This window comes from Gymnoscopelus microlampas (assembly GCF_963454915.1).
Source record: "Gymnoscopelus microlampas genome assembly, chromosome: 11".
In the NCBI taxonomy this organism is placed as follows: Eukaryota; Metazoa; Chordata; class Actinopteri; order Myctophiformes; family Myctophidae; genus Gymnoscopelus; species Gymnoscopelus microlampas.
In genome coordinates, this window is record NC_139948.1 from 51,533,697 (window position 1) to 51,602,224 (window position 68,528).

General features: G+C 42.6%; 3 protein-coding genes across 4 annotated transcripts; 1 reads left to right on the plus strand and 2 right to left on the minus strand.

Moving 5' to 3' along the window:
- Positions 1–4,810: 4,810 nt before the first annotated feature.
- LOC311055083 (WD repeat domain phosphoinositide-interacting protein 1-like) lies at positions 4,811–31,940 on the minus strand. Its single transcript, XM_084071178.1, has 14 exons — positions 31,926–31,940; positions 31,083–31,409; positions 29,108–29,190; positions 25,754–25,923; positions 23,547–23,643; positions 22,308–22,405; positions 20,906–20,998; positions 18,125–18,195; positions 17,486–17,593; positions 14,826–14,990; positions 12,101–12,208; positions 10,097–10,242; positions 7,809–7,909; positions 4,811–5,151 (listed from the first exon to the last, which is right to left on the minus strand). The coding sequence occupies exons 2-14, from the start codon at positions 31,274–31,276 to the stop codon at positions 5,101–5,103; spliced, it is 1,485 nt and encodes a 494-aa protein (XP_083927304.1). The 5' UTR covers positions 31,277–31,409; positions 31,926–31,940; the 3' UTR covers positions 4,811–5,100.
- A 4,960-nt stretch (positions 31,941–36,900) lies between these two features.
- LOC311055087 (actin-related protein 2/3 complex subunit 1A-A) lies at positions 36,901–59,013 on the minus strand. Of its 2 annotated transcripts, none has more exons than XM_084071182.1 (10): positions 58,882–59,013; positions 54,961–55,151; positions 53,037–53,141; positions 51,110–51,335; positions 48,468–48,575; positions 47,699–47,905; positions 43,347–43,422; positions 41,433–41,623; positions 39,413–39,503; positions 36,901–37,182 (listed from the first exon to the last, which is right to left on the minus strand). In XM_084071182.1, exons 2-10 carry the CDS (start codon positions 55,022–55,024, stop codon positions 37,177–37,179), a joined length of 1,074 nt encoding a protein of 357 aa, XP_083927308.1. In that variant the 5' UTR covers positions 55,025–55,151; positions 58,882–59,013; the 3' UTR covers positions 36,901–37,176. The 2 variants fall into 2 exon arrangements, with proteins under 2 accessions (XP_083927308.1, XP_083927309.1); XM_084071183.1 differs by having other exon boundaries at positions 54,961–55,148; positions 58,882–59,008.
- Positions 59,014–63,326: 4,313 nt separating this feature from the next.
- LOC311054856 (selenocysteine-specific elongation factor-like) lies at positions 63,327–65,081 on the plus strand (the record flags this gene model as incomplete). The annotated part of the gene is made up of 1 exon (XM_084070854.1): positions 63,327–65,081. The coding sequence occupies one exon, from the start codon at positions 63,327–63,329 to the stop codon at positions 65,079–65,081; it is 1,755 nt and encodes a 584-aa protein (XP_083926980.1).
- Between the last annotated feature and the right edge of the window lie 3,447 nt (positions 65,082–68,528).

Sequence of the window (68,528 nt, forward strand, 5' to 3'; positions counted from 1 at the left end):
CACACACACACACACACACACACACACACACACACACACACACACAGCCTATAGTTCCTCTCCAGGCTCCACACAGGTCCCCATGCACACACCAGCCTCCCAACCATTCCCTATGCTGCTGCTAGAACCCTCCCTGTGGCTGCGATTGACCATAACCCCCATAGAAACACTTTGAGGTCCCCATACAGGATCATTCCCTCGTTTTGCCCAGGGTGGCTAAATCGTTCCCCTCCAGCTAAGCTGTGAAATAAAGGTGTGAACCGTGGAGTAATAATCTCTGTTACACACATGGACATACGGTCTGTGAATAAGCAAGCATCCAGTTTGAACACTTTACGGTAGAGAAGCAGGCAGTTGGCTTTATCGCTCCCGTCTCTGCAGTTTAGTTGTGACCGTAGTCCGACTGAAACGGCAGCGTAGCAGTGAGCAGAAACGCACGAGCGGAGCCTCATCTCCTTAACCCATTTAGGCCTGGAACGCATCTGTGTCATAGCGTGTGTCATAGCGCGGCACCGAGTGCCGCGCTATGAGCTTGTAGATCTGCTATTTTTGAAAAATCTTGGGAAAAAAATTGTTTTCGATTTTTTTTCAAAAAACTGTTAGGATTTAGATTTCTTTTACGAATCGCCTCAGGTCTTAGGTAAATAAGGACCTTTAAATAGAACGTACGGGGCCCAATACAAGTCCCCCGGACACGGTGATTGGTAGTTCTTATCTCAAGGGGTATATTTACTTGAGTCTCTCCCTCTCGGCTCATCAGGAGCACTTTTAGGGCTTCAGTGTCTTGCTCCTCAAGGACACTTCGACACTAACTCTGGGGGAGCCCCCCAGCCCGGGATCGAACAGGGAACCTTGCAGGGGGCGGGGCGGAGTGAGACTACCGTAAAGGCAGGTTCAAGTTTGAATAGTTATTTTACTACCATAGTCAACACACTGGTAAATAATGAGTCTTTTTTTTTCATCAACAGAAAGGAGCCTTTGCTAATGCAGTCTTTTAATGAAGTATCTGAAGAATACAGCTCAAAAAAGCGATGAATCAGTCCAAAGCAACAGGTCATGACCCATAGACATATAAAGGTAGACGCCTCCTTCGGCTCTGAGGCGTGCGTATCTCGGCCGTGCTTCCACTTCCTTCCGCTTCAGCAGGGCAAGCTGGAAACTTCCGCGTGCGCCACAGAAGGGGGGGCGTTCGGTAGACCAATCAGAGGCAGGTGGGGCGGGTCTTTTCTTAAGAGGCAGCCGCGCAGCAACTAGTCAGTTAGACGCGCTGTGATTGGTCAGTTGTCAAACAGCCCTGCGGAAGAGCCTTGTCTTGAGATACCAGTCGCTCCAATGAACTGCAGAGGCCAATGAGGTACCAGTGTACAAGTACTCAAATGTTTTACTTAAGTAAAAGTATCAATACTGCATTGTGGAAATACCCAGTTAGGGCAGTTGCTCCCACCACACTTTTATTTTACCTCTGGGGCCGAATCTGCCAATGCTTTGTCAATGTAAATGCGTGGATTCACGCAAGAGCGGATCTTTCCGCTTGTCGCGCAGACCTTGCGTTTATCCGCTCTACACGACTTGTCCATTTGAAGCATATAACTGCTGGAGGCAGGAGCTGCTTTCCCCCCTCTGTCCATGTCCAATCAGGTGAGTCGAAGGCGGACCGCCCCGAGACTAAGGAAGCACCATGGTGCTCAAGGCAGACGGCGGTGCGGGCTAGTGCTGAAAGTGAGTGACAGGCGCATCACTTTTTTAATCCGCTGGCTGCAAAAAAACTGTGGCCGCGCACAACCTGCGTTTAACAGCAGCCGACCATGTTTATTGCTTCCCGTCGCTCCTATTTACATGCAACAACCCACTGCATGTGGATCCCGCCCCCTTTTCTTCATTGGCCGTTGATTTGAATCAGAACGCAGTGGCCGCGCCCCTGCTGTTCAGGCTTTGAGCCGAAGCCTCCCAGACTAGGGAATCTCAGATAGAGAGGCCCGTTGGCCACGCACCAGGTTTTTTGTCTCCGCCAGGAGACTGACTATGTTTTCGTTCTCGTCCTTCCGTGTGTACACCAAGCTAACATTGGTCAAGCTTCACGTGACACGTGACAGTATGTTGAAAGGGTGTGCTTTGATTGGCTAGCGAGACGCATGATGAAATAGAGCCCTATAAATAGGTGTGTCACTTCAAAAGATCATTTATATCTTTTGAAGTGAGGTAAGACGGGATTAATCAGGAACAGTACTGGCGGAGACCTGTGCTCCGGGGAGCACATTCTCTAGTTTTTACTTAATTTCGGCTGTTTTTTACTTAACTCACTGAGTGCCAGAATTATTTCTGGCCAGTGATTTTTTTTTTTACTGTAATGCACAGTCTATGTAAAGCGCTTTGGATAAAAGCGCTATATGAATGCACCGTTTACCATTTTACCATTTACCTCAATGAGACACATTCCTTGTACATATAAACACACACCTGACAATAAAACATTAAAACATTCAGCTGTCCTTACCTGACAGTCAGAGAAACACACAGGACAAAGTGTTTGCTTTGCATAATGCCATTCCTACTCCAGTCTGCTTTATTTCTTTGTTTCTTCTGTATTGTTTATTTTTTGGTCTTGTGTGCAATTTGCAAAATACTTTTGCACTTACAAATGATAATAGGCACATACATAAATACAAAACTACCCACTGAATTGTATCCAGGGGGTATATTATTACATGTAAACATTTAATAACTTTCAATACAGCAAATGTACTCAATGAGATTAAAAAAAAGGAAAAAAAGCTTAATTATTTATCTTTAAGGTTAACTACAATGAAATGTATGAATATAATAATAATAATAATAACAATAATAATTAAAAAAAGTTATAATGTTGCTACAGTAATGCAACTTAATAAAAAATATCTGTCAAGTAATGTAGCAATGAAAAACTGTGGTTATATTTCTGCCCAGACATGCACCTCATAAGCCATCGGTTCTCAAAGTGGGGTCCGGGGACCCCCAGAGGTCCTTTGGGGGGTACCAGGGGGTCCCCAGCAAAATGTGTTAACATAGCATCACAATAATTTTAACCTTTTTATACTTTAAATTTTTTAAACTTTTTATACTTGCTTGGTTTCTCCCAATAAATCATGATGTATATCCCATTTTTTGGCAAACTATTAGTTAATTAATATAACAAACTAGGCCAATCGAACTAGGACTAAGAGATTGGCAGTCGACTCAGACTTCCCTCGACTGATTAGTCGACTATCCTCCTATAATTTGAGTAACCTCTGTCTGTAGTGGTGAAGCTACCCGGTTCTCCTCACTGGCTGGAGCAATTGCTCTGATTTTGCACACAGCCATTGACCATTACCATCTGAACTTAACTGTGGAGCCCGTTTTTCAATTTCATCAAATCTCAGCTTCTTATTAGCGTTTATGTGTCAAACAATGTCGCCTCCCGGGTTGCCAGATCATGTGCGCATATCCCCCCACGGATGCGTCGACCGGGTATGGTCTAGTTCGAATAATCGAGGTCAGGCCTATTAGCATATTACATTGAACATTGCCAACTCTCTTTTTGTTTTTGTTATTCTTCAAAACTCCTCATTACAATGACGAAGTGGTAGCTTTTTTCTTTCATCCTTCCTTTCTCCGACATGAAAACCATAACGTTAGCACCCTGAAATATTCATTTAATAGAGTTCTTTTGTTGTCGTCCTGTGGCTCACGTTAGCCTGGTAAACCCTCCCTCCGGAAATCTCATTTCCATTTGATTCCAGGAGTGAGTCTGGCATGAAGGCTTGTCTGGGCGTTTCTAGCGCATTACAAAAAAAACGAGCCTATCAGCGCCGTCGCTCATCGTTCTGTGATTGACAGCGACAGTTGGCCAATCAGGTAGCGAGTTCGAGCGAGCCCGAATGAAGCCGAGTGCAGCCTGAGTGCAGCCGACAAAAGACGAACGGCAGCCATTGTTGTTTGTGCGAGTGCCTTCACTTCTTATTTTCGGCTTTAAAACTCTCTCAAACTTCTTTTTTGAGGCAAGGAATTTACTTTTAAGATATCGTTTGGATAGAATGGAGTTGTTTAACTTCATATATGTGGTCAATTAATCATGACAGAGCCTATTTGAAAATAAAAATGCAGAGAACCGGCAGGGGCGGGCAGTGACACGCATGTATCCGAATAAGGCAACCTATTTTGGGCATGGCCATCTCAACAGTCACGTTGCGTCACATTAGCTCTGGAGGTGGTAAAAATGCACTGCAATTGGCTGAAGGGGAACAACGATCATTGGCTGAAGGGGTTGTCTTGTCAGTCAACGGTATTACTCCCGCCCCAACTCCAGCCCACAGCAAATATTGCAGCATGGGCGATCAGGCCAGACTCACTCCTGGAATCAAATGGAAATGAGATTTCCTGAGGGAGGGTTTACCAGGCTAGGCTCACGTAGCGCTGGTCTGTCTGTCTGTCTGTCTGTCTGTCCATCAACAGTCTGCAGAGGTGTAAAGTAACTAAGTACATTTACTTAAGTACTGCAGTTTTGTGGTATTTGGACTTTACTTGAGTGTTTCCAATTTCCAATACTTTTACCTCTACTCCACTACATCTCAGATCCAAATATTGTACTTTTACTCCACTAAATGTATTTGAAAACTTTAGTTACTAGTTACTTTGTAGATTATTATTACAAAACATACATTAACCACTTCAGCCCTATATACATTACGGCCGTTTGAAAACAGCCGATCTACAAGCTCACAATGCGTCGCGGTGCGACGCATTGTGAGCTTGTAGATCTGCTATTTTCAAATGATTTTTGAAAATTTTGAAATGAAAACTTGAAATGGGACATTCTGCATAACGAGTACTTTTACTTTTGGCACTTTTTAAGAACATTTTGATGCCAATACTTTTGTACTTTTTTACTCAAAGTACATTTTGAATTCCGGACCTTTTCCCTTGCAGAGTATTTCCATGTTTGGAGAGTATTGATACTTTCACTTCAGTAAAAACGTGCGAGTACTTTTTCCACCACACTGCCGCCAGTCTGTCCGCCTGTCCTGTCTGTCCATCGCCAGTCTGTCTGTCTGTCTGTCCTTCTATACACACCCCGACACTCACTCACTGGCGCCTCCCCTGGCCGTCTCGCGTTCCGTTGCGGCACCAATTAATCTACCAAAAAAAACACACACAGATGGAACCAATTAGGGGCGTGTCTATGCAGAGACTGTACAAATGAATGGACAAAGCCACGCCCATTTGAATGGACAAAGCCACGCCCATTGTTTTTTCTGCAGACCCTAAATGAAGCCCATTGTTCAGGAATTTCAAATCCGCCATCTTTCTATATCGCGTCATAGCTGATGCAACCTGGAAATGAATGCTATTGGTCGGGTAGCTTGTCAATCAAGAGCGGGGGGCGGGGAATGAATGCTATTGGTTGTGTAGCTCGTCAATCAAATCATCCCGCCCCCTCCTAAAGCATACCCTACTTTATCGTCAATTTTAGAATAAATGGGACCATAAGTTTACCAAAACGCATGTCATGGTGATTGAAAGGAGACTTTAAACTAGTGACTGGAAGCATATAATATTTATGACAATGTTTATTAAGGTAACCCACCCACTTGCATTGAGAATAATTCTTTCTGACACCAGCAGGGGTAAAAAAAAAAAAAAAAGCAAACCTACAGGCCACTTTCACTTCCTATATGGACTCAATTTCAAAGCAGGAAGCTGGGCCCTTGTATCTATGATGGTTTATTACAGAGAGAATCATTGCTTCCCTCCCCTCTTCTGTGGCTCAGCAGAGTTTGATGGGTGATTTATATTTTAAGGTTTCTTTGGTCTATTGAAAAAATAGCAGATCTACAAGCTCACAATGAACGCTATGAACATTTTTTTTTAACCCATTAAGACCTGGAACTGTGTCATTTTTAGATTTGAGCTAAAAAGCATTATTTTACACTTTGGGCTATTCAAAAATAGCAGATCTACAAGCTCGTACGAGCTTGTAGATCTGCTATTTTTGAAAATTCGTGAAAATGTGTGCAAATCTTTGAATATATATATTTTTAAAGCGAACATTTTTTACTCAAATCTTTGCTTCTGGGGGGTCCCTGGAACAAAATATTTTGATGGGGGTCCGCGGCCAAATACATGTCATTTTGGGGGTCCTTGACATGAAAAAGATTGAGCACCACTGATATAGAAACATACGTTTTTTCAGAAAACTGTTGAGATTTAGGAGACATGTAGAATCGGCTTCAGGTCTCAATGGGTTAATAGTGAAAATGTGTGCAAATCTTGGAAGATATTTTCCCTGGGAACAAAATATATTGAGATGGGGTCCACGGCCAAATACAGATCATTTTGCGTGGTTCTTCACGTGGAAACGTTTGTGAACCACTGATTATAGCAGCATCATTCTTTTTCAAAAAAACTGTTAGGATTTAGAAGACATTTGTGTAATCCCAAATTTTCACGATTTTTCTAAAATAGCAGATCTTCAAGCTTGTAGATCTGCTATTTTTGAATGGCCCAAAGAAATCTAAAACGACACAGATGCGTTCCCGGCTTTAATGGGTTAAATATTAAAAATCAAATAATCCCTCCAAATTTCGGGAATTTGGAGCAATTTTTTTGCTTGTTTGTTTATATGAACATAATTTGCATACACGTATTCATTGCCTGAAGCCATTCATAACCTCAGACCTATAATCTAAATTCACTACATGAGCCATTCGTCCAAAAATGTGCATTTCAGCATCGAAGCTTTCGGAGAAATCTTTTGTAAGTTTTGTGACCAACCTGGTCCGGTGAGCTCATTTTAACCGCATCATGTCTGTCCATTTGACAAGTTAAAGGAGTAGTTCACCCCCCCCCCCCAAAAATCATTTTCTATCAATTACACATACGCCCCATGAAGCCTTGAATTCACGGAGAGTTTTTTTTTAGGTTTTGTCGCATTTCTAAGACAATAATTTGACGACCGGCGGTAAGTCGCTAATGTCGCCGGTAGGAGACTCAAAGTTGACACTTTGCGTCTCCTACCGGAGTCGCCGCCGGTCGTCACATTATTGGCTTAGGAATGTGGACACGGATACTAAGAGATCTCCATGAATTCAAGTCTCCATGGGGTGTGTAATCAATAGGGGGGAAAAAAGTCGTTTTGTGGGTGAACTATCCCTTTAATTAACCTTCTGAATTGTGGTTAATCTGTCATTTTACCATTTCTTTGGCCATTCAAAAATAGCAGATCTACAGAGTGCCGCGCTATGTTCCAGGCCCCCCCCCCCCCCCCCCCACAAGGACCACCAGTGGTACCAGGGGGTCCCCAGAGAAATTAGTTAACCTATCATTGCAACCACTTAGCTTTGGCTATTCAAAAATAGCAGATCTACAAGCTCATAGCACGGCACCGCGCTATGAGCTTGTAGATCTGTTATTTTTTAGTTTTTTTTTTTTTAAATACGTGCATATCTTTGAATACACATATATTTTAAACTTTTTTTTTTAACCCATTAAGACCTGGAACTGTGTCATTTTTAGATTTGAGCTAAAAAGCATTATTTTACACTTTGGGCTATTTTTTTTAAATCGTGAAAATGTGTGCAAATCTTTGAATATATATATATATTTTTAAAGCGAACATTTTTAACTCAAATCTTTGCTTCTGGGGGGGGGGGGGGGGGTGTCCCTGGAACAACATATTTTCAGACGGGGTCCGCGGCCAAATGTATATGAATGTAGGGGGGTCCTTGGCATGAAAAACGGGGGTAGAAAAGCCCTTTAATGACGTCACAGCGTCAGCGCCTCAGGATGCTCACAGGAGGGAACTCGGTCTCGTCGTCCAGACAAACGGGTCCGGCGGCGAACTCGTGTTCGGGGATGACCTCTCCTTTGGCCGCCCCGCCGTCCTCCGAGTAGCCTGGTGGTGACGACACAAGATGGTTGATGGGAAACGTAGTCATTTGTCAGTGGTGGAAAAAAGTACTCAAGATATTTTTTTACTTAACACACATTGGCTGCCAGAATTATTTATTTATTTTCTACCAGTAGACTGCCAGACTTTTCCGATGAAAAAATAAAAGGACTCAGGAGCCGAGGTACAGAATTTTTAAGTTTTAAGTTAACAAGGAAGTGGATGGGAGTCTAAATCTTCGAAAGATCATATCTCCTTGGTCTTTGGGTCAAATAAAAAAATAAAAATAATAATAATAAAAATAATAATAATAATAATAATAATATATATATTTTTTTTTTAAAGAACGCAGATCTGCGTTCTTGGCAGCCTGCGTTGTAAGGCCTCAAAAGAACGCAGATCTCTGTTGTTGGCAGCCAATGTGTTAAAAAGACCTGGAACTAGGCATGTAACGATTCACTCAACCCACGATACGATTCCAATCACGATTTGAGGTTCACGATACGATTGTTCACCATTTTTTTTCACTCAAATTATCTTCCAGACAAACTTTTTTTTACATTATTTCTCTTACACAAATCCAGTATTTTCTTCTCTTTTATCACGTTTTCTCTTATCCTCTTTTCAATACAGTAGCAAATGACTGAACACTCTTTATCAATTCTCTTACAAACATCCTGTATTTTCTTTTGCACATGTCAGTGACATCACTGTCGAATCCTTGGTATCGTTACTTCCGGGTTGCATAATGGTGACATCGCTGTCGAATCCTTGGTATCATGATCCTATAGCCTTTCGACGCGTGTCTGTGTGTTCACCAGCTGCGTCGCCACTACACGCTGTTTTTTGTTGGGTTTTTTTCACGCTCGCGCCAATGAAACACTAAACGGGATTATTATTTCATGTCAACATTCAAGTACAACTATCAGAGGATGTAAACCAGGCAAGTTTAACTAAAGTTTTCCACCTTTCCAAATGTTTCTTCTGGCTTTTTTTTTCACATCGCGATTAACTTTTTTATTGAATCGATTTAAATCGATATAGGATATATCGTTAAATGCCTACCTGGAACGCATCTGTGTCACTTTAGATTTCTTTGGCCATTAAAAAAATAGCAGACCTACAAGCTCATAGCGCGGCACCGAGTGCTGCGCTATGAGCTCGTAGATCTGCTATTTTTGAAAAATCTTGAAGAAAAAAAATATAGCAGATCTACAAGCTCGTTGCTATAGCTTGTATATCTGCTGTATTTGAATAGACAACGTACAAAACATGGATTGGGTTGGTAAAAAAAAAAACATGGATAAAGTGGTTACACAGATGCGTTCCTGGTTTGAATGGGTTAAAATCCTAGAAGGATCCCTACCCTACGTAGGGCTGTCAACTTTCCTCAGAAATTATATTTGAATATTGGTCTTAAAAATTTGCAGATATTCGAATATATTCGAATATTATTATTATTATTAAAAAACTATATTCATTTTTTTTTTCAAAAAACAAAAAGAAAAATCAGTGTATCGAGTGCTCGGATCCAATAAAAGATATTTTGTTTGTTTTTATAACTGCATACATTGTTTTTTGTATTGTCCCTGTCAAATAAACATACAAAAATAAAATAAAAACTTTTTTTTTATTCGAATATTAATTTTCATATTCGAATATACATATTTTCCCAATATTTGAATAATATTCAAATATCTAATATTCGTTTGACAGCCCTATACCCTAGTGCATTGGTTCTCAAAGTGGGGTCCGGGGACCCCCAGGGGTACTTGAGGGGGTTCCAGGGGGTCCCCAGCTAAATGATGGACAGGAACCAAATGGACCCTTATGGGTCTGTAACTCTGAGAGTGTGCAAATGGAACCAAATGGACCCGTTACTCTGAGAGTTACATTAACATTGATTTTACAATATGAATTGGGGTCCCAGAGGTATAAATGCCATTAAATGGGGGTCCGTAGCCCTAATGCATGTCAAACTGGGGGTCCTTGAAATTAAAATGGTTGAGAATCACTGCTAGAGAGCCGTAAAAACCTTCTCTTATGGGGGTCCTTGACATGAAAAAGTTTGAGAACCACTGCCCTAGTCATGATAACATTTGCATCCCTAACTGACTGAGGCTGTTTGAACCGTTCTTGAGACACATGTCAGAGCCTTGACAACGATCACACACAAACCAAACCGACACCAACCTGTGAGCGTGGCGGTCACTGGGCCCGCGGTCGGCATGGCAACGGTGGCGGCGTAGGACGGACAAGGCTGCGTCGCCGGCGCCGTGACCTCCGACCCCTCTGACTCTGCCCCTTCTCCACTGTCCCCATCGTCGGCGCCAAAAAGTCTGTCAGCAGAAGACGTTACGTTTTGAACTTTCACCATCTCACTGTTAACACATCCACCGCCAAGGGCTAATCTCATAATGTACTCACCAGTGCCAAGGTTGTATTGTTGTTTTTAGATTTTTTCACGTCGCCATAGGCCCCGTTAAAATCCTTTAGAATGCGCGATGGACTGTTTGTAAACAACGTGCACATGTCCCTGTGTCTACGAGTGCAGACCACGTGTCAAACGGAGCCGCCATGTTTGAGTTCTGACCGTTTATGTTAACATGGGAAATGCGAGGAGAAAAAACTACACGGGCTATACAAGGGTTTTAGTGTGCGCCTTAGAATGGAGGCCGACGGGAAACAAAAAACGGGATCGCACTTCCGGTCGACTTCCGGTGGTGTTACACTGAAAATGGTCCCCCTAGAAAATTGAAAAAAAATATATATATATCGAAAAAAAGGAAAAAGCACCCGGACCGTAGCACTACGGTCTCGGCGCTTAACAGTTGGATTTAACGGACCGTAGGACTACGTTCTTGGGGGTGGATGTGTTAAAGGGGAATTTTGCCTCACGGTTTTCTTACCTTTCCTATGATGTTATGATATCTTAGGATGAATGGTACAGTAGAAGTCTCGCTAGACGAGATTGAAATCTCGTCTAGCGAGACTTGCGGTGCGGGGGCGCATTCAAGACAATCACGTTGCATAGTGTTCTGTCACTATGAACGTCAGATTTCACCAAACAAAAAAAACAAACAAAAAGCTATCAAAATATGCTATCTAGCGCAAGGCCCATAGGCGTGTGTTTTTAGCTGTGGCGGACCCGGGAGGGAGTTTTTTTACTGTACCATTCATCCTATTTTTTTTTATTGAATATTTTATTAGGCAAAAAATGTAAAACAGCACAATTACATTTAAAATACTTTGTCTAACAGGTCCGTTCATGAAAGTCCTTGCGGTCTTGTTTCCAATGAGGGCCTTGGTATTCAATTCATAGACGATCCTAGGATATCATAACATCATATAGGAAAGGTCTTGTTCGATCTCCTTCCCACTTGCCCCCCCTCCCCTCTTCTTCTTCTCTCTCCCCACTCTTCTTTCTATGGAACTAACGTTGCGATGGGAATGATGACAAAAACGAATTTCACCCACTTTTGTACCTTGTAAACCTGTGATGTGACAATAAACCTGATTCTGATTCTGATTCTGTAAGAAAACTGTGGGGCAAAATTCCCCTTTAACACATTGAGTGCCAGGTTTTATCATCCAAATCATCCTCCAGCGTTTTTACCGTGTCTTGGCGATGTTTAGGCGATGTTTAGACGATGTTTAGACGATGTTTAGACGATGTTTAGACGATGTTTAGACGATTGCAGAAGCCACAACGTGGACCCGGATGTGAACAAAAGATGTCCGGGCGATGGGGTAGGGAGTCCCTACCCCTACTAGGGACCCGTCTATCGACTGGAACCATAACATTTCTACCACCATCCGCCATTTTGGAACGATGGCCCGTCAAAAATGGCTGGTTTTCAGCACAAAAAAAAGATATGGAGATAGAAGGGTTTTTTCTCAAGATCCTATCATTGGGGCGGACGGACGGACGTGACGTTTTTTTTAGATGACGTCACATCCGTCCATATCTTTTTACAGGGTCCTATCATTCCTAAGTTGCGTTAGAGCGCCCTCTTGTGGAATAATAAAAAAAACACACATATATGTATGTTTATGGCACTTGGCGGGTGTATTTGCAAAAAACGGTGATATACGTTGTACCAATGTGTTAACACAATACTGTTGTTATGTTATATAGTTGAAAATGCCAATAAATATATTGTTTAAAAAAAACAAAAATGTCATTGGGACCCTCACCTGTGTTTGTGATCCAGGACACACTCTCCTCCTTCCTGAGGGTCCACGTTGTAGATGAACAGCTGTCCGTCGGCCGAGGCCACAAACAACCGCGGGAGCTTCTGGATCCTGAAAACATCCCGTTCAGAACCCAGTAGGGACGGGAAGATAATCCTTATTATCGTTTATCGTGATACAAAACGCTCACAATAATGGTATGGCAGAGATTTAAATTCATGGTGAAATTGTCCTCCGTCATACACTGGGATCGATTCCCCTTTGCCGAGCTACATATCCGCTACCACTTAAACCCTCTAGAATTGGTAAAACCGCACCTGTAAAGAACGTCCTTGATACAGTCTTTTTTTTCACTCTCTAGATCTCTTGGCAAAAAATAGCCGATCTACAAGCTCGCAACGCGTCGCAAAGATCTGCTATTTTTGGCAAATGTTCCACCCCCAGACTATGGATGCCGGGGTTCAAGTGGTTAAATCTTAGACTGCCAGAGTTTCTCTAGAACAGTCTGTAGCCTCTGCCAGTGTTTTCTAAGCTAGTACTTAGAAGAAATGTTATTTTTTTGTCCGTTTATTTTTTAACATTGAGGTGAATGGAGCAGCAACTCTTTGGAAAATGTTATCTCCTGGTTCTTTGGGACGAAGGGAAAAACGGAAAAACCCAAAAAATAAAAAAATATTTTAGATTTGTTTTTTTGTAACATTTTTCTTTTTTTGCCAAAAACGTTTCTAAACGTGTTTGGCAGATAATAACAAGAGTGGCATTTCAAAAGTTTTAATACATAATATCAAAACTATTACATAATAATATAATAATCGTGACATGAAACTTCCATATCGTCCCTACAGACCAGGTTCAGAAAAAATAAGCACTCGCCAAAAATACATAGTAAGACACAGGAGCCGAGATACAGGCTTTTTAAGTAATAGGTTAACTAGGAAGTGAATGGAGCAGTAAATCTAAGGATCAATTTATCTCCTGGTTCTGTGTTAAAAAACAAAACAAAAAAAGTCTTTCTCGTCGGTGGCAGGCAAAGAGTTAAAGCAGGGGTCTTCAACGTTTTCAGGCCAGGGACCCCCTAGCTGAGAGAGAGATGAAGCAGGGACCCCCTCTATATTGTATCAAATTGTGTTTCAGATATACTTTTGCTGCTCTTTTTCCCTCTACACCTATAACTCTTTGCCAAAAATAGCCGATCTACAAGCTCACAACGCTGCGAGGCGTTGTTGTGAGCTTGTAGATCGGCTATTTTTGGCTAAAGTTCTCCTCAGAAAAGAGATGCTATGGTTCAAGTGGTTAATATAAAAAAAGAAAAATCATATCATGCAAAGATTTGGCGGACCCCCTGTAGTAACTCTGAGGACCCCCTAGGGGTCCCGGACCCCCTGTTGAAGACCCCTGAGTTAAAGGATCTCTCTACTATGCCCCCCCCCCCCCCGTGTGCGTAATGAGGACGCACACGGGGACGCACACAGAGAATATTCCATGATTTTTTATGGTACAGTAAAATCACTGTTTTCGCTGGCGAGGGGACGATAGACGGATGAATGAATGAATGAAGTATATTACATTACAGTCAATTAGCGGACGCTTTTATCCAAAGACACTTACAATAAGTGCATTCAACATATGTAGGGAATAGAGATGCGCGGATCACGGTTTTAGCCGCGGTTGCCGCAGTTAACCGCAGTTTGGGTGGATTTGGGTCAATCAAATATAATTATTAATTAATATTGGATAAACCGCGGGTGAAATAATGCTGGAATTAAATTAATGATATCAATCTATAGGCCTATTATAGCTTTTGAAAAGCACTACATTTCACCGTGTGTGCGTTAACTGCGTTTGTAGTATTTTAATATTACGTCATTTTACACCAGGCACAAAATAGCCGCTCACTACATGTTGCTTTGCAGCCAGCCGGTGTGAGTACGGTGTTGCCAGGTAGGTTGCGAGAGAAATAAGCAGCCAGGTCTATGAAAACAAGCCCAAAACAAGTGCCAAACCTTACAGTCTATGTGCCAAACAAGCCCAAAAGTCGCGTATAAAAAGCTTATAAAAAGCCGACATGGCAACAAAGTGGTTGAAAGTGAAAGTAACTGAATGAAGACATTCGCTTGTTGTTACCATGGTTGTGGATTGTATACAGTCACTGCATCGCAACAGTGGTGAGTGACATTGTTTAGGCCTATAAGAAAACTAACATCAGGAAAATTATTTGGTGCGGTTGGTGCGGATCTATAAATAGGATGATATAATTACCGCGGGTGGATGACGGATGGATAATGAATTTGTTAACGCGGATTCGGGTGACAAAAAAACCCATCCGCGCATCTCTAGTAGGGAACTAAACTACTAATCACCAGAAGTTTTAAAGGGGTATTTCACTTTCAAAAAAACGTTGGGTCATTTTATCGTCTACTCAGGCTTTAGTGAAGTTTTTAAGTTTCTTGATTCAGTATTTAGATATTTGATATTAATTTTATAAGACACGCCCCCTTCCTATACAAACCCATTGTAACTTCAAACTCCATTTTTAACATGTTAGATTCATCAAAAACACCCGTCCTTGGTTCACCCGTCTCCTACCGCCCCCCTAATACGTGAGGGGGCCGTGTTTTTTTGATTAATTTTTTCATTTATTTTATTTTACATCTACAAGCTCATATGAACAAAAAAAAAAACAAAAAAAACTATTATGACCCCAATAAGCTGGAGGGGGAAAACTCACGTAGCGAGGGTGCAGACGTTCCTCTGGCCGGACACTAGGAGGCGCACGGTGGCGAAGGCGCGGTCCTGACTCATCATGCCCGACACCTGGGCCGGGAGGTAACTGCTGGCCGCGGAGAACATCTTCCCCACGTAGGCCGTCCAACTGGGGGGCTCCTCCTGCAAACTGCATGGATTGGAGAGCTTCACCTCAAATCTGTCACTTTACATTTCTTTGGGCTATTCAAAAATAGCAGATCTACAAGCTCATAGCGCGGCACCGAGTGCCGCGCTATGAGCTTGTGGATCTGCTGTTTTTTGAAAAATCTTGGAACATTTTTTTTTTTTTGATTTTTTTTCAAAAAAAACTGTTAGGATTTAGAAAAGGATTTTTAAGAATCACCTCAGGTCTTAACACATCCACTGCCAAGGGCTAATCTCAGAATGTACTCACCAGTGCCAAGGTTTTATTGTTGTTTTATTCACGTCGCCATAGGCCCCGTTAAAACATTTAGAATGCGCGATGGACTGTTTGTAAACAACGTGCACATGTCCCTGTGTCTACTAGTGCAGACCACGTGTCAAACGGAGCCGCCATGTTTGAGTTCTGACCGTTTATGTTAACATGGGAAATGCGAGGAGAAAAAACTACACAGGCTTTACATGGGTTTTAGTGTGCGCCTTAGAATGGAGGCCGACGGGAAACAAAAAACGGGACCGCACTTCCGGTCGACTTCAGGTGGTGTTACACTGAAAATGGTCCCCCTAGAAAATTGAAAAAAAAAAAATAATCGAAAAAAAGGAAAAAGCACCCGGACCGTAGCACTACGGTCTCGGCGCTTAACAGTTGGATTTAACGGACCGTAGGACTACGTTCTTGGCGGTTAATGTGTTAATGGGTTAACTCATTCAGAGTGGGAACGCATCTCTGTGTCATTTTTAGATCCCTTTGGCTATTACAAAATAGCAGATATTAGTGATGCGCGAGTCAGGTTTTTTCATAACCCGCCCCGCCCTGCCCAGCACAGGAGCCCAACCCGCCCCAACCCGTATTTTTGAATAGCAAAAGTGTAAAATAATGCTTTTTTTTTTTGCTCAAAACAAAACGTGACACAGATGCGTTTCAGGTCTTAAGGGGTTAATGTCACAATAATAAATACCATCTGAAAACTGTGTGTGTGTGTGTGTGTGAATACCAGTCCTTTCGCCCGGCCGGACGTTCGCCCAAAAAGTCGGAGATTTCGCCCATTTCGCGGAGATTTCGCCCGCTACAGTTAATAATAGATAGTGAAGCTAGCTGGCCGTTTGTGTGAGAGAATGAGAGAGGGTTAGGGTTAGATAAAAGCTCTCTCTCTGTGTGTGTGTGTGTGCGTGCGTGCGTGCGTGCGTGCGTGCGTGCATGTGTGAGAGACGCAGTCAGTGGGGCAAACGCAGTCCGCACCAAAAATATTTACGATTCTGTCCCTATCGGTACATAACTCGGACGGCGCTGATTCGACTAGCAGACCATCGGCTGGTCGTCGCGGGCACTCACGCCTGGAGGCGCTCGGCGCGACTTCCTCGGCCTCAAGGTCTGCTGAGTCGGCGCGCCTCCGTCATGGTCCAAAACTATACTTTATCGGCGAAAAAAAGTAGTCCGCGGATGCTCGCACAACTGATTGATTATATCATTGGTTCTCAAAGTGGGGTACGGGGACCCCCAGGGGTACTTGAGGCGGTTCCAGGGGGTCCCCAGCTAAATGATGGATAGGAACCAAATGGACCCTTATGGTTCTGTAACTCTGAGAGTGTACAAATGGAACCAAATGGACCCTAACAGGTCCATTTGGTTCCATTTGTACACTCTCAGAGTTAAATGAACATTGATTTTATAATATAAATTCGGGTCCCAGAGGTATAAATGCCATTAAATGGGGGTCCGTAGCCTAATACATGTCAAACTGGGGGTCCTTGACATTAAAATGGTTGAGAATCACTGCTAGAAAGCCGTATAAACCTTCTCTTATTGGGGTCCCTGGCTTATCTTTTCAAATGGGGGTCCGTGGGGTAATAAGTGTCAATTTGGGGGTCCTTGACATGAAAAAGTTTGAGAACCACTGGATTATATAATTGCAGTGCAGTGGTAACACCAACGGTGGGTGAAAGCTCTGGGCGAAACGTCTGGGGGTTAGGGTGAAAGTTCCGCTCAAAAACACGGGCGAAAGGTCTGGTTACCGTGTGTGTGTGTGTGTGTGTGCAGGGACGTGCACAGATAGACTCTAGGTGGTGCTAGAGCACCTGCCCTTTACCCCCTTGACCAGAAGTGCCCTTTTGAAAAAAGTTTTTCTTTTTCAGTTTACAGCAGGGGTCTTCAACAGGGGGTCCTCAGAGTTACTACAGGGGGTCCGCCAAATCTTTATGTGATATGATTTTTCTTTTTACCATAACCACTCGAAACCCAGCATCCCTTTTCTGAGGAGAACTTTAGCCAAAAATAGCAGATCTACAAGCCCACAACGCCTCGCGCTGCGAGGCGCTGTGGGCTTGTAGATCGGCTATTTTTGGCAATTTTTTGGCAAACGCGAAAGGTGCCCTTTTTTTTTACTTGAGCACCTGCCCCTCAAAATGTCTGTGCACGCCACTGTGTGTGTGTGTGTGTGTGTGTGTGTGTGTGTGTGTGTGTGTGTGTGTGTGTGTGTGTACCTTGGTCCGTGTTGTTCAAGTTTAAAGATGTGTACAGTCTCTGTGTTGCTGGAGGCACAGAGGAACTGGCCGTCTGGACTGAAGGACAGAGAGCTTATGCTGACGTACCTGCACAAAAACACACACACACACACACACACACACACACACACACACACACACACACACACACACACACACACACACACACAGGCACGCACGCACGCAACATTTTAGTACTTTTACTTTTTTAAGTATATTTTGATGCCAATACTTTTTTGTTGAGTAAAACCATAAAGTGAATCATTCCACCACAGTGGTCCTAAAAAAATAAAAAATAATTCAAGGACACCCATAACTCTGAGAGTGTACAAATGGAACCAAATGGACCCATAAGGGTCCATTTGTACACTCTCAGAGTTACGGAACTGTAAGGATCCAGATGGAGTTAAAAAATGTTCCCTTTTTTTTTTGAATAGCCAAAGAAATTGAAGATGTCTTTGGCTTTTCAAAAAAATAGCAGGTGACACACAGATGCTTTCCCCGATTGAAAGGGTTAATGGGATTAGAAAGAAAGCCGGTAGGATTCAGTTCATGCAGGTTTTGGTGTCTGTTGCATCATCCTCCGTTGTGCTTTATTCAACATGTTTGAACTCTCACCTCTTCATTCCCCGCCGGAACTCAAAGAGACGCTGACCCTCGGGAATGGAAAATACTCTGATTACTGTGCCCTGAGGAGAGAGAGAGAGAGAGAGAGAGAGAGAGAGAGAGAGAGAGAGAGAGAGAGAGAAGGACAGAAGGATATTCATACAGGGTATCTGATGACAAAGTGATAAATGTTTCATTATGAGCACCTTGACCACACACAGCAAATTAAATAAACTAGACCATCCCCGTCGGGGGATATGAACACCCAAAGTGCGTCATGGTCCGCTTGTTTCACGCACATGATTTGGCAACCCGGGAGCCAGCGAACACAAAAAGGCTAATAAACAGCTGACATTCGGGGAAAGTGAAAAACGGACGTCGGTGTTCCGTGCACATGGTGATGGTCAATGGCCGTGTGCAAATACAGATCAATTGCTCTCCAGCCACTGAGGAGAACCGGGCAGGACAGACAGACAGACAGACAGACAGACAGACAGACAGACAGACATTTCGCATAGACACTTCTTTTACTTCTAGTCCACTACATCTCAGAGGGAAATATTGTACTTTTACTCCACTACAATTATTTGAAAACTTCAGTTACTAGTTACTTTGCAGATATAAATTATTACATTATAAAACACAAATTAACCACTTCAGCCCTGTTTTATACATACTGTAGACAGACAGACAGACAGACAGACAGACAGACAGACAGACAGACAGACAGACAGACGTGTGTTTTGATAACGGGAGAATCCAGGCGACCAGATTCTACAAACATCGCCCCACATCCTGACAGAGGATCTGGTGGGACGCTGTTTGCTCTAAGTCAGTGGTTTTCAACCTTTTTCGTGTCAAGGACCCCCAAAATTGACACTTATTAGCCCACGGACCCCCATTTGAAAAGATGTGCCGGAGACCCCCGATAAGAGAACTTTTTTTACGGCTCTATAGCAGTGATTCTCAACCATTTTAATTTCAAGGACCCCCATTTTGACATGCATTAGAGGCTACGTACCCCCACGTAATGGCATTTCTATCTCTGGGACCCCAATTTATATTGTAAAATCAATGTTAATTTAACTCTGAGAGTGTACAAATGGAACCAAATGGACCCGGTAGGGTCCATTTGGTTGCATTTGTACACTCTCAAGAGTTACAGACCCATAAGGGTCCATTTGGTTCATATCCATCATTTAGCTGGGGACCCCCTGGAACCCCCTCAAGGACCACTGGTTGAGAACCACTGCTCTAAGTAATTAAGATTTAAGATTTTTTAAATCTCTGTGTTGTTATTCGTTTCCTCACTGTTTTGCCTGACTCACTGCCATTTTTGCTATATATATTTTTTAAATGTTGTTTAAAAACTTTTGCCTTTTCTTTGTTGCTTTATTGTTAAATCATTTGTGCTTTTTTTCTGTAAAGCACTTACTGTGCTTTATTCTTGCTCTTTATTCTAGTACTTTGAGCTGCATTTCATGTCATGAAAGGTGCAATACAAAGTGGTGTCATGGAGGCCACACGGAGTAGGACGGCGCGTGACCAGTATTTTTTTCACTTTTAGTTTCAGCTCCTATAATTCATGGCATTCCTTGAATTTGTATTGGTTTAAAAAGACTAAAACTGAGCTAAAAACATTTCCTATACAAACACGTTTATTTATTTAAGGTCAAATACAATGAGCACGGTGTGCGCGTGACGTCATTAAAACACCGTCCTGCCAGTAAAAAGAATCACCATGACACCGCTGTATACAAATAAAGTATGGTGTGATCCCTGTGTTCGTTGGTAGAACTACCATATACCACTGATCTGTGTGTCTAATGTACCTCTTTCTTCATTTGAACCCCTTTAACCATTATTTGTATACTTTGGCTATTCAAAAATAGCAGATATACAAGCTCATAGCGCGGCACCGAGTGCCACAATTTTTTTTTACTCAAATCTTTGCTTCTGGGGGATTCAACAAATGTCTTCAAAATCCTCACATTATTATTATTTTTTAAACGTATGTTTAAACGTATGTTGTTGCTATAATAATATCAAAATGATATGTATTTGGCCACGAACCCCCATCTCAAAATATTTCGTTCCAGGGACCCCCACCAGCAGCAAAGATTTGAGTAAAAAATGTTTGGTTTAAAGAATATATACACTATATATTCAAAGATGTGCACACATTTTCAAGATTTTTCAAAAGTAGCAGATCTACAAGCTTGTAGATCTGCTATTTTTGAATAGCCCAAAGTATAAAATAATGGTTAAAGTCGTTCCCGGTTTTTAAAGGTTAACCCATTAAGAGCTTTGATTTGAGATAAAAAGCATTATTTTACACTTTCGCTTTTCAAAAATAGCAGATATACAAGCGCACGGCACTCGGTGAGAAGCTCAGTGCTCGGCAAATCTTTGACCATTTTTAAATCTTTACTTCTGGGGGGTCCCTGGAACAAAATATTTTGAGATGGGGGTCGGCAGCCAAATAAATATCATTTTGGGGGTCCTTGAAGGTTTGAGCACCACTGATATAGAAACATACGTTTTTCAGAAAACTGTTGGGATTTAGAAGACATTTGTAGAATCGGCTTCAGGTCTTAATGGGTTAAAATGGAACAACAGTGCCTGCTGTGTGTCACGTTTAGTAACCCAGAGCCTAGAGGTGCTCGGTTCAGTCGGTTGAGAGACCAAGTCACCACACGGTTTATAACGAGATGGATTATGGATTATTAGGCTGTAATCTGAGATAATTATGAGAACCATGCGGCAGGACTCGGCTGCAATGCCTCCCCTCACCCTCTCAGAGGCGCTGGCGAGCTTGGTGCCTGAACCGTTGAAGGTGAGCGCTGCAAGCGGGCTGTCATGAGCCGGAACCATGGTTACCGTGCTCTGAGAGAGAGAGAGAGAGAGAGAGAGAGAGAGAGAGCAAGAGAGAGAGTTAAGGTTTAAAATAGGGCTGGGACTCGATTAAAAAAATGTATCTAATTAATTAGAGGCTTTGTAATTAATTAATCTAAATTAATCGCATGTTTAATCGCATATCAATATTTGACCTGAGAAGCAATTTCTTTTCAGTTAAAACAGATTTTGGTATATGAGTGAATCAGTGAGTGAATACATAAGTTTAAGCAACAAAAAATAGTTCTGCACACAACCGTGTTTTTATCCACGCTTCCATCAGAGAGTTTTTTAAATCTATCTAAATGTCCCATCCACTGGGCCAAGCAAAGCAGCCTGATCGGCTTCTTGTCCCATTGCGTGCACTGGGGTGTGTTGGCTGTTGGTTGGTGCACTGGTATGATCGGTACGCCTGAAACTCGTCCAGTGAGGTTCTGTGGTGCATAGACTAAGCGCAATTAATCAATCGCGTTAATTTTCTGTAATTAATTAATCTAAATTAATCAGTTAAAGTCCCAGCCCTAGTTTAAAATCATAATGCTATTAAATGTTGATAAAGAGTGTTAGCTTTCTAATGAAAACAGTGTATATCAGATTGTTGTACTCCAACTAGGACACAGATTTAGAACATTCTACTACTCTGCCATGTCCTGAATGTCCTGACATCATCTATTAGACCATGTGAGTCTCCAGGACATCCTTTCAGTCATAATGTTTTACCGTGACGTTTTGAAGATTTACATCAATCATTCAATTAATAAAAAAAACTATTAACACATTGAGTGCCGTAAACGGTCCGGACCGTTTTTGACACAATTTGATTTTTATACGTGGGGCCCACGTGGGGCGCTCTAACGAAACTTTGGGATCATCCAAGGAGTTTCTGAAAAGGAGAGGCCGGATGTGGATCCATGTCAAAAATGCTTCCGGTCGGCCGCTCCAATGTTAACTCCTTGACTAAAAGCTTAATATCTCCATTTCTTTTTATCGTGGTGGAAGCGAGCCGTTTTCGATCGGTGATCACTCTGCAATGGAGGATCGCGTTAAAAATATTATTGTTCCAGGCGTTAGTCGGGATCCTCCGCCGTCTCGCACGCTTTGTTTACATGCACGTCCTCGTCGGGGCTTCTACAGCACGAAACGTATCAACGTAAGTGGATGGAAGATATGCAGGCACTGAACGTATAATATTTTAATAAACCTCTGGCACACAATGTGTTAAAGTGTAAAACCAACAGTATGAATGTAACATGTAACATTTGTACAGAGCAGCAACATGTCTGGTCGTCCATTGTCTCACCAGGTTGTTGGCATCGTACACTATGATCTCTCCCATGGTGGCACTGCCAGGGTAGGCCAGGTATGAGTTGGAATGGTTGATGGAAAGAGCACATAGACCTGAGGAGAGCACAGACATGAAGATTACTTACTAGCAGCGGTGGAAAAAGGTACACAAATGTTTTCTACTTAAGTACATGTATCGAATCTGCAATGCAGAAGTACTCTGTTCCAAATAAAAGTCTGGAATTCAAAATGTACTTGCGTAAAAGTACAAAAGTATTGGTATCAAAATGTACTTAAAAGTACAAAAAAATAGAAAGTACTCATTACGCAGAATGTCCTATTTCACAAGTTTTCAAATGTATGAAATAGAAATTCGGGACGCCCGCGGATTGAAGGGCTCGCTTATTTTGGGGTTGTTTTGATTAACCTGGTTGCTTGTTTCTCTCGCTAAACCTGGCAACTTACTTAACCTGGCAAGGTTAAGTAAATCATTGGTTCTCAAAGTGGGGTCCGGGGACCCCCAGGGCTCCTTGAGGGAGTTCCAGGGGGTCCCCAGCTAAATGATAGATTAGGCACCAAATGGACCCTTATGGGTCTGTAACTCTGAGAGTGTACAAATGTGGTTCCATTTGTACACTCTCAGAGTTACATTGACATAGATTTTACAATATAAATTGCGGTCCAAGTGATAGAAATGCCATTAAATGGGGGTCTGTAGCCCTAATGCATGTCAAACTGGGGGGTCCTTGAAATTAAAATGGTTGAGAATCACTGCTAGAGCCGTAAAAAAAAAATCTTCTCTTATGGGGGTCCCTATGGCATATCTTTTGAAAGGGGCGTCCGCGGGCTAATAAGTGTCAATTTGGGGGTCCTTGACATGAAAAGGTTTGAGAACCACTGAAGTAAATAACCCCTTCAGAGTGATTATTATGCAGCTATCCCTTGTTGGTGTTCTACCTGAGGGGTTGGCTGGAGTGTTCTATAAGGATAAGGATCATTCCTTTAACAGGTCCGTTCATGAAAGTCTTGTTTCCAATGAGAACCTGTGAGCAATTAGGGGTTAAGAGTCTTGCTCAGGGACACATTTCATTTCATCGACACATTTGCTGGCCTGGCCTGGAATCGTACCTGGGGCAACCAGGGCCTCTGGCTCCCTAGGCGGGCTCACTAACCACTCAGCTATGGCCGCCCCAATATACCTGAGGGGTTGGCTGGAGTGTTCTATACCTGAGGGGTTGGCTGGAGTGTTCTATACCTGAGGGGTTGGCTGGCGTGTTCAGCAGCGTCTTAAGAAGCTTCATGTCTTTGATGTTGTGGATGTAGATGGATTCCTCCAGACAAACCACCAGCCTCTGAAACACACACACAAACACATCTCAGGCTATAGCATCCAACACCCCGAGCCCGTAACACCGTTCTAGCCCCTTTTACACCGGGGAAGGATCTGTGTCATTTTTTAGATTTCTTTGGCTATTAAAAAATAGCAGATATACAAGCTCATAGCGCGGCACCGAGTGCCGCGCTATGAGCTTGTAGATCTGCTATTTTATTTATTTATCGTGAACATTTGTGCAAATCTTTGAATATAAACATACATTTTTAACTCAAATATTTGCTCCTGGGGGGTCCCTGGAACAAAAAAAAATCAGATGGGGGTCCGCGGCCAAATACATATAATATTGGGAGTCCTTGACATGAAAATGTTTGAGAACCACTGATATATATAGCAACATATATGTTTTAGAAGACATGTGTAGAATCCACCAGAAGCAAAGATTTGAGTTACAAATGTTTGCTTGAAAAATATATATATATTCAAAGATTTGCACACATTTTCAGTGTAAGAGCCAAATGGGTGAAACATGTTTAAGTTGACGATTAATTGTCACTCAAATAATTGTGATTAACGATAACGTAATTGTGCGTTTGGCCATTGAACATTGGAACACATGAATAACATTTTCATTCATGTGTTCTAAATAAATACATTAGCCTTTTATGCTTTGTAATCAAACATTGCGCAGGGCAGATATGACAAATAACTTACATATATACCAAAAACATATTGACATTTAATTGTATGTATTTAACTGTATACACGTTTAAAAAAAAAATATATAGCAGAAATAGCTGATCTACAATTAGATCTGCTATTTCTGCTTTTTTCATATTTGAAAATGTCTGAGAATTTTTCAACATGGAAACGATTACGACGATTATGCAAAAATAATAGCGATTATCTCAAATAATTGCAATTAGGACGATTATGTAATAACTGTCTGTGACAGGCCTAGACACAATGTTGTGCAGAACCTCCACCTGTTGAAACATATTTGCACATATTTGAATATTCAGCTCCACAAAGATCTGATCAGCTTACAGGTAGTGTTCTATGCAGGGGCGGCCTTAAGGACCTTGGGGGCCCGTTTCAAGAGCTAATGTGCTCAGCTCCGGGCGACGCAACGCATCGTGAGCTTGTAGATCTGCTACTTTCAAAATATTTTCATACATTTGAGACGGTTATCTCCTCACCTGTAGTGTTGATTTTGTCGACTAAAACTATGACGAAAAATGTTTTTTTCACTGACGAAAACGAAATAAAAACTAAATAAAAACTAAGCTATGATGACTAAAACTAAGACTAAATATATTGACAATTTCGTCAACAAATAGAAACTAGACTAAAATGTCAGTGAGGGATCTAGTGGAGAAGAGATCCAGTAGAACTAAAAGACAAGTCATTTTATGTTTGGTTGCGCTCGGGAGTTGCGCTCTGAAAATAGCCGATCTACAAGCTCACAGCGCGTCGCGCTGCGACTCGCTGTGAGCTTGTAGATCGGCTATTTTCAGAGCGCAACCAGGTGTAAGATCAGCCATTACGACACCATCAAGGCACCGCCAACATACATTATAGTCGACTAAATCAACTGTAGATTTAGTCGACTATAATCTTATGATATTCAGTCGACTGAAACTAGACAAAAACTAAAACATTTCAGAATGACTAAAATATGACTAAAACTAAATCAAAACTTGCTGTCAAAATCAACACATGGTGCATTTATACAGTATAGCACTTTTATCCAAAGCGCTTTACATAGATTGTGCATTACAGTCACCCATTCACACACACACACACACACACACACACACACACACACACACACACACACACACACACACACACACACACACACACACACACACACACACACACACACACCGATGGAGGAGGAAACCATGCAAGGCAACCAACCTGCTTAAAATTAGGAAATTAGGGGTTCAGCGTCTTGCTCAAGGACACTTCCACACAATGTAACTCTTCTGGGGGAGCCCCGGGGATCGAACGGTGGAAACCTCACGGCTTCCATCCGGGCCGCTCTACCGGGCCCGCTCTACTACCCCCTGAGCCCCCCCCCCCCCCCCCCCCCCCCACACACACACACACACACACTGACTCACCTGTCTGTTGAGCCTGACGGCCAGGATGTGGTGTGAGTAGCTGTAGTTGCAGATCTCCGTGCCTTTCTTGAAGTGGTAGACGTTCATGCGGCGCGGCACCGACGTGCAGACCACCACCACCAGGCTGCTGGAGAACAGCCGCTCCACGATGTAAACGTCTGGGGTGTCCACTAGGGGGGGGGGAGGGGGGGGGGGGGGGGTAGCGGGACAAACAGGAAGAGAAATGTGGGTCATTAAAGTGAACATTTTGCTTCTGGGGGATTCTACAAATGTCTGCTGAATCCTAACAGTTTTTTGAAGAAAAATAACATCAGTGATTCTCGAAGAAACATATGTATTTGGCCGTGGACCCCCATCTCAAAACATTTTGTTCCAGGGACCCCCAGCAGTTGTAACAGAGTTACAAATATTCGCTTTAAAATATATATATATATATTCAAAGAGTTGCACAAATTTTCACGATTTTCCCAAAATAGCAGATCTACAAGCTCATAGCGCAGCACTAGCTTGTAGATCTGCTTGTAACCCCCCCCACACACACACACACACACACACACACACACAAACACACACACACTAGTGCTGTTTCCTGTGGGCGCGGTCTCAGACAGATCTGAGCCCCATTTACTTCCATTACAAAAAAAAGTAAAACAAAAAAACATTTGGCTCTGATCGCTCCGGCCATTTGCGATAGTTTTAGACGACGAAATCAACACTGCTGCACAAACAACAAAAAACAACAACAGACAAACACACAGACTCTCTTCTAGACAGATCTCTGCCTGCTATAGAGTCATACTGTAAACATACAATTCTGGTGTTCCTTTTCCCCAACATCATGAACAAACACTTCAACACTGTTTGGATGAAACCAGACTAAATATTTAGGACTTTATATAAACGTGTGAACGGGGCAACGCAGATGGATATTCATCCCACCGGTTCAGTGGAACTAAGTGTGATATATTATCATCCTCTAAACCAGTGGTTTTCAACCTTTTTCATGCCAAGGACCCCTACATTTATTTCTATTACATTTTGTGATCATGGGCGCTACACTCCCCCCACCAGCCTAGGGAGCCCAGGGCCGAGCTCATGCCTCCTTCAATAGAGCACCGAAGTCTGACGTAATTTACACATCCTAGGGGTGTGTCTACCTGGTTCCTACCTGGTACGTTGTGAGCTTGTAGATCGGCTATTTTCAAAAGATCTCTACATTTTGACCACATTTTGACCAGATTACATTCTCAGCTCACAATGCGACGCTTTGTGAGCTTGTAGATCGGCAAAAAGTATAATATTTGCCTATGAGATGTAGTGGAGTGGAAGTAAAAGCACTGAAAATGGGAAATACTCCAGTAAAGTAAAACACCTCAAAATTGTACTAGCCAGTGGTTCAAGTGTCTTTCTATATTATGATCCGGTGTGATAATCCTAATCTCCAAGCCACTGACTGAGTCATGTGTGGTTCTACACATCACTACGATGGTGTCATTGTCAATAACAGCCACTGTTTGTAGCCTTCAGGGTTGTTGTTAGGTGTGAACATTTTAGAAGCATATTAGGTACGGATCCAGGTCAGTTAGATAGGATTATGGTTAGTTTCAGTAAGGGCTAAGATGTCAGCTATGAGGAAATAACCACAGACTGGCACAGAGTGATGCATAGATCTGACTCATTACTGCCAAGATGTTGCCTTTTAAAAAACACATTGACACTGTCAACATGTGAGGTCCACAAAATCAATATGTCTTTAACCTATTATAGACCAGGATATAAAATGTGTATTTTTTTTCTTTTCTTTGGCTATAAAAATAAATAGCAGATCTACAAGCTCATAGCGCGGCACTCGGTGCCGCGCTATGAGCTTGTAGATCTGCTATTTGTTTTTTTAAAGAAATCGTGGAAAATGTGTGCACATATTTGAATATATATATGGGATATATTTTAAGCAAATATTTGTAACTCAAATCTTTGCTTCTGGGATTTCCACAAATGTCTTCTTTTAATGAATTGATTTTTTTTTCCATCCCACGATTTTGTAACCCTTTTTTTCACCCGGTGCCAATTTTCTAAGTGATCCTGGGCGCTACACTCCCCCCAGCCAGCCTAGGGAGCCCAGAGCCGAGCTCATGCCTCCTTCAATGCATGAGAGCCAACTGACCTTCTTGTCACCTGACAGGGGGAGTTTCCCCGGTAGGACGTAGCGTGTGGAAGGAACACGTTATTCCTACCAGTTCCCTTCCCCTCCATCGGGCGCCCCGGCTGTCACGGGGGAGGCGGTATAGCGACTATGGCGGTATAGCGGTATAGGGTTACTACATGTTTTTGTGAGGGTATTAACTACCCTAGGGGACACGGGGAGAACATGCAAACTCCACACAGAGAAGGCCCTTTCGCCAACTCCACCTAGGGTATGGGCGCTGATGATGCGGAGGAGAGGAGAGAACACCCCCCCCCCAATCAATCAAGCTTCCTTGACAATGTAACTATAATCCAATTACCCTTTTTTTTATGTAATCTGGTCTAATAAAGTTACTTTTTTTTTTGGTAAACTGATTACATAAATCCCAATGACGTGTAACCAGCCTCTCCCCAAACACTGATGTTGTTTAGCTGTGAACACATTCTACGTCATTCTGTTCTTCACGTGAGGTTCTATACCGTGCCTTATAGCCTGAAGCAGGGCTGATGCAACTTTGATGATGGAGAGGGCCACTATATATTTACACACTCACTCCAGAGGGACACATCGCATATACTGTCCGGCAGACACGTCTTATCTCCGTATTTTAACTTTTTTCGTAAATGATTGCCGTACTTCGCCATTCTATGTCGTACAAAAGTAGCAAAAATAGCAGATCTACAAGCTGAACTTGTAGCTGAACTTCACTGCTGTCAGGCAGCAGCAGAAGAGCATCATGGAGCTGGTTGGAGAGGCTCTGAAAAAATACTGAATGCTGAGAAATAAAAGCGCGTCGTGTTCCTGGAAAGCAGAGTTTGGGACGTACACTCGGATTAATGATTAACCCATTAAGACCTGGAACGCATCTGTGTCACTTTAGATTTCTTTGGCTATTCAAAAATAGCAGATCTACAAGCTCATAGCGCTATGAGCTTGTATATCTGTTATTTTTGAATAATCTTGGGGAAAAAAATGTATATATTTTTTTCAAAAAACTGTTTTAGAAAAAAAAAAATCAGAATCGCCTAAAAATATATATATTCAAAGATTTGCACAAATGTTCTCGATTTTTCTAAAATAGCCGAAGAGTAAAATAATGCTTTTTAGCTCAAATCTAAACGTGACACAGATGCGTTCCAGGTCTTAATAGAGGAGAGTCACTCACTCACCGCTCTCATGGATGCAGTCCAGCTTCTCCACCGAGGTCAAAGAGAACAGCTTGTAGCCGCTCTCTGTGCCCACAGCCAATGACCTGCAACGCACACACACACACACACACACACACACACACACACACACACACACAGACACACACACACACACACACACACACACACACACACACACACACACACACACGTTAAATGTATTTTTCCAAGTGAGACAACCAGCTGACATAGCCTGGTTCCAGACGAATCTGCCATTGAAAAAAGAAAAAATGCCCTCTGCAGTGATGTTAACTCTTTGAACGCCATCAACGCGTTTTCGAGTCAATTGCTACTTAATCCATCCACGCCGCCGACGCGTTAAGACGCGTCGATAGCTTTTTAATTGCTTAATAACACGATCGCGCTGTTCTCTGTAACTTCTGTCATCAGGTTCCCTTTCCACTCGCTTGCCACTCACCCGGATGAGGAAATAGCGTCATCCGTTTGTTGTTTGCAGTTTTATCTTGAAAAATGTGCTTTTGAGCCGAAAACAAGGCAAAACGAGTTACCCCACACGGTATAAAAACGGAAAGCTCTGGTTATATTTTCTTTTCTCTGGACGACGAACAGTTATCCCCTCTGTGTTTACCAACGGAAAGTTGAAAGTTCTGCCAGAAAACGTGTGTTTAGTGAAATATCTCCACTTTTCCACGAGCTGCACACGGACGACTTTCTGTACGGGCGAGGGGCACGACTTGAGTGAAGGACCGAATTTACTCAAACATCCTCTTGTCATCACGAACGTCATAACAAATTGACACAGGGAAGCACAAACGAATGGGGCACACAATTGACAGGTGCGTTGTGATTGGTGCGGGGTAATGAGTCACTCCATCTGCCAATTGTGTGTCCCAAACATTTGTGCGTCCTAAAGGGAAGTTTACATATATTCAGTCCTGCACTCATTCCAGGCCCCTCGCCCGTACAGAAAGTCGTCCGTGTGCAGCACGTGGAAAAGTGGAGATATTTCACTAAACACACGTTTTCTGGCAGAACTTTCAACTTGATATGAAACTAGAGGACAATATCTGACCCCAAGTCTTAGGAATTAATTATTGGGTGAGTACAGACGGAGTTTAGAGCACTTTTACGGCCGCGCAGATCGTGACTACACAGCGTGTCGGCGAGGGTGATCTATGACAGTCTATTTGGAATCAGGGACGTGCACAGATAGACTCTAGGTGGTGCTAGAGCACCTGCCCTTTGCCCTCTTGAACAGAAGTGCCCTTTTGAAAAAAAGAAAAAAAAAAAGTCTTTTTTTTTTCAGTTTACAGCAGGGGTCTTCAACAGGGGGTCCGGGACCCCTAGGGGGTCCTCAGAGTTACTACAGGGGGTCCGCCAAATCTTTATGTGATATGATTTTTCTTTTTACCATAACCACTCGAAACCTAGCATCCCTTTTCTGAGGAGAACTTTAACCAAAAATAGCAATCTACAAGCTCACAACGCGAGGCGTTGTGAGCTTGTAGATCGGCTATTTTTGGCAAAGAGGTATAGGTGTAGAGGGAAAAAAGAGCAGACCAAGTAAACAAAAAAAAGTATAATTTACTTGAGCACCTGCCCCTCAAAATGTCTGTGCACGCCACTGGAGCTAACCCCCATCTGAAAGGGTTTTGTGCCACTGACCAGATTTGTGTTGTTAGAAATGTTTAAAAAATCTTCAAAATATTCCACGTTTTTTTTCCCAAGAATGAGACGCATTGTGTTGTGAACTTTGAGTACTTTTACATTTGGTACTTTAGGTACATTTTGATATACTTTTACTCTTACTCAAGTACATTTTTATTTAATACCTTACGTTTAACTTGTAAGTGTGTAACAGAGTATTTCTACACTGCAGCATTATTGATACTTTTACCACTGCTTATTTCTCTCACCAGACCTGGCAACGCTGTGGAAACAGCTGTTTGCTGAACAACAGTATAAAGTCTCTTACGTGGAGTCCTGGTTGAAGGAGGCGCAGCAGCCCAGCCCTCCCCCCGGACCCCCGCTGCTGGTGGTCCCGGACCCCCCGGGGGGTCCCGCCGGTGGTGGTGGTCCCGGTCCCGCCAGTCCCGCCGGTCCGGGTGGTCCGGACGGTCCGGGTGGTCCGCCAGGACCCTCGGCTCCCTCCTCTCCCGTGTCTTCCATCCCAGCGGCCTCTCCTCCTCCCTCCGCCCCGGATCGGAGGCCCTGCCCTGGGTTCGGCCCAGCCTCTCGGCTCGGTGATGTCTGTCTGTGCGGTCCGGTGGTTTCAGAGGGACCAGGATCCCAGTGATCTGGGCTGGGGGGGGAACACGCACGGACAATGTGAAGGACCACCTGAGGGGGGGGGGTGTGGGCCGCGGACCCCCTGGATAAACGAGTCTAAAACGGCGGTAAAAAAGTGTTGTTTTTGTGTTGAAGGAGAGACGCTCTGAACACAACAAGAGAACAGCTGAGCTGACGGCTCTGACGTCATCGAGCCTGTTCTGCCTGCCATTGGCTGGACGGAAAGCTGTGCTGCCAGGGCCATAGAGAGAGAGAGTTACGACACGCTTTGATCTCGCCGCAAAGCGGGCCGCTAATGGGTTGTAATAGTCATAGATAAATATATATCTATGGTAATAGTTCCAAACATTGGAACTATCTCTTTGGGATAGAGCTAGCTGTAGTATACAACCCTCGTAGACGTATTTATGATTCTGACGTTTTCAATATACAGAGTTGTAGGGTTCACCCCCCATGGAGACCTGGACTTTCTGCACTATACCCCGCAAAGTACTCCAAACATGTACACATTGAAAATAAAGGTGCTTACCTCAAAGCCGCAAATGTTAACTACTTCTACGGGGTAGTAGTTTAATGTAATAATCCATATATTTCAATAAAGAAGTGTTTTAATGCCGTCTGTGGCCGAACGCCATTTTTTCACCCTCGTTTACTTCCTTTTTACATTTAGTGTAATTCCGGGTTTCACCGGATGCGCCCCTCACTACCCGTCCCTACCGCGAACAGTCTTCTCCCGGGTGGTTGAAGCCAGAAGGGGGCGAGGGGCGGGGCTGGCGGCAGGGGCAGGCAGGAGTAATGCTAGTGCTGAGATGCTCTCAGCAGCAGGAGGAGCAATGTTCTCACTAAATAAGTGTAGAGGAATATCTTGCGGAGTTTCAATGTTAATATGTAAATATGGCAACTCATTTAGATGTAGGTTTATGGTTTCCCATGGACTATAGCAGTTGCAATTTCTCTTCTTTCATAACATAATCCCCACACCAAGAGTAAAAAAAGAAAAAACGTTTCAGTCATTCGGTCCGACTTCACTGTAGCCCATAGTAGCCTTTTCATACGCGATATGTGAAAGTTTATAATATTTAGAGAAATTGAAAAATGTCAAATACAAAAGTAGTCGTAGTAGTGAATATTTATTTTTGTTTCTCATAAGCGTGCATCCGTTGTATTTTTGTTTCTCATCATCCGTTGTCCGTCACCGTCAACAACACAGCCGTCTGTGCCTCGACGTTTGCGCTCTGTCTCAGCTCGCTTGGTGCCTTCTGGCTTCAACCACCCGGGAGAAGACTGTTCGCGTCACTACCGCCCATTGGGAACTTCCGACAGAATCGGCCACAGACGGCATTAAAACACTTCTTTATTGAAAGATATGGATTATTACATTAAACTACTACCCCGTAGAGACAGTTAGCATTTGGAGCTTTAAGGTAAGCTCCTTTATTTTCAATTTGTACACGTTTGGACTATCTGAGGGGTATAGTGCAGAAAGTCCAGGTCTCCATGGGGCGTGAACCCTACAACTCTCGTAGATTGAAAACGTCAGAATCATAAATACGTCTACGAGGGTTGTATACTACAGCTAGGATAGAGCTAGTGTCGTAACTCTCATGTTACACCACGCTGCCTGTGCGCTCCGGAGCCGCATAAGAGAGTTATGACGGTCTAGCGTTGACTCCCATTGAAAGAGTGGAATGCGAAAGTGCTCTGTCAATCTCAATGAGATAGTTCCAATGTTTGGAACTATAGCCCATAGCGGCCACCGCTTTGCGGCGAGATCAAAGCGTGCGTGACGTAACTCTCTCTTTTACACTCTGCATCGAGCCTTGCTCTGCTCGGAAAGCTGTGCTGCCAGAGCCATAGAGAGAGAGAGTTACAACCACCAGTGGTGTAAAGTAACTACATTTACTTAATATAGCATCACAATGATTTTAACCGTTTATACTTTGGCTATTCAAAAATAGCAGATCTAAACTCATAGTGAGCTTGTAGATCTGATATTTTTGAAACATGTTCAAAATGTCTATGCAAACCTTTGAATACATACATATGTATTTTTAAGCGAACATTAAGTCACTCACATCTTTGCTTCTGGGGGGTCCCTGGAACAATGTTGTTTTAGATGGGGGTCCGCGGCCAAATACATGTCATTTTGGGGGTCCTTAATGAAAAAGTTTGAGAACCACTGCTCTCTATGTACGCCCATTGACTGGGAATGCAGAGGGATGTTTGTTTGTTTATTTATTGTTTGTTTATTTATTGTTTGTGAGGTCATCATCATCATCATCAGTGGTGGAAAACGTACTCAAATGCTTTACTTAAGTAAAAGTACCAATACTGCAATATAAAATATAAAAAAAGTAAAAGTCCAGAATTAAAAGTACAGAAGTATTGGCATCAAAATGTACTTAAAGTACCAAAAGTTACAAAAAGGTACTAAAATATTTGAAAATAGCAGATCTACAAGCTCACAACGCGTCGCGAGCTTGTAGATCTGCTATTTTCAAATATCCTAGGTATAAAATAGGGCTAAAGTGGTTAATGTATGTTTCATAATGTAATCATTTATATCTGAAAAGTAACTAGTATATGTACTTAGTTACTTTCCACCACTGATCATCATCATAGATAGATAGAACACTTTAAAACAAGTCACTACAGTGTCATCCATTAATAAAAGCCAACGTGGACGTACAAAAAAGCCGAAACTTGTTTCCATTGTGATCCACCTTGAGACATATATCAATCAACACACACTGCACATACAACTATGAAACAAAGATTTGATCCTTATACATACAGCAGTACATAGAGGTCAGGAGGGGCGGCCATAGCTGAGTGGTTAGTGAGCCCGCCTTGGGAGCCAGAGGCCCTGGTTGTCCCAGGTTCGATTCCAGGCCAGGTCAGCATATGTGTTAGAAATGAAATTTGTCCCTGAGCAAGACTCTTAACCCCTAATTGCTCACAGGTTCTCATTGGAAACAAGACCGCAAGGACTTTCATGAACGACCTGTTAAAAGGAATTATCCTTATCCTAGGACAAGAAAGGTGCCCTGAGGAAAGAATCAAAAACAGAGGGGGGTATCCGGGGTAGGGGTCTAACTTGGTGTTAAGATGGAGCCATGATTTGAGGTCCTTTTTAAATCTTGCAAGGGAATTTAGGGATTTTAGAGCTGAGGGGGGAAGGGCATTCCACAAAATAATGGCTGCGTGATAGAACACAGTTTTTCCCCTTAAGCGTCCCGAAACGAGGGGGAACCAGATCATAACAACTCCCCCTGGTTGAGTACCTGTGAGCATCCCTCACTCTGGGCAGGTAATCCAGCAAGTATTTGGGGACAGAAGCATCCAGAACAGGGGTGATGCAACTTTGATGATGTAGAGGGCCACTATATTTCCACACTCACTCCAGAGGGCCACGTTGCATATACTGTCGGGCAGACACCTCTTATCTCCATATTGTAACTGTTCGCCATTCTACGTCACCCAAAAGTAGCAAAAATAGCCGATCTACAAGCTCAAAACGCGTCGCAGTGCGACGCTATTTTTGCTACTTTTGAATTGGAATCCTGTTTTGTTTTTTTTTGGTATTTTTGCATTGGAATCCTGAAAAGTGCATTTAGTTATACTTATGTTAACTATGAACATAAATACAAATACATTGGACATAAAAAGAAGACTATAATATTAATACTAGTCATTAAGCTACTAATATAGACTGAAGTAATTAAAGCGGGTCATGTTTGGAATTGTAACGGCTGAAATCAATGATATATCAGTATTCTGATATTAACCTGTGGGCCGCATTATTATTATTATTATTATCATTATTAAGTTGCCCATGTATGCTCTAGGATCTTGAAGACCAGACACAGTGAGAGGTGAGATACTCTCTCCTTCACTCTGAGCCATCCCAGGACACTTCAATAAATACTATACACTGAAGTTGATCATTAGAGTAGGGCAGGCTATACTAACAACACTAGTCTTTCTTTACACAGTCTTAGCATGATGTAGACCAGTTTAAATATCCTCTCAGCAGCCACTACACAAAATGTGATGTTATTGCCAAAGTGTATACTTAGCTTCTAGCCTGTTTTAGATTTGATGTCTGTCTGTCTGTCTGTCTGTCTGTCTGTCTGTCTGTCTGTCTCTGTGTGTGTGTGTGTGTGTGTGTGTGTGTGTGTGTGTGTGTGTGTGTGTGTGTGTGTGTGTGTGTGTGTGTGTGTGTGTGTGTGTGTGTGTGTGTGTGTGTGAGTGAGATCTGGACTGATACTCTAATGAAGTCATTTGTGATCATGTCCTGCATTGTCACTCCCAACGAGAATCGTAGCATCCTCAATTCTGTAACGTATACCTCCAGCTCTGGTCTCACTATACTGTCCCATACATCTTCCCTCTCAAAAGTTCGGATTTCGGAGGAAAAAAAAAGTACAAAAGTATTAGTATCAATACTTTTGCAACGCGACGCATTGTGAGCTTGTAGATCTGCTATTTTCAAATGGCCGAAATGTATATAGGGCTGAAGTGGTTAGTGTATTTACAAAGTAACTATAGTGGAGTAGAAGTAAAAATACTGAAAATTGTAAATTCTCCGGGAAAGTCAAAATGCCTCCAAAGTGTACTTAATTACAGTACTTGAGTAAATGTACTTAGTTGCTTTACACCACTGGTTCAATATTACAGACGTGCAACCATGTTGTAAATGTGAAGAGCAAACCAAAGGAAGGAAGGAAGGAAGGAGGCTTGTCTGGCCTGTAGAAAGTTACTTTATTTTTCATCCACACTCAACATATTCATTTTTTTACTTATACACCTTGTACAGAAAAAACAAACATGTTGTAACCATCAAATACAACACGTTCACTGTGTGTGTGTTTCAGCCAAACCTTCCTCAGAGGCTGCATGCCCAACAGTTTGGACCCGAAGGCTCTATTAGAAGTATTTATTGTTTTTAAACATTCATTTAGTGGCGGACATCGCAAGGCATATTTTCGGACCTTTCAGCCGAACAGAAACAGAGATGGGTAACAGCATGTATAATATTTATTTTTACACAACATGTAAATGAAAGTTGCATAATTATCTCATTCAATCCGAGAACGCATACTGTGTCATTTCAGATGTGTATAGCAATAACCATTATGTTGTACTTTGGCGTATTCAACAATAGCAGATATACAAGCTCGTAGCGCGGCACTCGGAGATCTGCTGTTGGTTTGTTGTTGAAAAATCGTGAAAATGTGTGCAAATCTTTCTTGAATATACTATATGCTATTATATATATTTTAAAAAATTAACTCAAATCTTTGCTTCTGGGAGGATTCTACAAATGTCTTCTAAATCCTAACAGTAAAAAAAAACTGCTATAAAAAAGTTGCTATAATATCAGTGAACTTTTTTCAAGTCAAGGACCACCCAAAATGATATGTATTTGGCAGCATATATATATATATATATATATATATATATATATATATATATATATATATATATATATATATATATATATATATATTCAAAAGATTTGCACACATTTACACTTTCTTTTTTTCAAAAAAAAATAGCAGATCTACAAGTTGATAGCGCCTCACTCGGTGCCGTGCTATGAGATTGTATATCTGCTATTTTTAATAGCCCAAAGTGATCCAAAATGACACAGATGCGTTCCCGTTCCAGGACTGAATGGGTTAAACTAGGAACTGCTTTATTCAGACCAAGATGCATTCTGGGAAGTTGAGGCACACGTCTTTTTTTTTTCCGATGGAGGGATGACTTGAAACGTCTCAGTGCTGCAAAATAAGAGCGTTACACAGGGTTTTAGACACGTCTCAGTGCTGCAAAATAAGAACGTTACACAGGGTTTTAGACACGTCTCAGTGCTGCAAAATAAGAACGTTACACAGAGTTTTAGACACGTCTCAGTGCTGCAAAATAAGAACGTTACACAGGGTTTTAGACACGTCTCAGTGCTGCAAAATAAGAACGTTACACAGGGTTTTAGACACGTCTCAGTGCTGCAAAATAAGAACGTTACACAGAGTTTTAGACAGGCAGTAAAACAGAACAGATCCCCACTCATCATAGACACAACTAATAATGGTTTATAAATTATAATCACATGAATGAGATCAGTATCAACCCATTAAGACCGGGAACGCATCCGCGTCATTTTAAGATTTATTTGGCTATTCAAAAATAGCAGATCTACAAGCTCATAGCGCGGCACAGAGTGCCGCGCTATGAGCTTGTAGATCTGCTATCTTTTTTTGAAAAATCGTGAAAATGTGTGCAAATCTTTGAATAAACACTACTGTATATATTTTTTAAAGCAAACATTTGTAACTCAAATCTTTGCTTCTGGGGGGATTCAAAACAGTGTTTTGAAAAACACTTATGTTGCTGTTATATCAGTGGTTCTCAAACCTTTTCATGTCACGGACCACCCAAAATGACATGTATTTGGCTGCGGACCCCAAAATACCTCAAAATATGTTGTTCCAGGGACCCCCCAGAAGCAAGTTAAAAATGTTCGCTTTTAAAACATATATTCAAAGATTTGCACAAGTTTTCACGATGCTCCTTGAGCTTGTAGATCTGCTATTTTTGAATAGCCAAAGTATAAAATAATGGTTAAAAACAATCTGATGTCTCCTCGTGACCCAAACTACTGAAAATAGCCGATCTACAAGGTCACAACGCGCCGCGATGCGAACCAGCGGTTCTTGTATTTCTTTTTTTTTTTTTTTACTGAGGATAAGGTTAGAAATAAGTTTAGGTTTAGGGCGCGCTCCCACCACACTTTTATTTTACCTCTGGGGCGGAATCTGACAATGCTTTGTCAATGCAAATGCATGGATTCATGGTCTTGCGCATTTTTTCCAAGAATCCACACATTTGCATTGACAAAGCATTGGCAGATTCCGCATAGTTTGACTGAGGTTACGTTTATGAATAAGGTTAGGTTTAGACATAGTTTGACTGAGGTTACGTTTATGAATAAGGTTAGGTTTAGACATAGTTTGACTGAGGTTACGTTTATGAATAAGGTTAGGATTAGACATAGTTTGACTGAGGTTACGTTTAGGAATAAGGTTAGGTTTAGACATAGTCTTACTGAGGTTATGTTCAGGAATAAGGTTAGGTTTAGGCATAGTTTTACTGAGGTTACGTTTATGAATAAGGTTAGGTTTAGACATAGTTTGACTGAGGTTACGTTCAGGAATAAGGTTAGGTTTAGACATAGTTTTACTGAGGTTAAGGTTAGGAATAAGGTTAGGTTTAGACATAGTTTTACTGAGGTTAAGGTTAGGAATAAGGTTAGGTTTAGACATAGTTTGACTGAGGTTACGTTTAGGAATAAGGTTAGGTTTAGACGTCGGATTTGCCCCCGGGGCGACAGTGTTTTTGGGGCGAGCGTTTTGTTATTCAGTACAAACGGTTATGAGATTCATAGCCATATACCAGGGGTGGGTAACTTTGATGATGGAGAGGGCCACTATATTTCCACACTCACGCCAGAGGGCCACATAGCATATACACCTCTTATCTCCGTATTTTAACTTTTTTCGTAAATCAAGGCCGTATCAATGCCGTACTCAATGCCATTCTATGTCACCCAAAAGTGAAAAAAATGGCAAAAATAGCAGATCTACAAGCTCAAAACGCGTCGCAATGCGACGTGTTTTGAGCTTGTAGATCTGCTATTTTTGCTATTTTTGAATTGGAATCCTGATTGTTTTTTTGTTATTTTTATTTGATTTCAAATCCATTTAGTTAACCGTTAACTTTATGAACTTATGAAAAAAGACACTAGCATTTCTATACTAGTCATTAAGCTACTAATATAGAAGTAATTAAAGCGGGTCATGTTTGCATGTTTGGAATCATAACAGCTGAAATCAATAATATATCAGTATTCTGATATTAACCTGTGGGCCGCATTAAGTGAAGGTGGGGGCCGCATGTGGCCCCCGGGCCGCCAGTTGCCCATGTATGACATATACAATACAAACACTGTACCTTAAACTCCCACATCACCATGGCTCCATCCAGACCAACGCTGCTGTACCGTTCCACCTTGTCTCTCTCTCCAGACACCACACACAGCTGACTGTTACAACACAACGGTTACACACTGTTACAACACAACGGTTACACACTGTTACAACACAACGGTTACACACTGTTACAACACAACGGTTACACACTGTTACAACACAACGGTTACACACTGTTACAACACAACGGTTACACACTGTTACAACACAACAGACACACACTGTTACAACACAACAGACACACACTGTTACAACACAACACACAGCTGACTGTTACAACACAACGGTTACACACTGTTACAACACAACGGTTACACACTGTTACAACACAACGGTTACACACTGTTACAACACAACGGTTACACACTGTTACAACACAACAGACACACACTGTTACAACACAACAGACACACACTGTTACAACACAACGGTTACACACTGTTACAACACAACGGTTACACACTGTTACAACACAACGGTTACACACTGTTACAACACAACAGACACACACTGTTACAACACAACAGACACACACTGTTACAACACAACACACAGCTGACTGTTACAACACAACGGTTACACACTGTTACAACACAACAGACACACACTGTTACAACACAACAGACACACACTGTTACAACACAACGGTTACACACTGTTACAACACAACGGTTACACACTGTTACAACACAACAGTTACACACTGTTACAACACAACAGACACAACACACAGCTGACTGTTACAACACAACGGTTACACACTGTTACAACACAACAGTTACACACTGTTACAACACAACAGACACAACACACAGCTGGCTGTTACAACACAACAGTTACACACTGTTACAACACAACAGACACAACACACAGCTGACTGTTACACCACAACGGTTACACACTGTTACAACACAACAGACACAACACACAGCTGACTGTTACAACACAACGGTTACACACTGTTACAACACAACAGACACAACACACAGCTGGCTGTTACACCACAACGGTTACACACTGTTACAACACAATGGTTACACACTGTTACAACACAACGGTTACACAATGAGTTATTATTAGACACACGTCAAGGTAAAGACAAGTCACAGTGATTCTGAATGAAACAAGCACACAGGGTTGTGTGTGTCTGCTGTAGAATCACACTCGAGTTAGAATACGAAGGCCCTGGTTTAATGTGTGAAATACGACACTATTAGACAACTGCAACGCATCTGTAATAGCCTGTATGATGAGCCACCAGCCGAGCCGAAAATCTATGCTCTATGAGAAAATCTCTGCCGAAAAGACTATAAAAAAACGGGACCCGATGCCTCCCTGCTTGACGCTCAGCATCAAGGGTCAGATTGGGGGGGGGGGGTAAAGTCCCTGCGAAATGACTAGCTAGCGTCATGTCCAGCTGGTGGGGGGGGGGGGGGGGGGTGTAATCGTGCACACTACAGAAACAGGAGATATAGGCTCCTGCCACATGCCTCAGCCTCTGCAAGGCTTACGTACTTATTTTAACCCATTAAGCCCGGGGGAAATAGCAGATCTACAAGCGCTCATAGCCGCAAAGAAAGAAACCTGCTATTTTTGAATAGCCCAAAGTATAAAATAATGGTTTAAGCCAGTGGTTTTCAACCTTTTTCATGCCAAGGACCCCTAAATTGATATACATTTGGCCGCGGACCCCCATTTGAAAATGTTTTGTGCCAGGGACCCCCAGAAGCAAAGATATCAGTTAAATAGCAGATCTACAAGCTCATAGCGTGGCACTCAGTGCCGCGCTATGAGCTTGTAGATCGGCTATTTTTGAATAGCCAAAGCTAAGTGGTAAAAAATGATTGTGACGCTATGTTAACTCATTTTGCTGGGGACCCCCTGGTACTCCCTCAAGGACCACCGGTGGTCCCCGGACCACGGGCTAAAAAGTGAAAGTCAAACGTTTGAGAAGCAGCAGCAGTGTTGCATGTTCGTCTTACGTGATGCTGTTCTGGTGCAGGGTGCCCAGCTCGTTGCCCTCCTCGTCCCCGGCTCTCTTGTCCAGGTTGCGGAAGTGCTGCATGGCCGACATGCTGGTCTTGGACGTCTGCTTGGGGACGTCCAGCTTCTTCACGAACTGCAGAGCGTCAGGACCCTGGTAGGAGAACTGGTACGGACAGCAGTCATGGCCCTGAAAGAGGAGACCAGCAGTATGAAGCTTAAACTCTTCTACTCCACTACATCTCACAGGCAAATATTGTACTTTTACTCCACTACAATGTTTTGAAAACTTTATACACTAGTTACTTTGTAGATATAAATCATTCATTACATTATAAAACATATATTAAAATGTAGGGTAAGTGATATTTTTTGGTTAAACCAAAAAGCATGTTGTTAAAAGGTTAAAGCACTATATTCTGATAGTAATCATTGCTATAGAGCAGTGGTTTTCCACCTTTTTCGTGTCAAGGACCACCAAATTGACACATATTAGCCCAGGGACCCCCATTTGAAAAGATATGCCAGGGACTCAACCATTTTAATGTCTTGGGGGTCCCAGTCTACACTGAAGTATCATCATCATTAGTGTTCATGCAACTCTGGGAGTGTACAAAATGGAACCAAAGATGGACCCTAACGGGTCCATTTGGTTCCATTTTGTACACTCCCAGAGTTACAGACACATAAGGGTCAATTTGGTTTCTAACTATTAATTTGGCTGGGGACCCCCTGGAACCCCCTCAAGGACCACTGGTGGTCCCGGACCACTGGTTGAGAAGCACTGCTATAGAGTGTTTGTTCAGTAACAGGAGTCTAGCCGTCTCTCCAGCTCTTTAATAAACAGAAAATACATTTTCCGGTAGGTGTCAAAATCTCAGCCATTCAGGAGAAAGTACCCATTTTTAAGCTTCATTTTTATAGTGTTCCAGTTCCAATTTTGCCTGCTCATTTCTTAGTGTCATCACTTCCATATATCCTGATTGTGTTCTCTATCCTGATTGGATAAAATTGGAAATGAAACTGAAACGAAAATGCATTTTCTGTTTAATAAAGAGCTGGAGAGACAAGGAGACTCCTTTTACTGATCAAACACTTTATAGTAATGAGTACTATCAGAATATAGAGCTATTCAACACTTATTTTAACCAAAGAAAATCACTTACCCTACCTTTAACCACTTCAGCCCCATTTTATACCTAGGCTATTTTCGAATAGCCGATCTACAAGCTCATATTTGAGTTAAAATGTGTGTGTGTGTGTGTGTGTGTGTGTGTGTGTGTGTGTGTGTGTGTGTGTGTGTGTGTGTGTGTGTGTGTGTGTGTGTATGTGTATGTGTATATATATATATATATATATATATATATATATATATATATATATATATATATATATATATACACAAAGATTGCGCACATTTTCACGATTCTTTTTTCAAAAATAGCAGATCTACAAGGTCATAGTGCGGCACTCGGTGCCGCACTATGAGCTTGTAGATCGGCTATTTTTACTAGTTTGGGTCACGAGGAGACAGATTGTTTTTAACCATTATTTTATACTTTGGCTATTCAAAATGAGTCACTGTATGAGCTTGTAGATCTGCTATTTTTTAATAGCCAGTAAGCAACTAAGTATAGGCCTACATCAGTGTAATCAGACATAACTCTATATAACCCCTAAACCTAACCTCTAAATGACAAATACTAACCCCAACCTCAATCCTTTCCTACTTATAAGCCTAAATATGTTTAGAAATTATATTTGAACCATAGAAACCCTTTATTTTGTGAGGTCCTCACAATGTCTTATTCTCAAATTTGACTATGCCTTTGGCCCTCACAAGTATAGACATGCACGTGCACACGCGCACACACACACACACACACACACACACACACACACACACCACTTACCGCAGCCACTATCTCCGTGGGGCTCACATAGAGCACGCTCACCAGAGGCAGCCGGTCATTGGTCAGCTGGGTCACCCTGAACACACACACACAAAGGACAGAGGTCAGAGGTCAACGTGACGAGGTCATCAACAGAACCAGCCGGTTTGTCTCAGTCTCAAACCGGCGCTTCAGGAAGTCTGGTTTCCATGGAAACACCAGTTGAGAGGCAGTGTTGATTTTGTCGACTAAAACTATGACGAAAAATGTTCGTCGACCACCGTTTTTCACTGACTAAATAATAAGACCTAAATAAAAACTAAATAAAACTAAGCTATGATGACTAAAACTGAGACTAAATATATTGGCAATTTCATTATAAAATAAACAATATAAAACATTTGTCAACTACCTTTTTTCACTGACGAAATCTAAATAAAAACTAAATAAAACTAAGCTATGATGACTAAAACTAAGACTAAATGTATTGGCAATTTCATCAACAAATAAAAACTAGACCATAATGTTAGTGAGGGATCTAGAGGAGAAGAGATCCAGTAGAACTAAAAGACAAGTCATTTTATGTTTGGTTGCGCTCGGGTGTTGCGCTCTGAAAATAGCTGATCTACAAGCTCACGTGAGCTTGTAGATCAGCTATTTTCAGCATGCAACCAAGTGTAACCAAATCAGCCATTACGACGCCATCAAGGCACCAAAGAACTGGTCAGTAAAGAATACTTTGAGGACTCTAACAGGAGCTCTCATCCAAGGTTACTTTGACTATCTATGCATGCACCTCATTGTACCACAGCACCACTAAGGCCTTGAAAACAAGGCTCCAGACATCCCAAAACAAACCGGTAAGGCTACTTGTTGGCCTTTAAACATACAACTCATCCAACCCCTGCTCCCTTTGCTAGGGTGGGATGGCTCAGGGTTGAGGACAGAGTACAGCACCTTGCAATGGGCCTGGTCTACAAGATACACCACCAGGGACGTCACAGGCTCTCAGAAGGTGGGGGGGGGGTGGACTTTCGGTGGACTATACCCCTTACTTTACACTTTGGCTATTCAAAAATAGCAGATATACAAGCTCATAGCGCGGCACCGAGTGCCGCGCTATGAGCTTGTAGATCTGCTATTTTTGAAAAAGCGTTTTGGTTACTTTATTTCGGTTTTAGGGTTAGGGTTAGGTTATTTAATTCTTATTTTTGCCCGATTTTACCGATTTATTATCAAAAAATATAAATATTTTTTATTTTTTCAAAAAGTGGGGGGTATGAAATCACGGATCTGTGAGAGTGAGGGTGTCGCGTCGTACGCACAGCGAATGGCCGTGGCGCCCCTGTACACCACAACGCTAAGATACCCATGTACCTGTCAAAGTACTTCAAAAACGTCATTCAAGTCCACAATCACAACACCAGAGGTAGCTCTGATCACGTCCAACCCAGATTTGGCTCAAACAAGGGGTTCAATTCGTTCTCCTGCTATGCCACAAAAATGTGGAACGCCCGAGCAGCAGTCGTAAAGGAGTGTGAATCTCTACTCTGCTTCAAAACCGCTCTAAAAGGGGATGTGTTTGGTAAGGGTAAAAAAAAAGGATAAATGTTTCGATGAATTGAGTACAAAGGACCCCAATGGGAAAGGCTTTCTTGGGTTTGAAATCCTCTCAGCAGACCTTGTATTGAACTGTACTTTCCTGTGCTACTTGTTAGAAAACTGCTAATAAAGTATTCAATCAATCAATCAACGTTAGCAGCCAGTGACATGATTGAAATGCAACCATATGATAGTTGTTAAGCTAGTGGAAAAGTGATTTAATGTCGTCTATATATATATATATATATATATAAACACATCTCTCATGGGGAGAGACACGGCAGACCTGTTCTCCCCGTTAGCAACCATGTATGTTATTAGATCAACAAGTCCTTGAACTCACAGCATCCATTATTAACCACTTCATATTTACAGAACAGCTTGTACTGATGTTTGAATGCTGCGTCATGGCATTATACTGTAATGTTTGGTTTACAACTGAACTACAGTAAGTAAACACTAGCTCTTATCTGTGTAGCGCACAGACAACAATGCAAAACAACACCTGGCACGGGTCATCATACAGTATAACACCACTTTATTATAATGATTGCATTCCTTTATGACTCCCACAACACCATAAAACGTTTACCATGCATTTACCTACATTTTTTGGGAACCAGTCAGGACTTGTCTCGTTGCATTGTCTGCACTGCTTTTACCATTTGTATTCCAGCCTGAGACCCTCATAAGTGTTTTAGTTCACACTGAACAATGTGTTGTGAATTGATAATACATTCAAGCTGAACTGAATCAACAAGCATTTGATTGTAGTTCTCAATCAAATATGACAACTACAAGAAGATTCAACCGGGGGTTAGGTTTTTTTCCTGTAAAATCCCCACCTGTTCTAGTGGTTCATAAACATATGAAAGCTGACATGAAACTAAATCGGGATTGATGAACAACACAATAGAGCAGTGGTTCTCAAACTTTTTCATGTCAAGGACCCCCTAATTGACACGTATTACCGCGCGGACCCCCATTTGAAAATATAAGCCAGGGACCCCAATAAGAGAAGATTTTTACGGCTCTCTAAAAGTGATTCTCAACCATTTTAATTTCAAGGACCCCCAGTTTGACATGCATTAGGCTACCGACCCCCATTTAATGGCATTTATACCTCTGGGACCCCAATTCACATTGTAAAACCAAACCAATGTTAATTCAACTCTACACTCTCAGAGTTACAGACCCATAAGGGTCCATTTGGTTCCTGTCCATCATCTAGCTGGGGACCCCCTGGAACCCCCTCAAGTACCCCTGGGGGGAGAACCAATGCAATAGAGCACCGAAGTCTGACGTAATTTACACATCCTACCTGGGTCGCGCCCCCCCCACCCATTCTGAATCCCCATAGACGTGTTTAATATTGCGTCAAATAAGAACCGTGTTCTAAAAATTAACAAATGATCCCGGCGATTTTACTCTTATGGATATGAAGCATCAACTGACGGTGAGAAAACGATAATGTTACTTCCGACGAATTAGTTACATTTTCACCAGAAACAGACAGTATGAAATATAAGTGACTGACTATCATAAACGATACAGAACCTCCTCCCTGACAATATCACAGAGACAGTTTGTTTATTTTTGGACCACAATTCTTATGAGACGATTCTAAGATGACCCAATGTTATTCTCCATAGAGACATTACTTTACGACCCAGGGGATGAACGAGTGACGTCAGGACTTCTGTACTCTATAGCAGGGGTCTTCAACAGGGGGTCCGGGACCCCTAGGGGGTCCTCAGAGTTACTACAGGGGGTCCACCAAATCTTTGTGGGATATGATTCTTTTTTTTTTACCTTAACCACGTGAACCCTAGCATCCCTTTTTCTGAGGAGAACTTTAGCCAAAAAATAGCAGATCTAGATCTGCTATTTTTGGTAAAGAGGTATAGGTGTAGAGGGAAAAAAGAGCAGACCAAGTAAACAAAAAAAGTATGATCTGAAACACAATTTCATACAATATAGAGGGGGTCCCTGCCTCATCTCTCTCTCTCTCAGCTAGGGGGTCCTTGGCCTGAAAACGTTGAAGACCCCTGATCTATAGTCCTGAAGCTTGTTATTCATGAGCATGTATGAAGTGCTTACATCACATGAACTATGAAGATGGTGAACAAAGGTTCTGCAGTAAGAGTGACTTTAACTCTTTAAGGCAGTTGGTTTTCAACCTTTTTCGCGTCAGGGACCCCCAAATTGACACATATTAGCCCACGGACCCCCATTTGAAAAGATATGCCAGGGACTCAACCATTTTGATTTATTTGGGGTCCCAATCTACACTGTATCACCATCATTAGTGTCCATTTAACTCTGAGAGTGTACAAATGGAATCAAATGGACCCGTTAGGGTCCATTTGGTTCCATTTGTACACTCTCAGAGTTACAGACACACAAGGTTCAATTTGGTTCCTAACTATTCATTTGGCTGGGGACCCCCTGGAACCCCCTCAAGGACCCCTGGTGGTCCCCGGACCACTGGTTGAAAACCACTGCTTTAAGGCATCAGTGTCACTTTAGATTGTTAGCGTTGGCTATTCAAAAATAGCCGATCTACAAGCTCACAATGCGTCGCATTTTCCTCTGACATGTAGTGGAGTAGAAGTAAAAGTACAGGACATGTGCAAATACTCCAGTAAAGTAAAAGTACCTCAAAATCTTACTTATAAGTACAGTACTTGAGTAAATATACATAGTTACTTTCCACCACTGAGGGTTAAGTGACTTAAAAAGAAAATGTGCCTTTTGGTTGCAGTACTCACTCTTTCCCCTGGGTGGCGTCGGCCACACTGATGCTGCTGTTGTGAGCCACCCAGGCCAGCTGGTCCCCGCTGGGGGAGAAGGAGACGCTGTGCACCCAGCCCCCACAGTCCCTCTGCTCCAGCAGAACCTCCCCGAACGGCATCTTAGCCCCCCAGGGCGTCGGCCCGGGCTTGTCCTCGATGTCCTTGATGTACGCCGAGAAGATCCTGGAGGGAAAAGGACACGGACACGTATTTACATTAAGTTTAAAGTAACTGAGTACATTTACTCAAGTACTGTACTTAAAAAGTACAATTTTTTAGGTACTTTTACTTCACTGGAGAACTTCCAATTTTCAGTACTTTTACTTCTACTCCACTACATCTCAGAGGCAAATATTGTACTTTTACTCCACTACAATTATTTGATTTAGTTACTAGTTACTTTGTAGATTTATATTATTATTACAAAACATACATTAACCACTTCAGCCCTATATACATTTCGGCCATTTGAAAATAGCAGATCTACAAGCTCACAATGCGTCGCTACGCGACGCATTGTGAGCTTGTAGATCTGCTATTTTCAAAGGATTTGTATAGATTTGGAAAACTTGTGAAATGGGACATTCTGCATAATGACTACTTTCTACTTTTGGTACTTTAAGTACATTTTGGTACCAATACTTTTGTACTTTTTGCTCAAAGTAAATTTTGAATTCTGTGGACTTTTACTTGTATTTCTTTATTGCAGTCTTGATGTAGTACTTTTCCCCACCACTAGTCTCACCTGCAGTGGAAGTCGGCGGACCCCGCAGCCAGCAGGATGTTGTTGGGATGCCAGTTCAGACTGAGCACCGTGGAGCGGATGGCCTTCTTGATGTGCTTACTGAGCCACCTGACAGGAAACAGAATTATGTGCTTACTGAGCCACCTGACAGGAAACAGAATTATGTGCTTAGTGGGTACATACACACATCTCCGTTTGCTGGCGTGAAGCGGGTCGCTACGAAACGGAAGCTCTTGTTCCGGATCCGGCAATTTTGTTATGTATACAAATGTGTTGTGGAAACCGGATGTGCTTTTTCCGGACCGGATCGCGTCCGTCTTTCCGGTTTTTTTTTTAACATGGGAGTGGATGGGACTTCCGGCCGTCCGTACGGTTGCAAACGGACATGTGTGTATGTACCCACTGAGCCACCTGACAGGAAACAGAATTATGTGCTTACTGAGCCACCTGACAGGACAGGGAACACAGGGGTCATCACCGCATTATTATGGATCCCACTTCAGTTCTAGGCAGAACCCTCTGTGATTGGCCAGTAGTCGCTGTGATTGACAGTTCTCGTTTTTGCAACTATGCCTAAACCTAACCCTAACCTCAGTAAGACTAGGCCTGCCACGGCGCGAACGGCCTTTTTGCATGTAGTTTAAGCGCAAGGGGGCGGGGTGGGGAGAGAGTCAGCGCGCTGAAGTCAAGGCACAGAATACGGTGTTGTTGACAGACAACGGATGCACGCTTATGAGAAACAACAAAAATAAAACCTGGCGAAACAGTTGCGTGCATTAGAGCAAGATGAGGATAAATTAAACATTCAGTCTAAATGTCCAGTAATTTAGAATTACCACTACTTTTTTATTTGAAATTGAATCTAAATATTATAAACTCTCAGGACAGCGTAATACAAATATCATTTATGAAAAGGCTACTATAGGCTACAGTAAAGTCCTGCATTAGCGCAAGATGAGGATAAAGGAAACATTCAGTCTAAATGTCCAGTTTGCTAACAATTCACACCTACAGTGCCAGATAATCACCAAGAGAGTTAAAAAAGAAAAAAAACGTTTCAGTCATTCAGTCCTAACCAAAAAGGCCGTTCGCATACCTGTAGTTGTGAATTATTAGCAAACTGTCTGCAAAGGCCTTAAATGTCCAGTTTGCTAATAATTCACAACTACAGGTATGCGAACGGCCTTTAGACTGAATGTTTCATTTATCCTCATCTTGCGCTAATGCACGCAACTGTTTCACCAGGTTTTATTTTTGTTGTTTCTCATAAGCGTGCATCAGTTGTCTGTCAACAACACCGTATTCTGTGCCTTGACTTCAGCACGCTGACTCTCTCCCCACCCGCCCCCCGCCCCCGTGCAGTTAAACTGCATGCAAAAAGGCCGTTCGCTGCCACGGCTGCCAGGGAGCCAATCAGACGGGTAAGGCGGGTCTATATCCTATAACGTTGGTGGGATTCATAATCTCGCGTCATCGGCATGTTGGCTTGTGGTGGACACATTTTGTCAAAATTCTATCTTAGCCACGGACATAAACATTTGTGGAAAATGATATTACCATAAACACACACACACCTTTTGTGTGTTTGGAAAAAAATGGAACCCATAGGGTCCATTTGGTTCCATTTGTACACTCTGAGTTATGGGGGTCCTTGAATATAAAAGGTTAGAGAACCACTAGTACCAGTAGACTCCTAATGTGTCATACATACTGTAGTTTCATAGTCAATAAGTGACATGCATATTCTGAGGAAAACCTGGAGACTGAGACATTCAGTAAATGAGTCTTATGATCAAAATAATGTAAAAAACTAAAAATGTAAACATTTGCCACAGACAAGGCCAAGTCTAGCCACGGACACGTTTGTCCGTGCGTGTACATACGGACACGTTGATGACCCCCCTGGGGGAACAGGGAACGAAGTTGCACAAAACTCCCAACGAAATGTATTCGTTCCTCGTGTACTTCTGCAAAGAGTATATCTTTTTGTAACTCGTTTGTAACTCGAATCTTTGCTTCTGGGAGGATTCTACAAATGTCTTCTACAGTTTTTAGAAAAAAAACGTATGTCGCTATAATAATATCAGTGGTTCTCAAACTTTTTCATGTCAAGGACCACCCAAAATTATATGTATTTGGCCACGGACCCCCATCTGAAAATATTTTGTTCCAGGGACCCCGCCCCCAGAAGCAAAGATTTGAGTTAAAAATGTTTGCTTAAAAAAAATATATATACATTCAAAGATTTGCACAGATTTTCACTATTTAAAAAAAAAATCTACAATCTCGTAGCGCGACACCGCTACGAGCTTGTAGATCTGCTATTTTTGAATAGCCCCCAAAGTATAACACAATAATGGTTCAAGTGGTTTACAACAGAATGCGTTTCCCTGGTCTTAAATAAAGAACTGAGGCGATTCTTTAAAAAAAATCTAAATCAGTCTAAAACAGTTTTTGAAAAAACAACAACATTTTTTTAACGATTTTTCAAAAATAGCCGATCTACAAGCTCATAGCGCGGCACCGAGTGCCGCGCTATGAGCTTGTAGATCGGCTATTTTTGAATAGCCAAAGAAATCTAAAGTGACACAGATGCGTTCCAGGTCTTAATGGGTTAATGCTGGTCTACATGTTGGACTGACCAGTCGTTCTCCTTCTCGAAGTAGCACACGGAGATGATGCGCGCCCCGCTGCCCAGGGCGAACTTGTTCTCCTGCGGGGACCACTTGACGCACGTGGCGGCCCGGTTGATCCGGACCAGCACCAGGGTGGGCTTCCACTCCGCCCCGTCCTTCAGCGTCCACACGTAGGCGTTCCGGTCCGAGGCACAGGTCACGATGCGGTTGGTCTCCGCCGCCCAGTCTATGCCTGTGTGTAGACGACAAGCAATCTGATTGATTGAAATGAAATAGCTATCTAGCCGTGCTTCAAACCAGCATGATTAGACCATATATGGCACAGCTGTGCTGTGACGTCACGCTGTCCCACGGTAGGAAAACAAACAGACAGTAGCCTGACCCACCGCCGCCACCGGAGAACAAACAGCTATGCAAAATGGACTATGTTGTTCATTTTGACTTATTTGGTGGTCTTACGGTTGATCAATGGTTAGCAGAAGAGGATGAGAAGGAGAACGCGAAACCAAATGAGAGATTTGTTCCAATGACAACGGCGAAAATAGCCGATCTACAAGTTCACAACGCATCACCATCGCGACACGTCAGCTTGTAGATCAGTTATTTTGGCCACGTGACACGGTCGTACGACGGAGCATATAGCCTACTGGAATCAGCTGTGTTGATGAGACGGTGCCTCAGAGCGCTGTTACAGGGACTATTTAATGTCTCAGTCAAATAAACTCTTCTCTTTACAGGGAAACGGATAATAGCGAAACATTTGTATTATGAATTGCCCCACAATATGAATGGATGTGTTTTGTTGGTAACTGTTGTATAATCGCAATATTTCACTCGAGGGTGTGCTTTACCTACATTATTGTCACTTGACCGCATCACTGGCGTGCCAATAATGACAGTAAAGCACACCCTCTTGTGTAATATTGCTTAACTCACATTTGTTTACGTAGGGAAAAGTATCAATACTGCAATGTAGAAATACTCTGTTACAAGTAAAAGTCCGGAATTCATACATTTATGAATATAAAATGTATACTAAATACATTTTAGTCGACTAAATCAACTGCAGATTTAGTCGACTAAAACTAGACAAAAACTAGAACATTTCAGGTGACTAAAATATGACTAACACCAAATGGAATTTTATTCAAAAGACTATGACTAAAACTGAATCAAAATTTGCTGTCAAAATCAACACTGATTTACAGTACTTTTATAGTATTGTTCAATAATAAATGCTGTGCCTCCAAAATAAACAAATACATGAAAAAAAGAAAAGGGTAGGACTAACAGACCATTTCCTCCCATGTTTGAGCTCAGTTTTTAATCATGATGCTGAGTGTCCTTTGAGGCCCGTTCTCCAAATGGAATATTTCCTTCCTGGCCAGATAACGAAGAACAACATTCCTAAACTAGTTCTATTTTTTATAGGAGGTTGAGTTTTGGAGACGTGACCGAAGCCAAATTCCAAAACCCCCAAATCTCGGCCTACCTTTAAGTAAAACATTTCTAGCATTTTTTTTTTGTTTCTTCCGAAACCGAATACCGAATATAGGAAACAGTTGGCCGAATAACCGAATAATATGATTATTAAAAAATATATATATATTTATTTTATATATATATATATATATATATATATATATATATATTTATTTTATTTTTTTTGTACTATTGCTGTCATGGCTGTTGTAGAGCGACATGATTATGGCAAAAATAATCACTATGGGTCCATATTGAGATCAGTTATAAAATATATATACATTCGGTATTCAGTGTTAAAATCTATTCGGCCGAATACCGAATATGCATTTTTTGGCCATATTCGGACGAATATATATTCGGTGCATCCCTACATTTGAGTACTTTTTCCACCACTGCCCAGACCCCTCTTTGTGTTCCACCAACAACCAGAACGGGGTGTATACAGTACCTGTGATCCGTCCACTGTGCTCCGTCAGCTCGTGGATCTTCAGCCATTCTTTGCCCTTTTTCTCATAGATGTCGACCACGCTGTTGTTGGGGCTCACCGCGATCTCTGCGGAGACAGACAGGGGGCGACGTATCTCCTTTTAGCACAGAGTCACTATACAAGGTACTGTAATATCCCATTCAATCCGGAAAACGCATACACTGTGTCATTTTAGATTTTTTTGCTATAAACCATTATTTTATTATACTTTGGGCTATTCAAAAATAGCAGATATACAAGCTCATAGCGCGGCACCGAGTGCCGCGCTATGAGCTTGTAGATCTGCTATTTTTGAAAACTACGCAAATCTTTGAATATATATATCTTGTTTTATTTCAAGCGAAGATTTTTAACTCAAACCTTTTTCGTAAATTAACTCATTCAATCCCGGAACGCATCTAAAAATGTCTCCTAAATCCTAACAGTTTTCTGAAGAACGTATGTTGCTATAATATCAGTGGTTCTCAAACTTTTTCATGTGAAGGACCCCCAAAATGATACGTATAAATTTGGCCGCGGACCACCATCTCAAAACATGTTGTTCCAGGGACCCCCCAGAAGCGAAGATTTGAGTTACAAATGTTCGCTTTAAAAATATACGTATATTCAAAGATTTGCACAAATCTTCACGATTTTTTACCCTGCAGCATGATACAACATCAACTGCTGTGTGGTTCAGAGAAGAGTGCAAGTCTGGTAACTTAATCCATAAAGACCAGGGAACGCGTCAGTCATTTTAACATTTCCTTGGCTATTCAAAAAATATCAGATCTACAAGCTCATAGCGCAGCACCGAGTGCCGCGCTATGAGCTTGTAGATCTGCTATTTTTTTTTAAAGATCATGAAAATGTGTGCAAATCTTTGAATATATATATATATATATATACACAATCTTTGCTTCTGGGTGTCCCTGGAACAACATATTTTGAGATGAGGGGGTCCACCGACAAATACGTATCATTTTGGGGGTCCTTGACATGAAAAGGTTTGAGCACCACTGATATATAAACAGGATTTAGAAGACATTTGTAGAATCCCCCCAGAAGCAAAGATTTGAGTCACAAACGTTCGCTTAACAAAATATACATTCAAAGATTCGCACAAAATGTTCCACGATTTAAAAACAAAATATAAATAGCAGATCTACAAGCTCATAGCGCGGCACTCGGTGCCGCGCTATGAGCTTGTAGATCTGCTATATATTTTTGAGTGGTGCCAACCACTCCTATATCTGACTTTGTCCGTGTGTCCGTCCGTATGTATGTATGTATGTCCAATAAACAAACATTGATGACAACATCAATACGGGGCTCATCAAAGGCACCACTCTCTTCACACAGGGTGTGATTTTTTTGAATAGCCCAAAGTATAAAATAATGGTTATAGGTCTAAAACTCTAAAATGACACAGATGCGTTCCCGGTCTCAAAGGGTTAAGTGCAGAGTGTCTGCAGACGGTATAGATTCTTCAGTGCATTTCCCGTTCCTTCATAATCTGATTGACTGCATCATCTCTCCAGACAACTTTAATGGACCGCAATTACAATAGAGTGTGTGTGTGTGTGTGTGTGTGTGTGTGTGTGTGTGTGTGTGTGCCCCGCCCAGCATCAACACACACACACACAGGTTATGAAAGGTGAAAGAGGGATTTACAGCAGGCTGCAGGCCTGTCGCAATCATTACACACGGTGATCGACTAATTGCAATCATTTTGAGCAGAATCGCAATTATTTCGGGAATTTATCATTTCCGTGTTGAAAAATGTTGTGAAAATGTGAAAAATGTGAGAGCATGAGGGTGTATTTTGTACGTTCTACAATGAGGAAATGACTGACTGACTGACTGACTGGCTGGCTGATTTGCTTGGATGTTGTGGGTCACTTACGCGTCCTGTCTTTATTCCAGGCGTGGCAGGACAGAGGCTCCAGGCCGAAGCTGTAGAGAGACATGTCTGAACAGAGAGAGAGACACACACACACACACACAGAGAGAGAGAGAGAGAGAGAGAGCAGGGGAAGGGAGCTGAGCTGCTGTGGAATGTGTCTGACAGGAGTGTCTGCTATGGAGAACCTGCTGCTGCAGGTTTAGAGAGAGAGAGAGAGAGAGAGAGAGAGAGAGAGAGAGAGGCATTCTTTTAGAGTTATGATCAAAAGCGACAAATATAATGGTCTCTGTCAGGTGGAAAGAACTCCTGACACTCCGTTTCCTTTTCTAAATATTATTTTAAGAAAACATTTTAAAGGGATAGTTCACCCAAAACATACGTTCTTTCCATAGAGACTTGAATTCATGGATTTTTTTTTTTAGTTCTCGTCTCATTCCTATAAGCCAATAAATTTGATGACCAGCGGACCAGTAGGCAGCGGTTCCGGTAGGAGACACAAAGGAGACTCTTTGCGTCTCCTACCGGAACCGCTGCCTACCGGTCATCAAATTATTGTCTTAGGAATGAGACAAAAAAACTAAAAAATATCCATGAATTCAAGTCTCCATGGGGTGACTCATCCATAGGAAAAAAAGTCATTTTGGAGGGGTGAACTGTCCCTTTAAAATAGTGAAAATAGCTCAATCTACAGGGCTGGTAGATCTGCTATTTTCACTAGACTTTTGTGAGACACTCTTGTATGATGAAGGATGGCCATTGATGATTCCCAAAACAAAAAGACATAACAAGTTAGGAGGTTGCTGTGTCCAGCATAAAGCAAAGTGAGGTCCGGGGGACCCCCAGGGGTCCTTGAGGGAGTTCCAGGGGGGTCCCCAGCTAAATGATGGATAGTTAGGATTAGGAACCAAATGGACCCTTATGGGTCTGTAACTCTGAGAGCGTACAAATGGAACCAAATGGGCCCTAACGGGTCCATTTGGTTACATTTGTCCATTTGTACCACAGAGTTACATTAACATTGATTTTACAATATAAATTGGGGTCCCAGAGATAGAAATGTCATTAAATGGGGGTCCGTTGCCTCTAAGGCATGTCAAACTGGGGGTCCTTGAAATTAAAATGGTTGAGAATCACTGCTACAGAGCCGTAAAAATCTTCTCTTATGGGGGCCCCTGGCATATCTTTTCAAATGGGGGTCCGTGGGCTAATAAGTGTCAATTTGGGGGTCCTTGATGTGAAAAAGTTTGAGAACCACTGAGCAAAGAACATAAGGGATTATTTATGTTAACGCCTGGAATGTGAGGCACAAGTCCTGGAATTTGGAACATGTAAAGTGTTTTTCTGTGTGTTAGGTGTGTTTGGCGTTTGGTGTGTTTGGTGTGGTCACTCACAGCCAGTTGGCTATTTCAAAGTGTGCACTGCTCTCTGCCTTTTTGCCATAACCCAGTGGTTCTCAACCAGTGGTCCGGGGACCACCAGTGGTCCTTGAGGAGTTTCCAGGTGGTCCCCAGCTAAATCATGGAGTTGAGTTAGTTGGTAACCAAATGAACCCTTATTAGATCTTTAACTCTTGAGAGTGTAAAATGAAACCAAATGGACCCGTACGGGTCCATTTGGTTTCATTTTACACTCTCAAGAGTTAAATTATTGTGAAACATCTGCGTTACTTAATTCAGTGGTTCTCAAACTTTTTCGTGCCAAGGACCCCCAAATAAACACTTATTAGACCGCGGACCCCCATAATAGAAGATTTTTACGGCTCTCTAGCAGTGATTTCAACCATTTTAATTTCAAGGACCCCCAGTTTGACATGCATTAGGCTACGGACCCCCATTTAATAGCATTTATGTCTCTGGGACCCCAATTCATATCGTAAAATCAATGTTACTTTAACTCTGAGAGTGTACAAATCGGGTCCATTTGGTTCCATTTGCACACTCTCAGAGTTACAGACCCATAAGGGTCCATTTGGTTGACTATCCATCAATTAGCTGGGGACCCCCTGGAACTCCCTCAAGTACCCCTGGGGGTCCCCGGACCCCACTTTGAGAACCAATGACTTAATTTACAAGACGTCTACACAATTAGTGAATGGAGAAGGATTGTTATTTTTGACAAAAATCTTATCCAACGATAACAAAATATTCTACGTTTTGTGTCTGAGAGTCCTCAAACGGTGGTTCCGTGGCTCAAATGCTCAATAAATAATGGACCTTGACATGAAAAAGGGTTGAAAACCCACTGCCATAACCTTTTGCACGTCAGATAGTGGAGTGAGCAATGACTCACTGACTAACAGAGGAGAGTATTATCAGGGCCGAGGTAAGGACTGTGCAAACATGCTTTGATTAGATGTTCACCCTCCATGCTTTCTGAACGCACAACCAGCTTCTATAGACTGGTGGAAGGAATCCAGTGGTGGGGAAAAGTACTCAGATATTGTACTTAAGTAAAAGTATCAATATGTTGCAAAGTGGAAATACTCCATTCCAAGTGAAAGTCCGGAATTCAAAATTTACTTGAGTAAAAGTACAAAAAGTATTGGCATCAAAATATACTCTGAAAATCTGAAAGTCTGAAATCTGAAATCTGAGAGTGCTCATTATGCAGAACGTCCCAGAATGTCACAGGTTTTCAAATGTATAAAAACATATTTTGAAAATAGCAGATCTACAAGCTCACAATGCGTCGCGATGCGACGCATTGTGAGCTTGTAGATCTGCTATTTTCAAACATTTTTTGCACTTTTACTTTTGGTACTTTTGTACTTTTACTCAAGTAACATTTTTGAACTCAGGCCTTTCTCTTGTAAGGGCACGGTCACACTGCACTTGTATTTCACCTATATGGGGCCAACGCTTTGTCAGTGCAAAAGCATGGATTCATGGTCTTTGCGCATCTTTCACTCGAATCCACGCATTTGCATCGACAAAGCATTGGCAGATTCCGCTCCATAGGGTCAAATATAAGTCCGGTGTATAAGGAGTATTTCTATATTGCAGTATTGATTCTTTTACTTAAAGGGCAAGACCACTTTGGTAGAGGTCTGGGTTATATGTAGTTACCTCGCCATGATGTAACTCCCAAAGGTGGACAAGAAATACAAAATTATTACTCCATTGATTAGAAATTGATCATTCAAAATATGCTCCTCATTGACTTACATTGTACGCTGAAACAGCTCTCAAAGTCACTCTTTTAGCATGTAAACAAACGTAAACAGAGTTGATTCAGACAATATAGAACATCATCAAACACAGTACTGTTTGTTTTTTTGATAAAAAATGTTAACTTCCTGTTGATTTTGCCATTTTTATTAGAAAGAAAACCTGGACTGGGTCGGCGGATCCGGATCTTCAAATAGTAAAATCATCAGGAAGTTAACATTTTTATTAAAAAAATAAACAGTACTGGGTTTGGTGATGTTCTATATTGTCTGAATCAGCTTCGTTTGTGTTCGTTTACGTGCTAAAAGAGTGACTTTGAGAGCTGTTTCAGTGTACAATGTAAGTCAATGAGGAGCATATTTTGAATTATCAATTTCTAATTACTGGAGCAATTATTTTTCATTTCTTGTCCCACCTTTGGAGTTACATCATGGCAAGGAAACTACACAACCCAAACCTCTACCAAAGTGGTCTTGCCCTTTAAGTAAAACAATATGTGAGTACTTGTTCCAAGTGTGAAGAACACAGCCCTCCTTATGGGAGATTAAAAACAAACAAAGACACTGGGGTTTCATCATAACAGCAGATGAGACTAAACGCAGAATAGAATTTGACACTCATGGCAACAAGGCAGGAGAAACCTAAGGCAGGGCAACAAGCCCCGCCTCTTTTCTCTCTACCTGCCTGAGCTGCTCAGAATAGAAAAAAACACACAATGTAATAATAAAGTCAACAGGGTGTAATAATAACCTACCTTTGGGTGCTTTGGGTGCGGGGGTCTGGGTGGGTGGGTGGCAGGTTGGTAGCGACGGTTGCAAGGCTGTGTTCGTGGACTCTGGGCAGTCGACACGAAGACTTTTCGCAGCTTCTCTGTCTGTCTGACTGGCTGGGTGAACACAAAGTGATTGAGGTGATAAGAGGAGGAGGAGAGGGAGGGAGGGAAGTGGGTGGGTGTGTCTGTGGGTGCATTACTATGCTGTTGAGCAAGAGTTCTGCTCTGACTGCATCTCATCACCTGAGGGTAAAGTAACTAAGTACATTTACTCAAGTACTGGACTTGGACTGGAAGTTTTGATTTTTTTTGTTTTACTTTACTGGAGTATTTCCAAATTTTCAGTACTTTTATTTCTACCACACTACATCCTCCGAGACTAAAGTTCACATGTGGAAAAATGCTCCCATAGCGATTCATCAACCACATTGTGTGTATTAGTGCTGTTGTTCTTGTCAACATGTTAGCATCTAACGTGTTGTTAGCATTATTAGCTGTCTGGCCTGGTCTGGTCTGATGGTAGGAATAAACTAAGAGAAGGAGGATGGGATTGTTGCTGGAGAAACGTGTCAAATGTTGTGCATTATTAATATTCCCCCAAAACATGTAGAAAACTAAGCTTTTGATAATGTCTGATTGTAATTACTGATTCACCTGGAGCAGGGGTGATGCAACTTTGATGATGGAGAGAGGGACACTATATTTCCACACCCACTCCAGAGGAGTGTCCACTTACTGCAGACACCTCTTATCTACTACTTATTTTAACTTTTTTTTCATAATTAATGCCCTACTTCGTCATTCTATGTCACACAAAAGTAGCAAAAATAGACGATCTACAAGCTCAAAACGCGTCGCAGTGCGACGCGTTTGAGCTTGTAGATCTATTTTTGCTATTTTTTAATTGGAATCCTGAAAAGTAACACTTGTATTTAATTTCAAATGCATTTAGTTATACTTATGTTCACTTTATGAACTTAAATACAAATACATTGGACATAAAAAAGACACTATAATTGTAATACTAGTCATTAAGCTACTAATATAGACTGAAGTAATTAAAGTGGGTCATGTTTGCATGTTAGGAATCATAACAGCTGAAATCAATAATATATCACTATTCCCATATTAACCTGTGGGCCGCATTAAGTGAAGGTGGGGGCCGCATTAAGTGAAGGTGGGGGCCGCATGTGGTCCCTGGGCCGCTAGTTCCTAGTTGCCCATGTATGACCTGGAAGTTAAAGACCTGCATTCTGATCTGACAGGAGAATGCTGCTTCTTCTGGGACCAAGACCAGATCAGTCTTTATACGGTGCATGCCGCCACCTAGTGCACCGGGGTTTGTACTGTTGTCTGTGCAGTATCATGCAGTCTAATGAGTCTATGGTTTCACCAGTGTTGGAAAAAGTACAATACTGCAATGTATAAATATACTCTCCGATACAAATAAAAGTCCTGAATTCAAAATTTACTTGAGTATACAAGTACAAAAGTATTGGCATCAACATATACTTAAGTACTAAAAGTAAAAGTACTCATTATGCACAATATCCCATTTCACATGTTTCAAAATGTATAAGACTCCTTGATCGTCCTTTGATTTTCCTATTTGTCTCATCTGTTTAAGAAAGTAGGTAGCTGATATATTGCACTTTTACCTTAGCGCTCGGTATTCTCTTAGTTGCTTGTTTTAGAAGAGAATGCACTTAAGACTTCTGGTGATTAGTAGTTTTCTTCCCTACCTATGTTGAATGCACTTATTGTAAGTCGCTTTGGATAAAAGCGTCTGCTTAATGTAAGGTAATGTTAAGTGGTCAGTTCGGTGGACCCCCATGTGCATTTCCAGAGCTCCGGGCTTGGATCAATGGCTTGGATTATTGGTATGGTATCACAATCAAAACATATTTTGCAACGTTTTAAAGAAAAAAAAAAGAAACTATTCTATATATTAAATCATTAAAATCTACTTTTCTCTTATAGAGGATATGCGTGTGACATCATCATCAAACCCGGAAGTTATGCAGGAATGCCTACTGAGTGTCAAAAAAATACTTTCTGGCCTTGACAGCCCATGCATCCAAACAGAAAAGTCATATCTGATTGCATTAAACAACATTAAACAATGTTAAACTCAATTTGCATGTTTCTTTTCCACTCGATTTGCCACTCGATGTGCCATTCACTTTAAGCATGCGCATATCCTCTATTCATTATCAAATATTTCTTTCTTTTTTGGGTCCTGTTTATAGTTGAATTCAGGACATCCAGATTGTCAGATGGTTCTTTCTTGTCTTCATCCAGCTCCACTCCCCCTGAAAGGCATCTAATCCTCTTCAAACTGATGTGAAAGTGAAGTGTGTGGATATTTCTGTCACGTTTTATCCACTGCTGTCTCTCCATATTTGGGCTGACACCATCATCATCATCATCATCATCATGATATACACCTAGTTTGTATGAGGGGCCAGAGGGGGCAGAGGGGGTGTGCCATCCATAGAGCTAGAAATAATAGAGAGGGTACCGGTTATTCCCTCCCATCCACTTGCATTGAGTTGCTGACCCAGCGCATGAGCCGAAATCACCCCTTCCTCCGTGTTGTGAAATGTGACGGACGAGGCCTACTTTGGGGCTTCTGTGACGCGTTTTGCGTCACCTCGGTGCACAGCCCCGTGCGCAAGCTCGTGCGTCGAGCCCATTAGCCTCAGGCCGTTTTTAGCTGCAGTACCTATGAATGGCCAGCATGTGTCCAATGCGCTTCAATACAACCACTGGGTTCTGGGGGCTTGGTGCCATCCCACGTAGTATCATGGGAGCTGAAGAGGAGAGGCGGGGGTTAAATGTCGGGGAGCTAGAGAGGGCCGGAGTTCACGTAGAGTTTCAGGACGTGCATCACGAAGACGGAGACGACGAAGAGGCCGCTCATCACCAGCACCGTCCATGGACCGACCTTGGCCGACTCTCCTGTGTGGAAGTTCAACCCGCCGCCTTTGCCCGCCGACTTTGTGGTTCCCGTCAGACCGCCGGTTCCTTTCCTTGCTACTTGCCGGTCGTTGGGAATGGTGCGTTTGGGCATTTTAGTTTATCGTTCTGAGAATAGTCCCAATACAAAAGCACACGAACGTCAAACCGATGTGACCTGAGATGTCGAGCTGCAAAAGCTTATATTGACGCGTCACAGCGTGACATCAGAGTCTTGTGTGATTGGCTCAGATGTATGCTGTTGTTATGGGTCGTGACTCGCAAGTAATTTATTTTTTGTTTCCTACATTTTTCTTTTAAAATTGTTTCAATAGATTGTCAAACATTTCCTCCCAAGAATCACAAGTCTTCATAAATTAAAATCATCAGCTTCTATCTTCGTAGCTTTTTGTAGCAGATATACAAACTTCGCGCTCTATACCTTTAGGTATAGAGCGGATTGGCGTCAACGTTCTGATTGGTCAGGCTCGCCAAGGTTCTGATTGGTCAGGTCCGTCAACGTTCTGATTGGTCAGGTCCGTCAACGTTCTGATTGGTCACTATTCATGACATCATAGTGGACCTGACCAATCAGAACCTTGGCGAGCCTGACCAATCAGAACGTTGACAGACCTGACCAATCAGAACCTTGGCGAGCCTGACCAATCAGAACGTTGACGCAAAAGCCAGGTATAGAGGGCTAATATCCGCTCTATACCTAAAGGTATAGAGCGGCTAGCGCCGCTAACAATAATTTAACTCTTGATATCGTAAAATGAAACCAAATGGACCCGTAAGGGTCCATTTGCGGGTCCATTTGGTTTCATTTTACGCTCTCAAGAGTTAGAGATCTAATAAGGGTCCATTTGGTTACCAACTCTCCATCATTTAGCTGGGGAGCGGTCCAGGCCGTCTGCATGCCTTTTATGCCCATATGGAGAGTTCTTGATGACATCAAGGTACTCCATATATGGGGATTTGCCCATGGGCATGCCCATATATAGACATATCGGTCAGACTGGCGCTTTTGAACAACATAGTTTGAAGTCTATCGGTTGGAGGTTCTCGGGGATGAATGAACAACAGACGCCAGATCTCTGTATGTGTCTGTCTGTCTGCCTGTGTCCCTTTTGCGCCCATATATGGAGTTCCCTGATATCATCAGTAAAGGCCCATATACTGATGGCAACCGGGCAGGAAGCAAACAAAGATACTTTGTAAATATTGTCTAGACCTTGCAGTCATTTTCCGTTTTATAGTTGTATATCACGATAATCCTTTATTTTGATAACTGTTTGTAAAAGATAAATAAAAGCAAATGTGTTTTATGTTATATGGAATTTTATGTAATGCCACCTGTATGTTGAAACGAATTCCAATGGATGTGCAATAATTACAGCTCTTACAAAATCGTGTTTATTGCGTTACAAAACATATTTTTCAAGGTTCAAGGTCTATGTTGGCGTAACATGATGACCAGAACGCTGAACTTCAACGTGGGGGTCCTGGGACACGTGGACAGTGGAAAGACGTCCCTGGCCAGGGCTCTCAGCACCACCGCCTCCACAGCGGCCTTTGACAAGAACCCTCAGTCCAGAGAGAGAGGCATCACACTGGACCTGGGCTTCTCCTCCTTCACCGTGGACCTCCCAGAACACCTCCTGCAGGAGAGAGGAGGGGAACAGTATGACAGCCTGCAGTTCACGCTGGTGGACTGTCCAGGACACGCGTCTCTCATCAGAACCATCATAGGAGGAGCCCAGATCATTGACCTGATGATGCTGGTGGTGGACGTGGTCAAAGGAGTGCAGACGCAGACGGCAGAGTGTCTGCTCATAGGAGAGCTGGCCTGCCCTCGGATGGTCGCCGTCTTGAACAAGACCGACCTCCTCCCTGCCGACAAGAGGCCGGGCGCCATCGCGAAAATGACCAAGAGACTACGCAAGACCCTGGAGAGTACCAGATTTAAAGGTTGTCCTGTAGTTGCCGTGGCAGCGAAGCCCGGGCGACCCGAGGCCCCTGACGCGGAGGAGCCTCGGGGAGTGCAGGACCTAATCGAGACGTTGAAGGGGCAGACGTACCTTCCTCGCAGAGACCCTAAGGGTGCGTTCCTGATGGCTGTGGACCACTGCTTCTCTATCCGTGGTCAGGGAACGGTGATGACGGGAACCATCCTGAAGGGCTCGCTGGCCGTCGGCGACACAGTGGAGATCCCTGCCCTCAAAGTTACCAAGAAGGTGAAGTCGGTGCAGATGTTCCGGAGGCCCGTGTCGGGTGCGACGCAAGGCGACCGCGTGGGAGTGTGTGTGACGCAGTTCGACCCCAAACTGCTGGAGCGCGGGGCGGCGTGCAGCCCCGGTTCGCTGCGCGCGCTCCACGCGGCGCTCATCTCTGTGAGGAAGATTGGGTACTTCAGGGGCGCTCTCTCCACGCACGCCAAGTTCCACATCACCGTGGGCCACGAGACGGTCATGGCGAGGGTGAGCTTCTTCGGCCTGCCGCCCGCGGACGACCCCGAGTCCTTCTCAGATGCCGAACCGCCCGCCTCCTCGAACCCTCCGCCCGGCTCGCTGGACACGCCCTTCTCCTTCGAGCGGGAGTACTTTTACCAGGATGACTATGTCACGGGTCGGGGAGAGGCGGGGCCGGCGGGGCCCGACCCTGAACAGTGGGCGCTGTTGGAGTTTGAGCGGCCGGTCACGTGTCCCTCGCTCTGCCTGGTGATCGGGTCCAAGCTTGACGCGGACATTCACGCCAACGCGTGCAGGTTGGCCTTTCACGGGCGTCTGCTGGAGGGATTCGAGGACAAGGGTTACGTTGAGGCGGCCCTGACCCGTCTGCGCATCTTCAAGACCAAGCACAAGGAGGGCCAAGTGGAACGGCTGACCGACGATTACACCGCCATTGGCCGGAACCTGTTTAAGAAAGAGACCGACCTGCAGCTCTTCGTGGGGTTGAAGGTCACGCTGTCGACGGGAGAGGCCGGCGTTATTGACGGCGGGTTCGGCCAGAGCGGGAAGTTCAAGATTCGAATACCAGAGGGTCTCCGTCCAGAAACCAAGCAGTTGCTGTCCTCCGTCTCTAAGAAGAAGGGAAAAGGTGCTGCGGTCAAAGTGGAGCGGGCCAAAGAAGACGAGCCCAAAGCTGATTCTCAGCCTGTCACCATTCACTTGTACTTCAAGCGATATGTCTTTGATCCCCATAAAAAGATGGTTCAGTCCTGACCTCCGCAGTGCCAGGTTCCTGATGATGATGATGTGCTGCCTTGCTGGATGAGTCGGGGGAATGAAGAGCATCCTCTCTGCTTTGGCTCCCAAACACCATACAGATGTGCCACTTCAAAACTTCCCATGTTACTGTTCTTTCCCTGAAACTGCCCTGAAAAATCATTTTTTCCTCCCTGTTTTGCCTTTAAAAATACACTGTTTTGCCCCTGAAAAGAAGTTGTCACTACACACCCCCGTTTTTCCCTTCAACAGACATCCATATACATGAGAACAAAAGAATGTGTGTTTGAGAAGGTGTCAGACTCATTGTGAGGCGAAAGGTGATTTGAAGAGGTCCTTGACCAGTTGCTCAAATTAATTAGCATCATAAAATCCCTGGGAATCCCCTGAAAATGTACTGTCTTGGCGATGGCAGGACATCTGAAGTTTTGAAGTGGCACATCTGTAGTTCCAAAACTGAATCCTCATAATGGGTGTCAATGAAGCATGCATGATACATGAACCGCGTGATCGCGGTGTACACAGATCAAAGCATCTCCTATGGACGTCTCTCTCTCTCTCTCTCTCTCTCTCTCTCTCTCTCTCAATGCGTTTGGTTGGGAGTGGCCGTTGCTAGGATACAGGTATAAGTTGCATTCTGAAACATTGACAATGCCTCTCGCAGCCAATCACAATGCGAGGTCGAACTAACTCTGACATCATTTTGCCAATATAAGCCTCTGCATCTTTATTGTCTCCGCCAGGCCGAAAGGCTTGGCGAGAGGGTATGTTTTGCACCCTGTCCCTCCGTCCGTGTGTCACTCCGTCTGTGACCAGCTAATCTCTGGCACTGTTGGCTTGATCGCAGCGAAACTGTGCACACACGCTCCCTGTTCAGTATACTCATCTTATTGATGACGTCAGGGAGCTCCAAATATGGGCGCAAAAGTGACACGGCCAGACGGACGGTCAGACACAAAGACATTATGACAGATTTGTGGATCCTCCGATCTAACCCATTTCCCACTCAGCACCTCCCCCACCACTACAACATTTCATAGATATCTTCATAGACTTGTTGGACAGCACTTTCACCATGTGTCTGTTGGATTAATTAACCACTTAAACTCAACTGTCTATACCAGGGGCCTTCAACGTTTTCAGGCCAAGGACCCCCTAGCTGAGAGAGAGATGAAGCAGGGACCCCCTCTATATTGTATAAAAAATGTGTTTCAGATTGAACTGTTTTGTTTACTTGGTCTGCTCTTTTTTCCCAAATGTTCCCAGCCAAAAAATAGCCGATCTACAAGCTCACAACGCCTCGCAGCGGATGCCACATAGTCGGAGAAAAGGTCTGTCGGATTAACGCATGCCTCCCGGCTGGATTAGCCACAAATTGATTAACCCTCTTGCGGGGGTTAATCCGTCCCTGATGCTAGGGTTCAAGTGGTTAAGGTAAAAAAAAGAAAATCACATCACACAAAGATTTGGCGGACCCCCTGTAGTAACTCTGAGGACCCCCTAGGGGTCCCGGACCCCCTGTTGAAGACCCTTGGTCTATACTACAGCAAATATCTGGTTCTCCAGCTCCACTGCTGTCTCTCCTGAACCTTTGTCTCCACCCTGTGGACGTAGTGCTGTAGTGCAGAACAACAGGGAATCCATGATCAATATTTGGGTTTACAGTATTATGCCCCCTGGAGGACATGGCTTTCAAATGTACATTTTGAAGTGGTAGTTCACCCCCACCAAATGCCCCCCACCCATTCATTCGTTTCATTTTCAAGATTAAAAAAAAAAAATGCAATCTACAAGCTCATGTAGATCCACGCTATGAGCTTGTAGATCTGCTATTTTTGAACAGCCAAAGCTATTAAGTGGTTATACATGATTGTGACGCTATGTTAACTCATTTCGTTGGGGACCCCCCTGGTACTCCCTCAAGGACCACTGGTGGTCCCCGGACCACTGGTTGAGAACCAGTTCCGGTTCTTGAGCTATCAGATATAAAGTTTCCGGCTGCCTTCAAAATAAGATTATCGTATTTAATGTTTCTTTTTTTCAAAAGACATACATTTATTTTAAAAATAAATGTATGATGTACGTGTTTTTAATAGCTTATACTAGAGCACTTCTAAGAGCCAGGTTGTTACAGATTTAGATTGGCTATTGATCAGCATTAAATGTGCACATAGTTTATGCCTACTGTGTTTTTAACTGGATTATGGATATTGTGTTCACTTGTGTGTGCAGTTAGATATGTATTGTTTTTATTATTATAACATTATTATTTTATTGTTTTTGCTGTTATTGCTGAAGCAAATAAACGATGATAAAAGCAACAACACGTGCAAATGAATAGTTTTTCAATGGTTTATTCAGTGGTTTTCAACCAGTGGTCCGGGGACCACCCAGTGGTCCTTGAGGAGGTTCCAGGGGGTCCCCAGCCGAATTAATAGTTAGGAACCAAATTGACCCTTATATGTCTGTAACTGTCTCTGAGAGTGTACAAATGGAACCAAATGGACCCGGCATTTGTACACTCTCAGAGTTAAATTAACACTGATGATGATGATTACTGTGTAGATTGGGACCCCCAATAAACCTATGGTTGAGTCCCTGGTATATCTTTTCAAATGGGGGGTCCCTGGGCTAATATGTGTCAATTTGGTGGTCCTTGACGCGAAAAAGGTTGAAAACCAACTGCTCTAGAGTAGCTGTAAAATACAACCCTCGTAGACGTATTTATGATTCTGACGTTTTCAATCTACGAGAGTTGTAGGGTTCACGGTCCATGGAGACATGGACTTTCTGCACTATGCCCCTCAGATACTCCAAACGTGTACAAATTTAAATTAAAGGTGCTTACCCCCATACCCTAAATGTTAACTGTCTCTACGCGGTAGTAGTTTAATGTAATTGTTAAAGTAGGTTTTTTCCTTATCAACCAGATATATAGATATCGATACATGGCAGTACATCACATCGATATTCATATAAGTATTAGAACATTTTCATAAAAGGCGATAAAGAAAAACCAGACTCAGGACACAGGCAGCCATTGGGTGTAATTAAATATCTTGTATTCAGACAGAGAGAGTGGGAAGGTTACAGTATCACAGTGGTAGGCATCATCGGTCGTCGTCTCTCTCCCATTAAACAGAGAAAGCACTGGTCTTTAACAGCGTCCAGTAACATAAACATATGACATCATTGAAGATACATCAAGCGTCCAGCCGTCAGAGGAGTAGTCCTGCTATTGGTGGATAGGATGAGTACGTCATCGTCAGATGAGGATGATGATGGTAGATGATGATGATGATGATGATGGTGTGACAGTTTATCTTTGAACAAACAGCGTCCACATGTCTCGAACAACACGTTAGCCTCGGCTCTGACCTGTCTGGTCAGAGGTAACTTCGTGACACTGCGAGAAGGGTTATGCATTTGGAGGGGAACACCGAG

Excerpts from the sequence above, each read along its gene's own strand:
- LOC311055083 (XM_084071178.1), bottom strand. The coding sequence starts at position 31,276 with ATGGAAGACACGGGAGAGGAGGGAGCCGAGGGTCCTGGCGGACCACCC. Across the intron at positions 29,191-31,082 it reads TCCTTCAACCAGGACTCCAC|GTCATTGGCTGTGGGCACAG; the intron begins GTAAGAGACTTT and ends TGTGCGTTGCAG. Across the intron at positions 10,243-12,100 it reads GTCCTGGATCACAAACACAG|ACTTTTTGGCGCCGACGATG; the intron begins GTGAGGGTCCCA and ends TTCTGCTGACAG.
- LOC311055087 (XM_084071182.1), bottom strand. The coding sequence starts at position 55,024 with ATGTCTCTCTACAGCTTCGGCCTGGAGCCTCTGTCCTGCCACGCCTGG. Across the intron at positions 47,906-48,467 it reads TCCGCCGACTTCCACTGCAG|GATCTTCTCGGCGTACATCA; the intron begins GTGAGACTAGTG and ends TTTTCCCTCCAG. Across the intron at positions 39,504-41,432 it reads CTGCACCAGAACAGCATCAC|TCAGCTGTGTGTGGTGTCTG; the intron begins GTAAGACGAACA and ends GTGTTGTAACAG.